We start from the raw sequence: 72,089 nt of genomic DNA on the forward strand, positions 1-72,089 counted from the left end.
CCCAAATCCCATCATTCTAGGCCAGGCCCCATTGTTAACTTCTTTGTTATACAACTATGATAATAGGTATACACATATTGAGCAATGTACATGGTGAAACTCTGTGGGAGACATTCTACACACATGATAATGTTTAATCTCCACAAGACATTATGGAATTAGTAGAAAGTGGTAGGAGATGATTTGAAGAAATAAGGAGAAACCAGATCAGGCAGGGGCTTGTGGGCCCTGACAGTAATTTAGATTATTCTGAATGTGAATAGATGTCATTGGAGGGTTTTGAGCAGTGGAGTGATACAGTCTGACTTATATCATGAAGTGAGTTCTCTGGATGTACTGTAGAATGTTGATTAAAAGGGGTCAAGAGCAGAAGTGTGAAGACCAGTAAGAAGGCTTTTGGAATGATAATGAAAACGTAATGGTATCTTGGGTCAGGGAAGTAGTGATGGAAATAACAAGAAGTGCTAGATTCTAGATATCTTGTGAAGAATGAACTGACACTTCAGGCTGATAGGTTGGATGTAGGATAGTGACAGAAAGAGATTTAAGGATGACTTGAAGGTTTTTGGCCTGACCAACTGGGTATATGGTGATGCCATTTATTTCGATGAGGAACACTGGGGGACAGTTTGGGCGAGACTGAAAACCAAGAGTTCAACTTTAGGCATGTAGAGTTTGAGATGCCTACCAGATACCCAAGCGGAGAAGTAAGGTAGGTAGTTGTATATATGAGTCTAGAGATAAGAAAAATGTAACTGCTATTACCACCCATCGATAGGGCTAGAATGTTATAGGAAGCAATTGGCCTGGGAGGTGGGGGAATAGAAGACCAAAGATATACTTTTCTTGTGAGGAACTGGCCCAAGCTGCCATTGGCTCTACTATATCTTCAATATCACTATGTAACAGGAGTTTTGAAAATCTGTTATAAGACCTGTTCTGGACAACCATCCTAGAAACTATGTAGGAGCAACATGAAATGACAATAAAAAGGAAGGATGCAGAATAGAACATGTGGAAGAAAAATAAAATTATATTCTATTCAAAATGAGCTTCTACACCAAAATTTCAAAACACATGTAAAGTATCTACACTTAAGTGAGGTCACCAAGGAAATGAACAATCAGAATATGAATTCATTCAGAATGAAATGATTTTATGAAAAGATTTGTCATTTAAAAATATGTTTAGGATGCTGAAAGAGGTAAATGAACAACTTTTATTGAAAATAGAAAATTATGAAATAAACAAGCGTAAAGAAATGAAAAATGAGACCACATGAATATAAAAGAACCAATTAGAAATCCTGGACATGAAAAAAAGTCATTTAAATAAAAAATTCAAAAGAACATAAACTTTGGGTTGCATACAGTCAGAGAGAACGTATCAAATTGCAAGATAGAGTACTGAGAAATTCTAAATATAGCAAAGAGAACGATTTTTAAAAAACAGAAAAATGACATATGAGCTATAGATAGAGAGGTTTCAACAAATATTCTATGGGAATGACAGAAGTAGTGAAGAGCATCACAGAGAAGTAATGTTTGCTGATATAATAACTGAAAAAACATCCATAATTGAATGCTTGAGTTATCAGTTCTGTAGTACATGAGTATTAAGCAGGATAAATGAAAATATACAGCTAGACACATCATAATAAAACTGCAGAGGATTAAGGATTAAGATACTATCTTTAAAACTACCAGAAAACATTGATTACCTATGAAAGAATCAATTAGACTCACAGTATATTTATCATCAGTAAAAAATAGTATTATCTTAAAGTGCTAGATGAAAATAATTTCAAGAGTGAGAGTAGATGAAAGTATTTTTAGACATGCTCAGCCTGCTAGTTTACAGGTCAGAGAGGCTCACTAAAGGAACTCTTAAAATATGTACTTAATAAGAAGAAAGGGCGAGTTTAGAATATAAGAACAGGTTGAAACAGCATAGACATGGAATCAACCTAAATGCCCATCAAAGGTAGACCGGATAAAGCAAATGTGGTACATATACACCATGGAATACTATGCAGCTATAAAAAAGCATGAGATAATATCCTTTGTAGCAACATGGATGGAATTGGAAGCCATTATCCTAAGTGAACTAATGCAGGAACAGAAAATCAAACACCACATGTTCTCATTTGTAAGTGAGAGTTACACATTGAGTACACACGTGATCTGGTGTAGATCTGTGTCCCCACCCAAATCTCATGTCTAATTGTAATTTGAATATTTGAGGAGGGGCCTGGTGTGAGGTAATTGGATCATGGGGGCAGATTTCTCTTCTGCTGTTTTCAAGGTAGTGACTGAGTTCTCACGAGATCTGGTTGTTTAAAAGTGTGTAGCACCTCCACCTTTGTTCTCTTTCTCCTGCTCCGGCCATGTAAGACCTGACTGCTTCCCCCTCACCTTCTACCGTGATTGAAAGTTTCCTGAGGCCTCCCCAGCCGTACTGCCTATACATCCTGTGGAACTATGAGCCAATTAAACCTTTTTTTTTTTTTTTAATAGAGTACTTAGTCTCAGGCATTTCTTTATAGCCGTGCAAGAACAGACTAATACAACATGGATACCTAATAATCAGTATCAGGTACTGATTGAGTATCAATCAGTACAAAGAAGGGAATAATAGACACCAGGGCCTACTTGAGGGTGAAAGGTAGGAGGAGGGTGAGAATTAAAAAACTACCTGTCAGGTACCATGCTTATTACCTGGGGGATGAAATCATCTGTACACCAAACCCCTCCAACATGTAATTTATCCATATAACAAACCTTCACATGTACCCCTGAAACTAAAAGTTAAAAAAACCAAAAATAGATGATATATTTATATATTTAATTAATTGAATGTAAGAATTACTTTTTGATGTTTGAGAAAATACAAAATTAATGCTCAAGATAAAATGAAAAATATTAGAGTATTTAGTTTGAGGTTATAATGTGCCAAGGTCTACATCATATTCAGTAGGTGAATGAAAATTCTAAATAATTTTAGGTTGTGTTAGAAAAAGGTACAATTTTATATATCCTTAAAATATTAAAAATAACCAGTAAAAAACTGGAAATATTATCTATAGCTTCAAAATATGTAAAGAAAAAATATAGAAAACTTTATAAATCAAACTGAAAGTCAAGAGAAAAAATGAAACAAAATGATGCTATACAAAAAACATAAAATGAGAGAAAATTTCTAAAAATGTCAGCAATCATTATAAATGTGAACAGATTAAATTCAGCTATATAGAAGAAAAGATTATCTAATTATTTATGAAACAAAGTCCAATTATATGCTGTTTGTAAGATATATACCTAAAACCAAACCAACAGAACATTGAAGTTAATGAAATAGAACAAATAAATGCTATGTGAATTCTAACCAAAAAAAGATTAGTGAGGTAATAATATATCAAAGTAGAATTGAAGAGAAAATAATTAATAAAGAGAAACATTGCATAAAAACACATCAACTAGGTATAACAATCATGGACTTGTATGCCCCTAACTTTGAAATATACAAACAAAACCTAACAGATATACAGAGAGAATTAAACAAATCCACAATTATAGCAAGAGATCTTAGCACACCTCTCTTCAAAATAGAAAGACCAATTGAGATAAATGTCAAGTAGAGAATCCAAAATTACTCAGCATATTAAGAACCGGAAAAAATTGTCCACTTCCATAGAAACGTCAACATATGCCAAATGCCAGTATGATGCAGTTGTTGAAATTATATGACAAAAACTTTAACGTAGCTATCAAATGCTCTATCAAGTAAGGGTAAATGTTTTTGAAGTAAGTAGAAAGATAAAAAATGTCTGCAAAGAAATAAAAGATATAAAGAAAGAAATAAATGAAAACGTTAGATCTTAAAACCACAATAACTAATATAAAAAACTCATTGCATGAACTCAAAAGTAGAATGGAGATGACAAATGCAAGAATCAGTGATCTTGAAGAAAAATCAATAGAAACAATTCAATCTGAACAAAAGGGAGAAAAAATATTTTAAAAAATGAACAGGGCGGCCGAGCGCGGTGGCTCATGCCTGTAATCCCAGCACTTTGGGCGGCCGAGGTGGGTGGGTCATGAGGTCAGGAGTTCGAGACCAGCCTGGCCAGCATGGTGAAACCCTGTCTCTACTAAAACTACAAAAAATTAGCTGGGCATGGTGGCACATGCCTGTAGTCCCAGCTACTTGGGAGGCTGAGGCAGGAGAATTGCTTGAACCCAGCAGGTGGAGGTTGCAGTGAGCCAAGATTGTGCCACTGCACTCTAACCTGGGCAACAGAGTGAGACTCTGTCTCGGGGGATCGGTGGGTGGGCGGGGAAAGAACAGGGCTTCAGGAATCTGTGGAACAATATCTAAAAGTTTAACATATACATAATCAGAATTCCAGAAGGAGTGGATAAATAGTGTAGGGCAGAAAACATATTGGAGAAATAGTATCTAAACATTTTCCAAATTTGGCGAAAGATATACACTTAGAGATTATAAAAGTTAGAACCTCTAGTACTTTTCATAAAAGAAAACATGATATATTAGATTTCATCAAAGTTAAAAATGTTGGAAATGAGAAAGACACTGATAGAAGGATGAAAAGTTACAGCCTAGGACAAAATATGTGCAAGTCACATATTCAATAAAAAATGTACAGCCGAATATATAAGGGACTCTTGAAACTAAAAAGAAAACAAATGAGCCAATTTAATTAAAAGGGCAAAACATTTGGTGAGAAACTTTACAAAAGTATATGTGTATATGTATGTATATATAATATATATACACACACATATGTATATATATGCTCATGTATATGAGCATCTCTTCATGTCTCCATACATATATATACACACGCATGCATATATATACATATATGTATGGGAACACGAAGAGATGCTCATCATACAGAAGTATTAGTTAAAACCACAGTGGGACATAATGACACAGACATTACAATACAAAGCTAAAAATAAAAGGCAATATAAAGTGTCAGTGAAAATGTAAACTGGGATTATCATGCACTGTTGGAATAATCACTTTGAAAAACAGTTTGGCTGTTTTTTAAGGAATTAAATATACACCTATGTGTGTTCCAGTTATTCCACTTCTAGGTATTTACCCAAAAGAGAAGAAAGCACAAGTTCATACAAAAACTTGTACATGAATGTTTATAGAAGCTTTCTTTGTAATAGCTAAAAACTGGAAGAAACTTCAATGTCTATCAACAGATGAATATATAAAAAATAGTGGTGTATGGATAAAAATGTGGAATACTACTCAGCCATAAAAATGAACTATCGATATACACAACAACATGGATGATTCTCAGTATCATTATGCTAAGTGAAAGAAGGTAGACACAAACGACTACTTACTCTATAGTTCCCTTTATATAAAAATCTAGAAAATATAAACTAACCTTTAGTGACAGAAAGCAGGTTAGCAGTTGCTTGGGAAGTGGGGTACAGGAAACATGGAAAGGAGAGATTATCAAGAGGCCTGAGAAAATTTTAGGAGATTATAAATGAATATGTTCACTATTTTATTTGAAGTGATGGTTTACCAGATGTATGTGTATGTGGAAACTTACCAAACTGCATACTTCAAAAATGCGTTTATTGTAGGTTAATTATTTCTCAATAGAGCTGTTTAAAACAAAAAGAAAAAAGAAAACCAAAAATACCAGAGACTGGGGCCAAATTATGAAAGATTGTAGATAAAAAATATTCCCCTCCATGACACAATTAATATAGTTCTCACCTGGATACACACACACACACACACACACACACACACACACACACACACAAAGCCAATTTAATTGAGCTATAATTACATGCCATACAATTCATTCATTTAATGTACAATTAACCATTTAATAAATGTGCATAATTGAATGATTTTTAGTGTATACACTGAGTTGTGAGGTATATTTTTAATGCCCCTTCCTCAACAGAATATGTTTTTAGTAATACACATGAATTAACACAAATAATTATAACCAGAAAGAAAATAAAGTGTAGCTTTTCTCTATAAAACATTTTGTGTATAGTTGTCATAGTAAAAGTCATAAGACAATTTTAAGAAAATTAAAACACGTAAAATTGAAATGTAGGCAACTAAATTATGCAACTGCTATAAAATTTTAGCATTTTGATTTTTATGTAGTATTAATGAGCAATTAAAGAATACATTTCATGCTTGAGTATATTGTTCAAATTCAGTAAAGTCTTTTATTTTCAAATGTAATAAAAACGTCTTTATCCCCCCAAATTTTACTCCTTAAATTTAACACTTCGTTTCACTGATTTAGACACCAATAAAAGCAAGTGATCACACAGAATCACAGAGCTGCGGTAACTCGGGTTGTTCTTTGTCTTTATAATCACACGCTGTAATTTTTAATTTCGTGTACTTTGAAAGTGTAGACATATGTATCATATATTACCACAGGGACTGCAGTCTGGAAGTATGCTCAAAGCAAGCTCAAACGGAGCTAGGAGGCAGGACTTGACTCCAGAGACGGGGCTTGGACAGCCGACCGAATTGAGGACTGGCTAAACCAGGTCTAGGGCAGAAGCAGCTTTCCTTAAGCCTTGTCTACCAATGTGTCATGTCAATTTACCAGTCCATGGCAACACCCAGGAGTTACTGCCCCTTTCCATGGCAATGACCTGACAACCTGGAAGTTACCACCCTCATCCTAGAAATTGCTGCATAAATTGCTCCTTAATGTGAATATAATTGAAAGTGGGAATCAGCATGAGTGCAGAACTGCCTCTGAGCTGCTATTCTGGGGACACCGCCCATGGGGCAGCCCTGCTCTGCAAGAAGCAGGAACAGTTCCTCTGCTGCTCCGCACACTTCTGCTTCAATTAAACTTGCTGTTTAACGTCACCGGCTTGCCCTTGAATTCTTTCCTGAGTGAAGCCAAGAACCTCCCACCTAAGACCCAAGTGTGGGGCTTCCCTGTTCCGCATCAAAACATTTCCAAATTGTTCAGAGCTTACTTTAGAAGGGAACAGCCTATGTCTTGGACCAACTATTTAATAAGGATTTATCCAAATTAACTTCCCTGTAGAATCAAATGATTATTAAAACAGAAATATTAAAAATCAGCTAATTCGCACCTTACATAGATTTTCTTCAAGCTTAAATGTAACCACAGCAATCTTTTACAGCTCAGACCAAAAGAGGATGTGGGGGGAGAAAAGTTGAAAACTTGTATGTGATGCTAATAAGTAAAAGACTGACTTTTACTGGGTTTTATTATTCTTATATTAAAATTCTCGGCAGGGTGCGGTGGCTCAAGCCTGTAATCCCAGCACTTTGGGAGGCCGAGACGGGCGGAACACGAGGTCAGGAGATCGAGACCATCCTGGCTAACACGGTGAAACCCCGTCTCTACTAAAAATACAAAAAACTAGCCGGGCGTGGTGGCGGGCGCCTGTAGTCCCAGCTACTCGGGAGGCTGAGGCAGGAGAATGGCGTGAACCCGGGAGGCGGAGTTTGCAGTGAGCTGAGATCCGGCCACTGCACTCCAGCCTGGGCAATAGAGCGAGACTCCATCTCAAAAAAAAAAAAAAATTCTCTGCAAAACAATGTTTCTCTTTATGGCCAGCAAGTGGGCAGACCTCTGCCACTGCCCCCACGCTTGGTAGGCCACTGCTCCATCCTAAGCTACTTAACAAGAAAGTGGCCTAATTAGCACTGGGTTTTTGGCCTCCAGACTCCACTATTTGTCTTTCAGGCTGCTGGAGTGACTCTTGACAGGATGAGTTCTGGGTCCTCCTGAGGGCCTTTACTTGCTTACAGCATAGTGTGGGGTACAACAGACACCACTGTGACGCGGGTGACCTGGAGGTGGCTTTAGTGTCTTTTTGTGCAGTGTGTTATTGCCACACACATCACACATGAAACCCTCTTCCTAACTGGCTTCTGGGAATTCAGACCTTGATGTTGCTACCCACACCTACCCTAAATACATGTAGAAACACCAAAACCCTTTTTCTTCTTGTCTGTGGGGGCAAAGTGTTCATTAGTCTTCATTTCTTAGTCCTCACCCACTCCTTATCCCCCCCGATGGCTAACTGTATACCTGTTGGTCTGGCCCCCAACCATGCAGGAGCCTGCCTCTCTCCCTCTTACCAGTTTTTCTTCCTTAACCCCCTCCCCACTACAGACAAAGTCCATATCATCTTTTCACATTGTGCTGATTTTATTGCGTTCATCAACATGGTGGAACACTCTTGGTCTCAGATTCGGCCTTTATGTGATTGGTGATTCCCCAGAGTTGCCTATGGAGATGCTGTTGCTAGTTGTACATTTCTGATCCAGGCTCTGCATTTACTGGCAGCAGAGATGGTTACTTGGGATGGTTTGCTGTTGCCAATGGCTTCTGGGCTTGCTCTTGTGATTTTTATTTTCCGTTGTATTTTGTGCTTGCTCTTCTGAGTTTTAGTTTGCGTCTTATTCTGCTTGTGGTGACACGCAAATATTGTTGGTCTCATTGTTATCCTAGGCTTTTTGGAGCAGGAAGGAGGTGATTGAGTTTTCTTTCTTGAATTCCTTTGAAGGGGTTTTTTTACCTTTGTGATTTTCTTCTCCACCTGGAAGGACAACACATGAGCCAGAAGGACATTGGTTTAGGGGAAGAGAGAGAGGTTGTATAGCAAGGGGAGCTTCATGGATAGGAGTGCAGGCTGAGGAGGGGAGTGTGCTAGGCAAGGACAGGACAGGGGTCTTGAGAGAATAGAGGGGAGGGAGAGAAGGAACAAGGATAGGGTCATCTGACCTTGCCAGTTTTGTTGGTCTTTTGTTGGCAAGAGTTCTTTTCCTTCTTCTCTTTGGTTCTTGGGGTTGGCTTTTTCGTGCTTACAATTGGTTGTTTCGTATTTTCTTTGGGCTTCACTGGTGTGTGGGTCTCCTTAGCCATATTGAAGCCTCCCGGTGGTCTACCCCATGCTCCTGACTTCCTTATGTATACCCAGCCCTGGGTGTCGAGGAGCCCCACCCTTCAGCTTTGTTTGGTCAGAATGGGGCACCCCTATCCAATGGTAGTCCTGGGGTGGCTTGGACATCACAAAGCACTGACACCTCTGGGGGGTGGTGTTGCTGGGGTGGCCAAAATGTGGTCAGAGAAAGGGGATTTTTCCACCCCCAATACTACCTGAAGGTCCATTTCAAAATGACCTGCTACCCCCATCATTCCCCATGTTCAATTCTGGTGGGTCACATAGCAGGGAGAAGGTGTTTCCTTAAAGGCATTCCCTACAGCCACCCCTAGTCAGTGGTCCATTCTGTTCTCTCCCACCCTTTACCATGACCTACTATTTTGGATGTCTTATCTACAATCCCCCCAGGGTACAGTGGCCTTATTTAATTCTCAGTCAAAATATGAATCATTCCACTTCCCTCAAACAAATTTCCATTTTGTATCTGTTTTGGTATGGTTTGTAAACTAAGACAGGTTTTGTGTGTGTGTGTGTGTTTGTTTACATTTCTAAATGGTTGAGAAAAAAAGCAAAATAATATTTTATAACGTAAAAATTATGTGAAATTGAAATTTCAGTGTTCATAAAACTTTATTAGAACACAGATACACTAATTTAACTATCAGCTATGGCTGCTTTGACACTACAACAGAGTAGTTGCGACAGAGATTGTATAGCCTGCAAAACATAAAGTATTTGCTATCTGTCCTTTTGGAAAAAAAGATTGCCAACTCCTCATCTATTCTGTTCCATTGATCTATTTGCCTATCCTTATACCAAAACTGCATTGTCATGATTAATTTCATGTCATGTCATAATTTTGTGCTAAGACATAAAATTAGGTAGCACAGCTCATCCGACTTTGCTCTTCTTTTACAAGATCATTTCAGCTACTCTAGGTCCTTCATACATTCTTAAAATCTTTAGAATCAGCTTTTCTATTAATGTTAAAGCCTGTTATGATTTCATTGTGACAGTGATGAATTTATAAATCAATATAGGGAGAATTAAAATCTTAACAATTTTGAGACCTTCAATTTGTGAACATGTATCTCTTTTATTTAGGTGTTTAATTTATCTCTGCAGTGTTTTTTAACGTTCAATTTGTTTAAAATTGGTATTGTTTCCTCCTTAAGTATTTGGTAGTAGTCATCCATGAAAGTTCCTGAAGCTTTCCTTTTGAGAAGCTTTTATGTTTTGAATTAACTTTGGTATTTACACTGTTCAAAAAGTCCAGTCTCACGTTAGTTTGGTAAATTGTTTTTCAAAGGCTTTTTCCATTTTATCTAAATTATCAAACTTGTTGGCATAAAGTTGTACATAATATTCCCTTTACAGTTTTGAAATGCGTGTAGCATGTGTAATGATGCACCCTCTGTAATTTCTGAAATTGGTAACTTATGTTTTGTGTTTTTTTTTTCTTGATTACTTTTATCTAGGCTTTTATGAATTTTATTCTTTTAAAAACTATCTTCAGCTTTCTTGATTTGTGTCTATCATTTTGGCTTTTTCTAATTCAGTTATGTCTGTTCCTTATCTTTACTATTTTATTTTTCCTATTCAATTTGAATTTAATTTATAGCTCCTTAAGGTGAAATCTTATATTATTCACTTCAAACCATTCTTCTTTTCTAATATAAAAATAAAGCTATAAATTTTCCACTTAGCACTGCTTAAGCTGCATCTCACAAAATTTGATATATTGTGTTTCCTTATGCAGTTTGATATATATTTAATTTCACTTGTAATGTCTTTTTATTTTATTTTTTATTTTTTATTATACTTTAAGTTCTTGGGTACATGTGCACAATGTGCAGATTTGTTACATATGTATACATGTGCCGTGTTGGTGTGCTGCACCCATTAACTTGTCATTTACATTAGGTATATCTCCTAATGCTATCCCTCCCCCCTCCCCCCACCGCATGACAGGCCCTGGTGTGTGATGTTCCCCTTCCTGTGTCCAAGTGTTCTCATTGTTCAATTCCCACCTGTGAGTGAGAACATGCGGTGTTTGGTTTTTTGTCCTTGTGATAGTTGGCTGAGAATGATGGTTTCCAGCTTCATCCATGTCCCTGCAAAGGACATGAACTCATCCTTTTTTATGGCTGCATAGTATTCCATGGTGTATATGTGCCACATTTTCTTAATCCAGTCGATCATTGATGGGCATTTGGGTTGGTTCCATGTCTTTGCTATTGTGAATAGTGCCACAGTATACATACGTGTGCATGTGTCTTTATAACAGCATGATTTATAATTCTTTGGGTATATACCCAGTAATGGGATTGCTGGGTCAAATGGTATTTCTAGTTCTCCATCCTTGAGGAATCGCCACACTGTCTTCCACAGTGGTTGAACTAGTATACAGTCCCACCAACAATGTAAAAGCATTCCTCTTTCTCCACATCCTCTCCAGCACCTGTTGTTTCCCGACTTTTTAATGATCACCATTCTAACTGGTGTGAGATGATGTCTCATTGTGGTTTTGATTTGCATTTCTCTGATGGCCAGTGATGATGAGCATTTTTTCTTTTTTTTTTTATTATTATACTTTAAGTTCTAGGGTACATGTGCATAATGTGCAGGTTTGTTACATATGTATACTTGTGCCATGTTGATGTGCTGCACCCATCAACTCATCATTTATATCAGGTATAACTCCCAGTGCAATCGCTCCCCATTCCCCCCTCCCCATAATAGGCCCCAGTGTGTGATGTTCCCCTTCCCCTGTCCAAGTGATCTCATTGTTCAGTTCCCACCTATGAGTGAGAACATGTGGTGTTTGGTTTTCTGTTCTTGCAATAGTTTGCTGAGAATGATGGTTTCCAGCTGCATCCATGTCCCTACAAAGGACACGAACTCATCCTTTTTTATGGCTGCATAGTATTCCACAGTGTATATGTACTACATTTTCTTAATCCAGTCTGTCACTGATGGACTTTTGGGTTGATTCCAAGTCTTTGCTATTGTGAATAGTGCCGCAATGAACATACGTGTGCATGTGTCTTTATAGCACCATGATTTATAATCCTTTGGGTATATCCCCAGTAATGGGATGGCTGGGTCATATGGTACTTCTAGTTCTAGATCCTTGAGGAATCGCCATACTGTTTTCCATAATGGTTGAACTAGTTTACAATCCCACCAACAGTGTAAAAGTGTTCCTGTTTCTCCACATCCTCTCTAGCACCTGTTGTTTCCTGACTTTATAATGATTGCCATTCTAACTGGTGTGAGATGGTATCTCATTGTGGTTTTGATTTGCATTTCTCTGATGGCCGATGATAACGAGCATTTTTTCATGTGTCTGTTGGCTGTATGCATGTCTTCTTTTGAGAAATGTCTGTTCATATCCTTTGCCCACTTTTTGATGGGGTTGTTTGTTTTTTTCTTGTAAATTTGTTTGAGTTCTTTGTAGGTTCTGGATATTAGCCCTTTGTCAGATGAGTAGATTGCAAAAATTTTCTCCCAGTCTGTAGGTTGTCTATTCACTCTGATGGTAGTTTCTTTTGCTGTTCAGAAGCTCTTTAGTTTAATTAGATCCCATTTGTCAATTTCGGCTTTTGTTGCCATTGCTTTTGGTGTTTTAGACATGAAGTCCTTGCCCATGCCTATGTCCTCAATGGTATTACCTAGGTTTTCTTCTAGGGTTTTTATGGTATTAGGTCTAACATTTAAGTCTCTAATCCATCTTGAATTAATTTTCGTATAAGGAGTAAGGAAAGGATCCAGTTTCAGCTTTCTACTTATGGCTAGCCAATTTTCCCAGCACCATTTATTAAATAGGGAATCCTTTCCCCATTTCTTGTTTTTCTCAGGTTTGTCAAAGATCAGATGGTTGTAGATGTGTGGTATTATTTCTGAGGGCTCTGTTCTGTTCTATTGGTCTATATCTCTGTTTTGGTACCAGTACCATCTGTTTTGGTTACTGTAGCCTTGTAGTATAGTTTGAAGTCAGGTAGCGTGATGCCTCCAGCTTTGTTCTTTAGACTTAGGATTGTCTTGGAGATGCGGGCTCTTTTTTGGTTCCATATGAACTTTAAAGCAGTTTTTTCCATTTCTGTGAAGAAAGTCATTGGTAGCTTGATGGGGATGGCATTGAATCTCTAAATTACCTTGGGCAGTATGGCCATTTTCACGATATTGATTCTTCCTATCCATGAGCATGGTATGTTCTTCCATTTGTTTGTGTCCTCTTTTATTTCACTGAGCAGTGGTTTGTAGTTCTCCTTGAAGAGGTCCTTTACATCCCTTGTAACTTGGATTCCTAGGTATTTTATTCTCTTTGAAGCAATTGTGAATGGAAGTTCATTCATGATTTGGCTCTCTGTTTGTCTGTTACTGGTGTATAAGAATGCTTGCGATTTTTGCACATTAATTTTATATCCTGAGACTTTGCTGAAGTTGCTTACCAGCTTAAGGAGATTTTGGGCTGAGACGATGGGGTTTTCTAAATATACAATCATGTCATCTGCAAACAGGGACAATTTGACTTCTTCTTTTCCTAACTGAATACCCTTGATTTCTTTCTCTTGCCTGATTGCCCTAGCCAGAACTTCCAACACTATGTTGAATAGGAGTGGTGAGAGAGGGCATCCCTGTCTTGTGCCAGTTTTCAAAGGGAATGCTTCCAGTTTTTGCCTATTCAGTATGATATTGGCTGTGGGTTTGTCATAAATAGCTCTTATTATTTTGAGATATGTTCCATCAATACCTAATTTATTGAGTGTTTAGCATGAAGGGCTGCTGAATTTTGTCAAAGGCCTTTTCTGCGTCTATTGAGATAATCATGTGGTTTTTGTCTTTGGTTCTGTTTATATGCTGGATTATGTTTATTGATTTGCGTATGTTGAACCAGCCTTGCATCCCAGGGATGAAGCCTACTTGATCATGGTGGATAAGCTTTTTGATGTGCTGCTGGATTCAGTTTGCCAGTATTTTATTGAGGATTTTTGCATCGATGTTCATCAGGGATATTGGTCTAAAATTCTCTTTTTTTGTTGTGTCTCTGCCAGGCTTTGGTATCAGGATGATGTTGGCCTCATAAAATGAGTTAGGGAGGATTCCCTCTTTTTCTATTGATTGGAATAGTTTCAGAAGGAATGGTACCAGCTCCTCCTTGTACCTCTGGTAGAATTCAGCTGTGAATCCATCTGGTCCTGGACTTTTTTTGGTTGGTAGGCTGTTAATTATTGCCTCAATTTCAGAGCCTGCTATTGGTCTCTTCAGGGATTCTACTTCTTCCTGGTTTAGTCTTGGGAGAGTGTAAATGTCCAGGAAATTATCCATTTCTTCTCAATTTTCTAGTTTATTTGCGTAGAGGTGTTTATAGTATTCCCTGATGGTAGTTTGTATTTCTGTGGGATCCATGGTGATATCCCCTTTATCATTTTTTATTGCGTCTATTTGATTCTTATCTCTTCTCTTCTTTATTAGTCTTGCTAGCGGTGTATCAATTTTGTTGATCTTTTCAAAAAACCAACTCCTGGATTCATTGATTTTTGGAGGGTTTTTTGTGTCTCTATCTCCTTTATCCAGTTCTGCTCTGATCTTAGTTATTTCTTGCCTTCTGCTAGCTTTTGAATGTGTTTGCTCTTGCTTCTCTAGTTCTTTTAATCATGATGTTAGAGTGTCAATTTTAGATCTTTCCAGCTTTCTCTTGTGGGCATTTAGTGCTATAAATTTCCCTGTACACACTGCTTTAAATGTGTCCCAGAGATTCTGGTATGTTGTATCTTTGTTCTCATTGGTTTCAAAGAATATCTTTATTTCTGCCTTCATTTCGTTATGTACCCAGTAGTCATTCAGGAGCAGGTTGTTCAGTTTCCATGTAGTTGAGCGGTTTTGATTGAGTTTCCTAGTCCTGAGTTCGAGTTTGATTGCACTGTGGTCTGAGAGACAGTTTGTTATAATTTCTGTTCTTTTACATTTGCTGAGGAGTGCTTTACTTCCAATTATGTGGTCAATTTTGGAATAAGTGCGATGTGGTGCTGAGAAGAATGTGTATTCTGTTGATTTGGGGTGGAGAGTTCTGTAGATGTCTATTAGGTCCACTTGGTGCAGAGATGAGTTCAATTCCTGGATATCCTTGTTAACTTTCTGTCTCATTGATCTGTCTAATGTTGACAGTGGGGTGTTGAAGTCTCCCATTATTTTTGTATGGGAGTCAAAGTCTCTTTGTAAGTCTCTAAGGACTTGCTTTATGAATCTGGGTGCTCCTGTATTGGGTGCATATATATTTAGGTTAGTTAGCTCTTCCTGTTGAATTGATCCCTTTACCATTATGTAATGGCCTTCTTTGTCTCTTTTGATCTTTGTTTGTTTAAAGTCTGTTTTATCAGAGACTAGGATTGCAACCCCTGCTTTTTTTTGTTCTCCATTTGCTTGGTAGATCTTCCTCCATCCCTTTATTTTGACCCTATGTGTGTCTCTGCATGTGAGATGGGTCTCCTGAATACAGCAAACTGATGGGTCTTGACTCTTTATCCAGTTTGCCAGTCTGTTTCTTTAATTGGAGCATTTAGTCCATTTACATTTAAGGTTAAGATTGTTATGTGTGAACTTGATCCTGTCATTATGATATTAACTGGTTATTTTGCTCGCTAGTTGATGCAGTCTCTTCCTAGCATTGATGGTCTTTACATTTTGGCATGTTTTTGCAATGGCTGGTACCTGTTGTTCCTTTCCATGTTTAGTGCTTCCTTCAGAGTCTCTTGTAAGGCAGGCCTGGTGGTGACAAAATCTCTAAGCATTTGCTTATCTGTAAAGGATTTTATTTCTCCTTCACTTATGAAACTTAGTGTGGCTGGATATGAAATTCTGGGTTGAAAATTCTTTAAGAATGTTGAATATTGGCCCCCACTCTCTTCTGGCTTGTAGAGTTTCTGCTGAGAGATCTGCTGTTAGTCTGAGGGGCTTCCCTTTATGGGTAAACTGACCTTTCTCTCTGGCTGCCCTTAACATTTTTTCCTTCATTTCAACTTTGGTGAATCTGACAATTATGTGTCTTGGAGCTGCTCTTCTCGAGGAGCATCTTTGTGGCATTCTCTGTATTTCCTGAATTTGAATGTTGATCTGCCTTGCTAGGTTGGGGAAGTTCTCCTGGATAATATCCTGCAGAGTGTTTTCCAACTTGGTTCCATTCTCCCCATCACTTTCAGGTACACTAATCAGACGTAGATTTGGTCTTTTCACATAGTCCCGTATTTCTTGGATGCTTTGTTCATTTGGTTTTACTCTTTTTTCTCTAAACTTCTCTTCTTGCTTCATTTCATTCATTTGATCGTCAATCAGTAATATCCTTTCTTCCAGTTGATCAAATCGGCTAATGAAGCTTGTGCATTCATCACGTAGTTCTTGTGCCATGATTTTCAGTTCCATCAGGTCATTTAAGGACTTCTCTATACTGGTTATTCTAGTTAGGCATTCATCTAATCTTTTTTCAAGATTTTCAGCTTCTTCGTGGTGGGTTTGAACTTCCTCCTTTAGCTCAGAGAAGTTTGGTCATCTGAAGCCTTCTTCTCTCAACTCATCAAAGTCATTCTCCATCCAGCTTTGTTCTGTTGCTGGCAAGGAGCTGCATTCCTTTGGAGGGGGAGGGGTGCTCTGATTTTTAGAACTTTCAGCTTTTCTGCTCTGTTTTTTCCCCATCTTTGTGGTTTTATCTACCTTTGGTCTTTGTTGATGGTGACATACAGATGGGGTTTTGGTTTGGTTGTCCTTTCTGTTTGCTGGTTTTCCTTCTAACAGTCAGTACCCTCAGCTGCAGGTCTGTTGCAGTTTGCTGGAGGTCCACTCCAGACCCTGTTTGCCTGGGTATCAGCAGCGGAGGCTGCAGAACAGCGAATATTGCTGAACAGCAAATGTTGCTGACTGATCGTTCCTCTGGAAGCTTCATGTCAGAGGGGTACCCGGCCGTGTGAGGTGTCAGTGTGCCCCTGCTTGGGGGTGCCTCCCAGTTAGGCTACCCAGGGGTCAGGGACCCACTTGAGGAGGCAGACTGTCTATTCTCAGATCTCAAACTCTGTGCTGGGAGAACCACTACTCTCTTCAAAGCTGTCAGACAGGGACATTTAAGTCTACAGAGGTTTCTGCTGTCTTTTGTTTGGCTCTGCTCTGCCTCCAGAGATAGAGTCTACAGAGGCAGGCAGGCCCTCTTGAGCTGCCATGGGCTCCACCCTCTTCGAGCTCCCAGCTGCTTTGTTTACCTACTCAAACCTCAGCAATGGCGGGCACCCCTCCCCAGCCTCACTGCCACTTTGCAGTTCAATCTCAGACTGCTGTGCTAGCAATGAGCAAGGCTCCATGAGTGGGACCCTCCAAGCCAGGTGTGGGATATAATCTCCTGGTGTGCCGTTTGCTAAGAGCATTGGAAAAGTGCAGTATTAGGGTGGGGGTGACCCGATTTTCCAGGTGCCATCTGTCAAAGATTCCCTTGGCTAGGAAAGGGAATTCCCTGACCCCTTGTGCTTCCCAGGTGAGGTGATGCCTCACATTGCTTCGGCTCATGCTTGGTGGGCTGCACCCACTATCCAACAAGCCCCAGTGAGATGAACCCAGTACCTCAGTTGGAAATGCAGAAATCACCTGTCTTCTGCATCACTCACACTGGGAGCTGTAGACTGGAGCTGTTCCTATTTGCCCATCTTGGAACCACCTGCAATTTCTTTTTAAACCATGAGTTATTTAGAAGAATGTACCTAATTTCCAAGTATTGGGGATCTTCTAAATATGTTTTTGCTATTGGTTTCTAATTTAATTTCTTTGTGGTCAGATAACATATTTCGTGATTTAAATATTTTAAAATGTTTAGAAATGGCCCAGAATTTGGTTTATCTTGGTGTAGGTCAAATTTGGTTGATAGGAGTTTTCAAATACTGTATATATCCTTAGTAATTTATTTGTCTGCTTCACTTATGAATAATTAATAGAAGAGAGTTTAAATTTACAGCTGTGATTGTGGATTTATCTATTTCTCTTTTTTAATTTTGTTCATGTATTTTGAAGTTCTGTTATTTCTTGCATAATCACTTATTGTTTGCATTGTGTATCTCCTCCATCCTAGTACTTTCAACCTAGCTGTGTTTTTATATTTTAAGTGCATTATTGGCTAACAGCATATAATTGGATATTGATTTTTAAATCAAGTTCATCAACCTCTGTCTTTTGTTGCAGTGTTTAATATATTTATATTTAGTGGGATTATTGACATGGCTGTGTTTAACTGTACCCACTTTCTTTTTGTTTTCTATTTGTTCTCTCTCTTATTTATTATGTATATCCTTCTTTCATGTCTTCTTTTGGGTTGAGGGGTTTTTTTTTATTTAATTCTGTTTTCTTTATTGGCTTTTTAATGATAGCTTTTTGTATATTATTTTTTAGTTGTGTGGATTACAATACGCATCCTTATCTTGTTACATTCAACACAGAATTAATGGAAGTTCTAGCCAGATCAATCGGGCAGGAGAAGGAAAGAAAAGGCATCCAAATAGGAAGAGAAGTGAAGCTATCTCTCTACACAGACAATATGATTCTATACCTAGAAAACCCTAAAGAGTCCACCAAAAGGCTCCTGGAACTGATAAATGACTTCAGTAAAGTTCCAGGTTACAAAAATCATTGTAAAAATCAGTATCATTTCTATACACCAGTAATGGTCAAGCTGACAGCCAAATCAAGAAGTAATCCCATTTATAGCAGCCACAAAAAAATTACTTTGGAATATATCTAACCAAGGAGATGAAAGAGCTCTACAAGGAGAACTACAAAACACTGCTGAAAGAAGTTATAGATGACACAAACAAATGGAAAAACATCCCTTGCTCATGAATTGGAAGAATCAATATCATTCAAAGGGACATCCTGCCCAAAGCAATCTACAGATTCAGAGTTATTCCCGTGAAACGACCAACATAATTACAGAATTGGAAAGAAACTATTCTAAAATTCGTATGGAACCAAAAAGAGCCAGAATAGCCAAAGGACGTCTAAGCAAAAAGAACAAAGCTGCAGGCATCACACTACCTGACTTCAAACTATACTACAAAGCACAGTGATCGAAACAACATGATACAGGTACAAAAACACACATAAACCAGTGGAACAGAATAGAGAGCTGAGAAAAAACCCACACACCAACAGCCGTCTGATCTTTGACAAAGTCAATAAAAGTAAGCAGTGGGGAAAGTGCAGTCTTCAATAAATGGTGCCAGGATAACTGGCTAGACATATACAGAAAAAATAAAACAGGACCCCTAGCTTTCACCAAATACAAAAGTAACTCATGGTGAATTAAAGATTTAAATGTAAGACTTCAAACTTTAAGAATCATACAAGAAAACCTAGGAAACACAACTCTGGACATCAGCCTTGGAAAATAATTTATAGCTAGATCCTCAAAATAAATTGTGACAACAACAAAAATCGAAGTGAGTCATGCCTCTGTCACCCTGGAGTAACCACATTGGTGCGTTCTCTGAGGCTTTCCATCTCATTGTTGTGAGGTTACTGGGAACAAGGCTTTATCAGGGTTTATGAGAGCAAAGTAGACCTGTGATCAAGATGGCCAACTAGATACACAGCCAGGAGGAACATCTGCCACTGAGGGATTGGGACATTGGGAAGACTGGTGCACTCTTAGCAGATCTTCAGAGGGAAGGCATTGAGAGCAGATGTAGGGAAGACACAGATGTCGGGCTAAAGAGGGAGGAAGCTGGAAACCCTGCACAGGGCTACCATGCACCAGGACTCATTCCTATCCCCCAACAACTCCTGGGGAAGGGATGAGTTGAAGAAGCAAAGAGCAACCTGCTCTAACCATGGGCCTTTGGAATCCTGGCCAGAGGAGTCCCCATGACTACTGTGGACACTTGAGTTGGCAAAGACAGCTGCTTACAGAAGTGGTCAGGACAGAGTTCCAGCCATTGTGGAGCCCAGAGGGTTTGATGCAGAAGCATCTGCAGTGGAACACAGCCAGGGATACCCATTCCCTTAGGCTCAACTTACTCCTGTAGGAAACTTTAGCCCTAGAGGAATTGTCATACATGAACTCTGCAGGGTGGTCTTGGCCATGAGATGAGGCTGGTCCAACCTGAACACCCCTCAGTCTGCTGGACTCTCCCTGGGTGCTTGCAGTACAGGCTCAGGTGCCCAAAAGGGGTGTTCCTCTTGGTGGCCTGCATCATAGCTCCTGTGTTGGCAGACCACACCTGACAAGCAGAGAGGTCCAGCAGAGCAGCCTCCACAGACACATATCAGCCCACACATGCACTCCTTCCACGCAGCCTCCCCAGTGGTAACTTGCCTGCAGATAGTAGCCTATGGCCAACTCCCAAATCACTTTGCTGGCATGTGTGTGCACAGGCAGATTTTGCCTCCCCTTTCCCACCAGCGCACATGTGCACGTGCACCCTGCCATCACACTACTGCGAGCATGAATCACCCTGCCATTCCCATCGAAGTGTTGGAGGGAACGGAGTCCATTAGCCCTACCTGCCACCAGCACCCTGCCTCTGTTGATGCTGCTGTTGCCAGAAACTAGGCACAGAGAACAGAGACCTGCCCTGGCCCTGAGCAGCCCCTGCCACCCATAAATGCACACAAAGAGCTCATCCAGTCCTGTGGCCACCAGGGCCCCACCACTATGCTAAAACTTCCACCAGCACAAACATACACAAAGATGCCAGTGGGGGTCCCTGCTTCCCAACAACATGCTGCCAATGCTGCTGCTGCAAATGCCCACATGACGGCCAGCATTCTGGCACCTGCTAGCACCCCACTGCAGTTGAAAAGTGGACACTTTATCATGGTGCCACTGACGCCACTCCTGCCATGAGTGAACAAAAATAAATCATGCTGCCACTGCCCTACAAAGTGCTTTGGTTGGCACCACCCATTGGACTGTTGTGACCAGTGGTCTGGGAGCACCTCGGCCCCTCCAGTGCAGCAGGTTCCTAACCTTGAGTGGCCAGAGAACAAAGCCAGGGCCTGATACTAGTCCTCCAGAGTTAGGACACGCAGTCTAGGGTTCCTGAGCTAAGCCTTAGCCCCCTAAAATCTTCCAGAAATGAATCCAGTTGACTGAAAAAAACACCATAGACAAACCCGTAAGGTCATGAAATAGCATAAAAGGGAATAAAAAACCCATCCAAAAACAGCAACTTCAAAAATTGAAGGAAAATCAGCCCACAAAGATGAGAAAGAGCAATTGCCAGAACTGTGACATCTCAAAAAGCCAGAGTGTCTTCTTTCCTCCAAACGACCACACTAGTTCCCCAACAATGGTTCTTAAAGAGATGGAAATGACTGAAATGACAGAAATAGCATTCAGAATGTTCATAGGAACAAAGATCATCAAGATTCACGAGAACATTGAAACCCAATTCCAGAAAGCTAAGAATCACAATAAAATGATACAGGAGCTGGCAGACAAAATAGCCAGTATTGAAAAGAACATAACTGACTGATTCAGCTGAAAAACACACTACAAGAATTTCATAATGCAATTGTATGTATTAACAGCAGAATAGACCAAGTCAAGGAAAGAATCTTAGAGCTTGAAGACTGGCTTTCTGAAATGACAGTCAGAGAAAAATTTAAAAAAAAAAACAAGAATGAAAAGGAATGGGAAAAAAACCTCTGAGAAATATGGGATTATGTAAACAGACCAAATCTATAACTCATTGGCATCCCTGAAAGAGATGGGGAGAATGGAAGCAAGTTGGAAAACTTATTTCAGGTTATCATCCATGAGAAATTCTGCAACCCAGTTAGAGAGGACAACATTAAAACAGCTAATACAGAGAACTTTAGCAAGATGCTGCACAAGAAGATCATCTCCAAGACATGATTATCAGATTCTCCAATATCAGAATGAAAGAAAAAACATGTTAAAGGCAGCTGGAGAGATATGCCAGGTCAGCTACAGAGGGAAGCCCATCAGACTAACAGCAGACCTCTCAGCAGAAACCCTTCAAGCCAAAAGAGATTGGGGGCCTATATTTAACATTCTTATAGAAAAGAAATTCCAACAGAGAATTTCATATAAAGCCAAACTAAACTCCATAAGCAAAGGAGAAATAAGATCCTTTTTGGATAAGCAAATGCTGAGGGAATTTGTTATCACCAGACCTGCCATTTTAGAGCTCCCGAAAGAAGCAATAAATATGGAAAGGAAAGACTATTACCAGTCACTACAAAAACACTTAAGTACACGGACCACTGACACTATAAAGCAACCACACAAACAAGTTGGCATTATAACCATGTAACAATATGATGACAGGATCAAATCCACACATACTGATACTAACCTTGAATGTAAAGAGGCTAAATGCTCCAGTTAAAAGTCACAGAGTCACAAGCTGGATAAAGAAGCAAGACCCGACGGTAGGTATGCTGTCTTCAAGAGACCCATCTCATATGCTAGTTTAAAATCTGTTTTGTCTGAGATTGTGAGCTCTGCTTTTTTCTGGTTTCCATTTGCTTGGTAGATTTCCTCCATCCCTTTATTTTGAGCCTGTGGGTGTCATTGCATGTGAGAGTTTCTGTTTCTTCCTGATTTAATCTAGGAGTGTTGTAAATTTCCAGGAATTTGTCCACCTCCTCTAGATTTTCTAGTTTGTGCCCATAAAGGTTTTCATAGTAGCTTCAAATGATCTTTTGTATTTCTGTGGTACCAGTTGTAATACCTCTTGTTTCATTTCTAATTGAGCTTATTGGGATTTTCTCTTTTCTCTACTTGATTAATCTTGCTAATGATCTCTTAATTTTGTTTATCTCTTCAACTTTTTGTTTCATTTATCTTTTGTATTTTTCTTTTTGTTTAAATTTCATGTAGTTCTGCTCTGATCTTTGTTATTTCTTTTCTTCTGCTGGGTTTGGTTTGGGCTTGTTCTTGTTTCTGTAGTTCCTTGAGGTGTGACCCTAGATTGTCTATTTGTGCTCTTCCAGATTTTTTGATGTAGACATTTAATGCTATGAAATTTCCTCTTAGCACTGCTTTTGCTGTATCTCAGGTGTTTTGACAAGTTGTGTCATGATTATCATTCAGTTTAATGAAATTTTAAATTTCCGTCTTGATTTCATTGTTGACCCAAAGATCATTCAGGAGTAGATTATTTAATTTCCGTGTATTTCTATAGTTTTGAGAATTCCTTTTGGAGTTAATTTCCAATTTTATTCCATTGTGGTCTGAGAGGATACTTGATATAATTTCGATTTTCTTAAATTTATTGAGACTTGTTTTGTGACCTACTGTATGGTCTATCTTGGAGAATGTTTTATATGCTGATGAAAATAATATATATTCTGCAGTTCTTAGGTAGAATGCTTTTGAAATATCTGTTAAGTCCACTTTTTCTAGTGTATTGTTTAAGTCCATTGTTTCTTTGCTGATTTTCTGCTTTGATGGCACATCTAGTACTGTCAGTGGAGTATTGAGTTCCCTCACTATTATTGTGTTGCTGGTAGGCTGTGGAGAAAAAGAGAAAGTGTATACAGTGTTGGTAGGGGTGTAAATTAGTTTAGCTACTGTGGAATTAAGTTTGGAGATTTCTCAGAGAACTTAAAACAGAACTACCATTCAACCCAGCAATTATACTACCAAAAAGCATATGCACTCAAATGTTTATCACAGCACCATTCACAACAGCAAAGAGATAGAATCAACCTAGGTGCTCATCAATGGTGGATTGGATAAAGCAAATGTGGTACACATATGCTATGGAATACTATACAACCATAAAAAAGAGTAAAATCGTGTCCTTTGCAGCAACATGGAGGCAACTGGAGGCCATTATCTTAAGTGAATTAACGCAGGAACAGAAAACCAAATGCCACATGTTCTCACTTACAAGTGGGAGCTAAACATTGGTTACTCATGGACATAAAAATGGCAACAGTAGATACTGAGGACTACTAGAGGGGGAGGGAGAGGGGGCAATTGTCGAAAAACTAACTACTGGGTACAATGCCCTCTACGTGGATGATGGGATCAATCATACCCTAAACTTGAGCATCATGTGATATAGCCATGTAATAAACCTGTACATGCTCCCCCTGAATGTAAAATAAAAGTCAAAATTATAAAAAACAAATAATATAGCATTTATGTATAATAATATTAAAATTATGTCATGATGTTTACACCCTTCCTGCTTTTAGTGCTATCGTTTTATGTTTTACTTTTATTTATAACACCTCAAATATGTTGCTGCTACTACATGATTTCGACATTCAATTGCCCTTTAAAATTTTAAAGGAAAATAATGTGTTATATTTTACTACCTATTTAGAATTTCCAGTGCTCTTCATTTATTACCTTATGTCTGAATTTCCATCTTGTTTTATCATTTTCATAGATTTTCCTTAACATTTTCATAGATTAGATATGCTGGCAACACAATTTGCCTTTATGTTTACAAGATTTTTTGCTGGACATAGATTTGTACATTGACGGGTTTTTTGAAATCACTGTATAACCAGCGTCTAGCATGATTCCTGACACACATAGTGAAGTCATTCCTTAAACACAAGATATGTCCTAAAATCAACATGTAAAATGAAAATCATCTGGTCAAATGACTTTGCATAATGCCTTAGGAAGGTGCGACATTGAAGAATGACATTCTTTTCTCAGAAAGTTCAGCACTGCCAGCTTTTCCTCCAGTGTAGGAGCAGATATTGGGTTGTTCCTTTTGTTTGACCCTCAGATTAAGTAACTGGCTTGCACTTGTGTCTGACCGCAGTTCATGAAAAATACGTATCTAAATTTTTAAGAACACAATACATTGTTATTAACTATAGTCGCCATGTGGTACAATAGATCTATTGAACTTATTCTTCCTAACTGAAATTTTCTATTTGGACCCTAGTCTTGACAAGGTAAATGACTAGAGTTAATTGCCCTTCTGCTGACATGGTCAAGACCTTGACAATCTAGACCAAAGTAGATGCCTAAGCCTTGCAGACTCCTGGTTTCCATCATATTAGTGTCCTCTTTCCCATACTGGCAGGAATTGGCCAACTGGTAACTACGCCCGAGTCTGTCTAATTAGGTGAGATCATTTTCTCTAGCAACTGGCAACTTCTGCAACATCAGAGATTTACAAAATGTATTTTACTGCTGACTAAATATGCAAATCAGAAGATAGAAGGGTGACTATTTAAATACTGATGTGATTTACTTAGATCTTAAGATTTACTAATGATTTATACAGTCTGCCATGTGGCTTCGTGGAACCCTTGGATCATTCTGAAGTTCTGGACTAGGAACATGTTTAGCTTTTAACCAGAAAAAGAGATGCAATGATAATCACTAACCACAAATGCATCTGTTTTAATAAGCAGGGGTATGGTGAGGTTTGCAAATGCAGAAGTCATAGTAAGAGGGGATCATATAGTAAAAGGATCTAAGTTCAGAAAACTACCAATGGCAAAATCTAAGCTAGGTAAAAATCACTAGACTAGACTTCTCAGAGAATTTTTCCATAGGCTGTACCTGAATCATCCTTAGCCAATCAATCATTTTGATTACTACAGTGAGGCTTCAGGAGGGGTGGGTGGGGAGACAAAGTTTGACATTATGTAGTAAGTGCTTACTGAATGCCAAGTTCTTTAAGTGGATTATCTCATTGAATTATTACAACTCCAGGATGAAGATACTGTTATTATCACTATCTTATGGAAGAGGAAACGGAGGCTCACACAGATCGTGATTTGTTTATGATCACAGCCTATAAGGGCAGAGCTTAGATTTGAATCCAGATCTGACACCATGTCCTATGCTCATTTTACCATACCACACTGCCTCTCCGTGGTCTCCTTCTAACCTATGATAATAATAGCGAATATTTATTGGGAACTATAAGAGCAAAACAATTGAAAATCTGGTCTTGTGCTTTATAAATAATAGTTACCATTCATTAAGCGCTAGGCATGGTGATAAAGGCTTTACATATAATAGCTCATTTAATCATCAAAACCACTCTATGAGGTAGGCATTATTATTTTATTTGCATTTTACGGATGAGGGAAGTAAAGTTCAGAGGGGTTAAACGACTGGCCCATAGTTAGCTAGAAATTTTCAGGGCCAGATTTCAAACCTGTCAGTTACCAGAGCTACAGTCCTTATACCTCCAGTTCAAACCTGAATGTGCATAAGAATCACCTGATGAGGTTATGAAGATATATGTTCCTTAGCCCCATCCCTGACAGTCTGAATAAGTAGGTCTTTTAAAGAAGTTCCCCAGGGGATTGGAATGCAAGGCCTCCATGGACCATTCTATGAAAACAGTGATCTGCGGCACAAATATGGGCCTGGGCCTGGGCCTGGGGGAAAGAAAATTGAGTACAGCATAGGTTACATGAGGAGCAGTCACAACTTTATCACAGTGCTGCTATGACTGTTTCTTTCTCCTTCTGACTTGCCCAAATTTGGACTCTGTTTGCTTTTCTAGAACAAAAGTATTACCCTTTCTTCTTACCATCTCACACGGGCCAGATTCTGCTTTCTCAGCAAAATCAACAGCACCAATAACAGCAAATCGACCTACTCATTTTTCCAGATAGACCAGGGCTTCTTACTCTGTTTTGTACCATGGATCCCATCAGTCTCTGGTGGAGCCTATGGACCCCTTCTCAGAATAATATTTCTTAATTATTATTTTTAACGACAGAGTCTCTCTCTGTCATCCAGGCTGGAGTGCAGTGGCACAGTCATGACTCACTGCAGCCTCGATTTCCCGGGCTTCAGAGATCCTCCCACCCTCAGCCTCCTGAGTAGCTGGGACTACAGGTGCATGCCACCACACCTGGCTAATTTTTGTATTTTTTGGCAGAGACAGGGTTTTGCCATAGTTGCCCAGGCTGGTCTCAAACTCCTGGGCTCTAAGCGATCCACCCGCCTTGGCCTCCCAAAAGAATAATACTTTTTAATGGCTATGAGGAATAACACTCTAAAGAGTCCCCAGTGATTGCTGCCTCCTTGTATTCATGTCCTTATATAATCTCCTTCACTTGTTTATGGTCTAATAATTTATTTTGAACAAATTGAATATACCAAAAGTGATGTCACTTTTGTGATTAAGATTTTCAACATAGGTTTCTTTGAAATATAATTCACATACTATAAAATTTATTCTCTTAAGGTATGTAATACAGTAGCATTTAGTATGTTACAATGTTGTACAACTATGACCAATATGTATCCTATTAATGTAAGATTTTTATCACACCAAAAAGAAGCCCAGTACCCATTAGCGGTCACTCTCCATTGTTCTCTCTCCCGAGCCTATGATAACCATTAATCTATCTTTGTCTGTACAAATTTGCCTGTTCTGGATATTTCATAGAAATTGAATTATACACTAAGTGGCACTTTGTGACTGGCTTCTTTCAGTTAAGGTAATGTTCTCAAGGTTCATCCATGTTGTAGCATGTGCTAGTACCTTGTTCCATTCTTGGGCTGAATAATATTCCATGATATTGATAGGTTATGTTTTACTTATCCATTCATCAGTTGACAGACATTGGGTTTCCTCTACTTTTTTACTATTGTGAATAGTGCTGCTATGAACATTCATGTACAAATTTTTGCATGAAAATATGTTTTCAGTTCTCTTGGATGTATATCTAGGAGTGGAGTTTCTGGGTCATAAGGTAACTGTAATTAAATTAGAGAAACTGCCAAACTGTTTCCTAAAGTGGCTGCAATGTTTTACATCCCCACCAGCAATGTAGGAGAGTTGCAATTTTTCCACATCCTTGCCAACACTAGTTATTTTCTGTCTTTAATTCAAGCCATCTTAGTGGATGCGAAGTGGCATTTCATTGTGGCATTGTTTTGCATTTTTCTATTGAACAATTTTTCACATTCTTATTGGTCATTTGTGTATCTTCATTGGATAAATAGTTATTGAGATCCTTTGCCCACATTTAAATTGGATTATTTGTCTTTTCTTAATCAATTTAAGAACTCTGTACATGTTTTATGTATTAGACCCTTAGCAGACATATCATTTATAAATGTTTTGTCCCATCCTGTAGAGTCTTTTTTAAAAATAGACTTAAGTTTTAGAGCAGTTTTTGATTTACAGAAAAACTGAGCAGCAAATACAAAGACTTCCCATATATCCTTTCTCTCTCACTGCAAATTTCCCTAGTATTAACATCTTGCATTAGTGTGGTACATTTGTTAAAACTGATGAACTGATATTGATACATTGTTAATTAAGTCCTAAATTTACATTCGTGTTTACTCTCCATATTGTATAATTCCATGCATTTTGACAAATGCATAATGTCATGTATCCGCCATTATAGTTCATAAAAATAATTTCACTTATGATTACAGTGAAATAAAAATCACCTTAAAAGTCACCTGCACTCTACCTATTAACCTCTCTTTCCTTTCTCCTGAACCCCTGGCAACCAGTGATCTTTCTACTGTCTATAATTTACCTTTTTTCAAAACATCACATCATTGGAATTATATAGCCTTTTTATATTGGCTTGTTTCACTAAGTAGTATGCAATTAAGGTTCCTTCGTGTCTTTTTCTGATTTGATGGTTTCTTCTTTTTCGTTGCTGAACAGTATTCCATTTTCTGGACGTACCACAGTTTATCAACTCACCTGTTGAGGAATATCTTGGTTGCTTCTAGTTTTTGGCGATTATAAATAAAACTTGCATCTTAGGTTGTTTGTGCTGCTATAACAAAATACCTGAGACTTGGCAGTTTATAGAGAACAAAAATTTATTTTTCACAGTTCTGGGGGCTTGGAAGTCCAAGATCAAGATGCTGGCAGGTTCAGTGTCTGGTGAGGGCCCGTTCTTTTAAAATGGCGTTTTCTAGGCATCCTCAAATGACAGAAGGGCAGAAGGACAAAAGAGAGCAAACTCCCTTCTTTCAAACCTTTTCATAAGGACACCAATCCATTCCCAAGAGCAGAGCCCTCATGGCTGAATCACCTCCTAAAGGCCCCACCTCTAAACACTGTTACATTAATGACTAAGTTTCAACATATAAATTTTGGGGGACAGATTAGACCTTAGAAGCTACTATAAACATTCTTATGCAGGTTTTTGTGTGAGCATAAGTTTCCAACTCATTTGAGTAAATACCTAGAGGTACAATTGATGGATCACATGGCAAAACTATGTTTAACTTTGCCAAATATTTAATTGAGATGTTTGTTCTCATATTGTTGAATTTTAAGGTTTTGAAATTTTTAATTTATTTTTTATTTTATTTATTTTTAAATTTTGTGGGTATATAATAGGTGTACCCACAAAATATAATTTATGGGTTACATAAGATATTTTGATACAGGCATGCAATATATAATAATCACATCGGGTAAATGGGGAATCCATCACCTTAAGCATTTATCCTTTGTGTTACAAACAATCCAATGATACATTTTTACTGTGCAATTAAATTATTTTTAACTATAGTCACCATGTTATGCTAGCAAATACTAGGTCTTATTCATTCTTTCTAACTAATTTTTGTACCCATTAACCATCCCCACTTATCCCACATTTCCCTCCCCAGTACCCTTCCCAGCCTCTGATAACCATTCTTCTACTCTCTATTTCCATGTCAGTTTGATTTTGAAATTTTTAGTTCCCACTAATAAGTGAGAACATATAATGTTTGTCTTTCTGTGCCTGGCTTATTTCACTGAACATAATGACCTCCAGTTCCATTCATGTTGTTGTAAATAATAGGATCTCATTCTTTGTTATGGCTGAATAGTACTCCTTTTATATATGTACCACATTTTCTTTATTCATTCATCTGCTAATGGACATTAGGTTGCTTCCAACTCTTGGCTATTATAATTAGCCCTGTAACAAACATGAGAGTGAAGATATCTCTTCGATATACTGATTTCCTTTTTTGGGGAATGTACCTAGGAGTGGGATTGCTGGATCATATGTCAGCTCTGTTTTTAGTTTTTTGAGAAACCTCCAAACTGTTCTCCATAGCGGTTGTACTAATTTACATACCCATCAACAATGTACAAGTATTCCCTTTATCCCTATCCTCACTAGCATTTGTTTTTGCCTGATTTTTGGATAAAAGCATTTTAACAGGGTTGAGATGATTTGTCATCGTAATTTTGATTTGTATTTCTTTTATGGTTGATGATGTTGAGCACCTTTTCATATGTCTGGTCTGTTTGCCATTTGTATCTCTTCTTTTGAGAAATGTCTATTCAAATGATGTGCCCATATTTTGGTTGAATTATTAGATTTTTTTTCCTATAGATCTGTTTGAACTCCTTGTATTTTCTGGTTATTAATCTTTTGTCAAGTGGGTAGTTTGCAAATATTTTCTCCCATTGGTTGTCTCTTCACGTTGTTGATTATTTCCTTTGCTGTGCAAATGCTTTTAAACTTAACGTGATCCCATTTCTCTATTTTCGCTTTGGTTGCCTGTGCTTCTGGTGTAATGATCAAGAAATCTTTGCCCAGTACAATGTTCTGGAGATTGTCCCCAATGTTTTCTTGTAGTGGCTTCATAGTTTGAGGTGTTAGATTTAATCTTTAATTCATTTTTATTTGATTTTAGTATATGGCAATAGGTAGGTGATATGGTTTGGCTCTGTGTCCCCACCCAAATCTCATCTTGAATTGTAGTTCCCATAATCACTGCCTGTCGTGGGAGGGACCTGGTGGGAAGTGATTGACTCATGGGGGCAGTTTTCCCCAGGCTGTTCTTGTGATAACGAGTGAGCTCTCACGAGATCTGATGGTTTTATAAGTGTCTGGCATTTCCCTTGCTTGCACTCATTCTCTCTCCTGCTGCCCTGTGAAGAGGTGCCTTCTGCCATGATTGTAAGTTTCTTGAGGTCTCCCCAGCCATAAAGAACTGTGAGTCAATTAAATCTCTTTTCTTTATAAATTACCTAGTCTCATGTATTTTTATAGCAGCCTGAGAATGGACTGATACAGTAGGAGTCCAGTTTCATTCTTCTGCATGTGAATATCCAGTTTTTCCAGCACCATTTATTGAAGAGACTGTCCTTTGCCCAATTTATGTTCTTGGAAACTTTGAAAAAGTGAGTCCACTGTAGGTATGTGGATTTATTTCTGGGTTCAGTATTCTGTTCCACTGATCTATGTGTCTGTTTTTTTAAATTTTATTTTAAAAGTTTTGGGGTACTGGTGGCTTTTTTTTACATGGATAAGTTCTTTAATGGTGATCTGAGATTTTGGTGCACCCATCACACTAAAAGTACTGTGCTGTTTCAGTTACTATAGCTCTGTAGCATATTTTTATCCATCTCCTCAAGCATTTACCCGTTGAGTTACAAACAATCCAATTATATTCTTTAAGTTATTTTAAAATATGAAGTTATTATTGACTATAGTCACCCTGTTGTGCTATCAAATACTAGGTCTTATTTATTCTTGCTATTTTTTTGTACCCAATAACCAACCCCACCTCCTGCACCCAACCCCCTACTACCCTTCCCAGTCTCTGGTAACCAACTGAATCAAAGCATTCAATTGTTTTGATGTTTAGATAACACAAATAAGTGAGCACATGCAATGTTTGTCTTTCTGTGCTTGGCTTATTTCACTTAACATAATCATCTCCAGTTCCTTTCATGTTGTTGCAAATGACTGGATCTTATATTTTTTATGGCTGAATAGTACTTGATTGTATATATGTACCACATTTTCTTTATCCATTCATCTATTGGTGGACACTTAGGTTGCTTCCAAATCTTAGCTATTGTAAACAGTGCTACAACAAACATGGGAATGGAGATATCTCTTTGACATGCTGATTTCCTTTCTTTTGGATATATACCCAGCAGTGGGATTTCTGGATCATATGGCAGTTCTATTTTTAGTTTTGGAGAAACCTCCAAACTATTCTCCAGAGTGGTTGTACTAATTTACATTCCCACCAACAGTGTACGAGGGTTCCCTTTTCTCCACACTCTCACCAGCATTTGCTATTGCTTGTCTTTTGGATATAATCTGTTTTAACTGGGGTGATATAATATCTCATTATAGTTTTGATTTGCATTTCTCTGATGATCAATGATGATGATCAGCTTTTCATATGCCTGTTTACTACCATTGTATGTCTTCTTTTGAGAAATGTCTATTCAAATCTTGTGCTCATTTTGATTGGATTATTAGATTTTTTCATACAGAGTTGTTTGAGCTCCTTATGTATTCCGGTTATTAATCTGTTGTCAGATGGATAGTTTGCATATATTTTCTCCTATTCTGTGGATTGTCTTTCCCTTTGTTGATTGTATCCTTGGCTGTGCAGAAGCTGTTTAATGTGATGTGATCCCATTTGTCCGTTTTTGCTTTGGTTGTCTGTCTGACAGGAAACTTTAGTCCAATGTCCTAGAGATTTTTCTCATTGTTTTATTGTACGAGTTTTATAGTTTGAGGTCTTAGATGTAAGCCTTTAATCCATTTGATTTGATTTTTTATATGCCAATAGATAGGGGTCTAGCTTTATTCTTCTGCATATTTATTCTCTTCAGCACCATTTATTGAAGATACTTTCTTTTCCCCAGTGTATGTTCTTGGCATGTTTGTCAAAAATAAGTTAACTGTAGGTGTGTGGATTTGTTTCTGGGTTCTCTATTCTGTTCCATTGGTCTGTGTGTCTGTTTTTATGCTGGTACCATGCTGTTTTGGTTACTATAGCTATGTAGTATAATTCGAAATCAGGCAATGTGATTACTCACGTTTTGTTCTTTTTGTTCAGGATGGCTTTTGCTGTTTTGCATCTTTTCTGGTTCCATATAAATTCGAGGATTGTTTTTCTTTTCTGCGGGAAAAATCTTATTTTGATAGGCATTGCATTGAATCTGTAGATTGCTTTGGGTACTCTGGACATTTTAATAATATTGATTTTTCCAATCCATGAACATGGAATATTTTTCCATTGTTTGTGTCCTCTTCAATTATTTTAATCAGTGTTTTATAGTTGTCATTAGGAAGATCTTTCACTTTTTTGGTTAATTCCCAGGTATTTAATTTTGTGTGTGTCTATTGTAAATGAGATTACTTAAAATTTGTTTTCACATTGTTCACTGTTGGCTTATAGAAATGCTACTGATTTTTGTATGTTGATTTTGTATCCTATAACTTTACTGAATTTGTTTATCAGTTCTAATAGCTTTCTTGTGGAGTCTTTCAATTTTTCCAAATGGAAGATCATATTATTTGCAAAGAGTGATAATTTGACTTCTTCCATTCCACTTTGGATGCCCTTTAATTCTTTCTCTTGTCTGTTTGCCCTACCTAGGACTTCCAGTACTGTGTTGAGTAACAATGGTGACAATGGGCACCCTTTTCATGCTCTAGATCTTAGAGGAAAGAGCTTTAGTTTTTTCCCATTCTGTATGATATTACCTGTTGGTCTGTCATATATGATTTTTATTATGTTGAGGAGTATTCCTTCTGTCCCCAATTTCTTGAGGGTTTGTATTATGAAGGGATGTTAAATTTTATCAAATGCTTTTCGGCAGCAATTGAAATAATAATATGGTTTTTATCCTTTATTCTGTTGATATGATGCATCATATTAATTGATTTATGCATGCTGAACCATTTTTACATCCCAGGGATAAATCCCACTTGGTCTTGATGAATGATCTTTCAAATGTATTGTTCAATTCTGTTTAGTAGTATTGTGTTGAGGATTTTTGCATCAATATTCATCAAAGATATTGGCCTGTAATATTCTTTTTTTATGTGTCTTTGTCTGGTTTTGTTATCAGGGTAATACTGGTCTCATAAAATGAGAGTGGAAGAGTTCCCTCCTCCTCTATTTTTCAGAATAGTTTAAGTAGGATTGGTATTAGTTCTTCTTTGAATGTTTGGTAGAATTCAGCAGTGAAGCCATCAGGTTGCAGACTATTCTTTACTGGGAGATTTTTATTATGGCTTTGATGTAATTACTTGTTATTGGTCTATTCAGGTTTTGGATTTATTCCTGGTTCAAACTTGGTAGGTTGTACATATCTAGGAATTTCTTCATTTCTTCTAGATTTTCCAATTTATTGGTACATTGTTCCTGGTAGCCACTAATAATCATTTGAGTATCTGTAGTATCAGTTGTAATATCTCCTTTTTATTTCTGATTTTATTTATTTTGATCTCTCTTTTTTTCATAGTTAGAATGGCTAATGGTTTGTCAATTTCGTTTAATTTTTCAAAAAAACAACTTTTTATTTCGTTACTTTTGTATTTTTTAATTTCAATTTCGTATATTTCTGCTCTGATCTTTATTTTTTATTTTTTTTCTTTTACTAATTTTGGGTTTTACTGTTGCTTTTCTAGTTCTTTAGATGCATCATTAGGTTGTTTATTGGAAGATTTCCTCTTTTTTAATGTAGGCACTTATAGTTCTATTTCCCTCTTAGTACTGCTTTTGCTGTATACCGTAAGTTTTGGTATGTTGTGTTTCCATTATCATTTGTCTCAAGAAATTCTTCCATTTCCTCATTAATTTCATCATTGACCCACTGCTCATTCAGAGCATATTGTTTAATTTTTATGTATCTGTATAGTTTCCAAAATTCCTCTTGTTATTAATTTCTAGTTATATTCCATTGTAGTCAGAGAAGATGCTTGATATTATTTCAGGTTTTTTTAATGTTTTAAGACTTGTTTTGTGACCTAACATATGGTCCACCCTTGAGAATGATCCATGTGCTGAGAAGACTGTGTGTTCCGCAGCTCTTGTGTAAAATGTTATGTAAATATCTATTAGATCCATTTGGTCTATAGTGCAGATAAAGTGTGAGGTTTCTTTGTTGATTTTTCTGTCTGGAAATGCTGTCCAATGCTAAGAGTAGGATGTAGAACTCTCCAACTATAATTGTGTTGGGGCCTATTTCTAATTCTAATAATATTTGCTTTATGTATCTGGATACTCCCATGTTGGGTGCATGTATTTTTTAATTGTTATGTCCTCTTGCTGAGTTGACCTTTTTTAATTATATAGTGACCTTCTTTGTCTGTTGTTATAGTTCGTGTCTCGATATCTATTTTGTCTGATATAAGTATAGTGACTTCTGCTCTTTTTTGGTTTCCATTGGCATAGAATATCTTTTTCCATCATTTCATTTTCAGTGTATGTGTGCCTTTATATGTGAAGTGTGTTTCTTATAGACTACAGATCAATGGGCCTTTTTTGTTTCATCCCTTCAGCCAGTCTGTGTTACCATGTTATCACTGGTAAGTAAGGACTTACCCCTGCCCTTTTATTATTTATTTTCTGGTTATTTTGTGATCTTCTCTTCCTTCTTTTCTTCCTTTCTACCTTCCTGTAGTGAAGGTGATTTCCTCTGGTTATATGATTTAGTTTCTTGTTTTTTATTTTTTGTGTGTCCATTGTATGTTTTTTGGTTTGTGGTTACCATGAGGCTTGCAAATACTACCTTATAACCCATTATTTTAACCTGATAACAACTTTATACTATTCGCATTAACAAACAAGCAAGAGCAAAAAGAAAACTAATGAAAACTCCATGCCTTAACTTTGTTTCCCCGCTTTTTAACTTTTTTTGTTTCTATTTTTATCTTATTGTACTGACTATGTCTTGAAAAGTTGTTGTAGTTAGTATTTTTTATTGGTTCATTATTTAGTCGTTCTACTGAGGTCAAGAATAGTGATATGGTTTGGCTGTGTCCCCACCCAAATCTCATCTTGAATTGTAGTTTCCATAATCCCCACATGTCATGGGAGGAACCTAGTGGGTGGTAATTAAATCATGGGGGCAGTTACCTCCATGCTGTTCTCATGACAGTGATGGAGTTCTCATGAGATGTGATGGTTTTATAAGGGGCTTTCCCTCGCTTCGCTCTGCACTTCTCCTTGCTGCCATCATGTGAAGAAGGATGTGTTTGCTTCACCTTCTGCCATGATTGTAAAAGTTTCCTGAGGTCTCCCCAGCCATGCTGAACTGTGAGTCAATTAAACCTCCTTCCTTTATAAATTACCCGGTCTCGAGTATGTCTTTATTAGCAGTGTGAGAATGGACTAACACAAATACTTTATACACTATGGTTTCAGTGTTACGATCTGTGCTTTTCTGTGTATTTACTATTATTGGTAAGTTTTGTACATTCAGGTGATTATTTACTGGTCATTACCCTTTTATTCCTGAATGAAGTACTTCCTTTAGCATTTCTTGTAGGACAGGTCTGCTATTGATGAAATCCCACAGCTTTTGTTTGTCTGGGAAATTTTTTACTTCTCCTTCATCTTTGAAGGATATTTTCACCAGATATACTATTTTAGGGTAAAAGGTTTTGTCTTTGTTTTTTTTTTTTTTTTTTTTCCTTCAACATTTTAAATATGTCATGCAACCCTCTCCTGGCCTGTAAAATTTCCACTGAAAAGCCTGCTGCCAGACTTATTGGCACTCCACTGTATGTTATTTGTCTTTTTTTTTCTTGTTACTTTTAGAATCCTTTATTTTTGCCTTTGATTATTAAATGCCTTGAGGTAGTCTTTGAGTTAAATCTGCTTGGCGTTCTATATAACCTTCTTGTACTTGGATATTGATATCTTTCTCTAGGTTTAGGACTTTCTCTGTTTTTATTTCTTTAAATAAACTATCTATTCCTCTCTCTTTCTCTACCTCCTCTTTAAGGCTAATAACTCTTAGAGTTACCCTTTTGAGTCTGTTCTCTAGATCCTGTAGGTGTTATTCACTCTTTTTTATTCTTTTATCTACTCTGGCTGTGTATTTTCAAATAGCTTGTCTTCAAGCTTACTAATTCTTCTGCTTTATCAATTCTGCTATTAAATGACTTTGATGCATTCTTCAGTATGCCAGTTGCATTATTCAGCTCCAGAATTTCTGACTGATTCTTTTTAATCATTTTAATCTCTTTGTTGAATTTATCTGATAGAATTCTAGATTCCTTCTCTATGTTATCTTAAATTTCTTTTGAGTTTCTTCAATACAGCTATTTGACTTCTCTATCTGAAAAGTTACATCTACTAGCATCAACACCATCCAGAAAAACATGACCTCATTAAATGAACTAAAGATGTTATTTCATGTCTGGGCATTGAAGAATTAGGTATTTATTGTAGTCTTCACTGTCTCAGCTTATTTGTAGCCATTCTTCTTGGGAAGGCTTTCCACACATTTGAAAAGACTTGAGTATTTTGATCTAAGCTTTTCTAATATGCCAGCTGCAAGTTTCTTCTTTCTTACCTAGACTTTTTTTGGGGGAGGGGGAGTGTACAAATTAATTGAAATTAATTACAACAAATTTAATATCTCTTAAAACTTTAAATGTACATATCCCTTGGTCCAGAAATTCTGTTTCTAGGAATTCATTATGCAAATGCACCAAGATATATGTAGAAGGATATTCACTACAATGCCATTAGTAATGCTAACAACTAAATGTACATCAATAATTTTATTGCATAAATTACACCATGAAACTGTAAAAACAACAAATAATTGTTATGTGCTGCTATGAAGTGATCTCCAGAATATAGTAAGCAGAAAAAGTGGGAATCAAAGCAGTATGTATGATATGCTTCTATTTGATTATGCATAGAAATTTTCTGGAATTAGACAACAGAAACTGTTAATATTGTATACCACAGGGAATGGGAATGAGGAGTTGGGGTCTGAAGTAGGAAGGGCATGTAATTTTTATTGTATACCTGTGGTTCCCAAACTGTGCACCAAAGTACCCTGAGTTCCTGGAGGAAATTTAAAATTTCAAGGTAAGGACAATGATACTAGAAATCTATTAAACATTGCCAAATCTACTAAGTCAAGATAGTTTGTAATTTCAACATTAGATCATGACACATTCCTTTCATTTTTTTCCCTTTATAAAGGGAAGTTTTGTTTTTGTTTTGTTTTCATTTTTCCGTAAGTTATTGAGGATACAGGTGGTATTTGGTTACATGAGTAAGTTCTTTAGTGGTGATTTGTGAGATTTTGGTGCACTCATCACTCAAGCAGTATACACTGTGCCATATTTATAGTCTTTTATCCCTCACCCCCTCCCACTCTTCCCCCTGAGTACCCAAAGTTTATTGTATCATTCTTATGCCTTTCCTTATAGCTTAGCTCCCACACATCAGTGTGAACATACCATGTTTGGTTTTCCATTCCTGAGTTACCTCACTTAGAAAAATAGTCTCCAATCTCATCCAGGTCACTGCAAATGCTGTTAATTCATTCCTTTTTATGGCTGACTAGTATTTATATATATATATATATATATATATATATATATGAGATACATATATATGATATACATGAGATACATATGACATATATGAGATATATGTATATATGATATATATAAAAAACAGTTTCTTTATCCACTTGTTGATTGATGGGCATTTGGGTTGCTTCCACGATTTTGCAATTGTGGATTGTGCTGCTATAAACATGTGTGTACAAGTATATTTCTCGTATAATGACTTCTTTTCCTCTGGGTAGATTCCCAGTAGTGGGATTGCTGGATCAAATGGTAGTTCTACTTTTAGTTCTTTAAGGAATTTCCACAGTGTTTTCCATAATGGCTGTACTAGTTTACATTCCCACCAGCAGTGTAGAAGTGTCCCCTGATCAATGCATCCACGCCAACATCTGTGGTTTTTGACTTTTTGATTATGGCCATTCTTGCAGAAGTAAGGTGGTATCACATTATGGTTCTAATTTGCATTTCCCTGATCATTAGTAATGTTGAATGTTTTTTCGTATGTTTGTTGGCCATTTGTATATCTTCTTTTGAAAACTGCCGTTCATGTCCTTAGCCCACTTTTTGATGAGATTGTTTGTTTTTTTCTTACTGATTTGTTTGAGTTCATTGTAGACTCTAGATATTAGTCCTTTGTCAGATGTATCGATTGTGAAGATTGTCTCCCACTCTGTGGGTTGTCTGCTTACTCTGCTGACTGTTCCTTTCACTTTGCAAAAGTTCTTTAGTTTAATTAGGTCCCAGCTACTTATCTTTGTTTTTATTGCATTTGTTTTTGGGTTCTTGGTCATGAAATCCTTGCCTAAGCCAATGTCTACAAGGGTTTTTCCAACGTTATCTTCTGGAATTTTTATAGTTTCAGGTCTTAGGTTTAAGTTCTTAATCCATCTTGAGTTGATTTTTATATAAGGTGAGAGATGAGGATCCAGTTTTATTCTCCTACATGTGGCTAGCCAGTTATCCCAGCACCATTTGTTGAAAAGGGTGTCCTTTCCCCATTTTATGTTTTTGTTTGCTTACAGCACATGCTTTTCAATAATATTGTATCTTTGTGAAGTTGGCTTTGGGGAAGTTACTATGATAAAGTAACACATATACCCTTTGGGTCATCTAAGTGACACTCCATTACAATTTAACTTACCTTCCCTCTGAACTGACAGAAAAGGCCCTATCAGCTCAGGTAAAAAGATCTAGGAGGCTATTCTTATTACTAAACAAGGAAAAAGTTCCCCAAATCCCCAGAAAAGATGACTATAAAAGTGGGTAGGTACCATATTCAAATTATGTTTTAGAAAATCATGACTTTGCTAGGCAATGTTAGTAGAAGTTGACTTTGAAAGATGCTCAGATTATGGTAACAGAATGTGAAAATTGAGGCATAATAGAGTCATGATTAATATGCATATTTCCATATTGAAAGTTCTTAAAGGTTCATGGCTACTCTTTGAGCTGGAGCAGCTCAGTATTTCTGGTTCAGCCTCTTTGATTGAAAATGCTGTCACCAGACTGACTAGGTTTCCTCATTGCTTTGTCATTGGGCAGGAGCATTTCTTCTAAGTATACTGAAGCTATCTATAGGAAACCATGGCTCATGATGGTCTGGCTCCTTTCTTTTCTTGGGAATCGGACAGAGGACCTGATCTCAGGGTCTTGACTGAAGTCACCCATTAAGATTGTGACACAGCTAAGACTACAAACTAGGTCTTCTGGTCTAAGGTCAGTGCTCTGTCCATTCCACATCACTCCCTCCAATGTCAGTGAAGGCAAGATGGACCGAAGTAATGCTTTCACTAACTTTAAACTTAGGAGGTCAAGCAGACCTTGTGTTAAAGGTCTAATTGTGAGACTTGTCTAACCCTCAGTTTCCTCACTTGTTTGATGGGTATGATAATAATATCTACCTCTCAGGATTTTGTAAAGATTAAGTGACATCATGTAGACGAAGTGCTTAACATGGTGTCTGGCTCAGTGAAAATTTTAGTAAATGTTGTCCCTTCCTCTTGGCTAAGAGGTTGATCTCTGGAGTGAGCAATGCAAGTTTCAGAGTCTCAGTCCTATCACTCTCTGTATGTGTGACTTTGAGATCATTACTTATCTCCTCTATGCCTTAGTTTCCTTATCTGTCTTACAATATTGTTATGAGGATGCAGTGGGATTATAGATATAAAGTGGTTGAATTCAGTGCTTCTCCTGAAGCAAGTGATCAACTTTATATAGTGTGACATCATTATTAATGGCAGAATTACTAAGAGGAATTTGGTGTGAGCTCCCTGCGTGGAATGATCCTTATCATGAAATGGTGAAAGCCTTCCAATAGGATGTGTGCTTTGTGTCCTCCATGTCCTGTTTTTCCTCTTCTTCCCTACCCAGCCATTTATCCAATCCCGTTCACAGATCCTTGCTTCATAGTCAGGTGTAAGTGGCCAACAGCATAAAATATTACTACTCTCAGTGGGATTTGCATTTTTCAAGGGACTGAAATCCTAAATTGAAAGGAGGAAACTCTAGTGGTGCAAATCCAGCCCTGATTTAGAGCAGAGTTTCTCAATCTCAGCACTGTGGACATTTTGGGCTGGATAGTTACTGTGGGGGACTTTCCTGTGCATTGTAGGATGTTCAGCACCATCTCTGGCCTCAACTTACTAAATGCCATTAGTGCAACAATGCCCTCCTCAGTTAAGACAAAAATGTCTAAGCACTGCTAACTATCCCCTGGGGAGAGAAATCACGCATAATTATGATCCACTGGTTTAGAGGATTCTGCAGGGAAGTGGGGCCTTCCAGGATATCTTAAATGACACAGGGGTTATAAGTGCAAATGCCTTCAGGGGCCAGGCAGAAATGGAAATGCAGAAAGCAGAAGAGTATAATACGATAAGGAGTGGTGGGGCTTGTGGCAAAATGGAGGGTGTATGCCCTATTTAAAGGCATTCAAAATAAACATTTAAAGAAAAACTCTCTGGCCTGGCATGGTGGCTCATACCTGTAATTCCAGCACTTTAGGAGGCTGAGGAAGGAGGATTGCTTGAGGCCAGGAGTTTAAGATAAGCTTAGGAAACATAGTGAGACCTCATCTCTGCATAAATATTTTAAAAATTTAGCTGGGAGTGAGTAGTATGTGCCTGTAGTCCCACCTGCTCTGGAGGCTGAGGCAGGAAGATAAGTTGAACCCTGCAGTTGTACGTTGAAATGAGCTGTGATGATGTTACTGCACTCCAGCCTAGGCAACAGAGCAAGACCCTGTCTGTAAAAAAATAAAGAAATAAATTAAAAAGCTCTGTAAGCCAGACAAAGCATATATGAGGACTGAAATGGGCTGCCAATTTCAAGTCCCAGATGTAGGCTGTCCCTTAGGATGGTTCAACTCTGGTACATACTCTCCTCGTTTGGGCCAGTGATTCCCCCAACCCAATTTCTGCTTTTCCCCCATCTGCCTGCTGCCTTCAAAGTAAGGATGCTTTTAAATAGTCAAGGCATATTTTATCATCCTAGAATGTAGACTTAATTTTAAATTCCACTAAAACTTTCAAATATATATGTGTTATTCAAATGGGCACATTTCAAATGTAATAATTTAAAACTGTCTGTATGTTGTGTTAAAAATGGACAATAATTTGTAAGAACAGTAAAAGCAGGGGGAAAAATCAACAAAGACCAGAAAAACATAGATGAAAATATTAACAGGGGTTGTGCCCGGGTGAATTTTATCTATATATTTTTTTGGTTTCCTATATATTTTTGTAAAGCTTGATGTTATACTGGGGAAAGCATACACTTGAAAGAAGAGCTCTATGTCATCCAGTACTTGTCCAGATGGGAAAGGTGTCATGAAATCAAATAAATAACAAAAATCCTAATGGCTGAGCTAGTCCTCCTAATCCCTGCACTGTCAGAGGCTTCATGTCTGATGAACAAGAGAACCTGGAGTTCCCTGCATGTGGTTATTAACATTGATAATAATTGGAACACTAATCTCTGCCCACTACATTCTGTTCTCCGGTCGCTTTCTGCTGCTTTTTAATGACGCGCTTTTGCTTTTTCCCATGTATTCCACATTATACACATGCTGTACTGCTCTACCTTCCCGCGATTTATGCATGTCTCTAGCAGATGGTTGGGCCAGTCCACCTCGGGTGCTTGTTTAGCATAACAGAGAGCTCAACAACTGGGGCCCCACTCACAAGTTTCAGCTTGCATTTCTGGATACTGGTGGGGTAAACACAGGGTTAAGGCCAGCACTTACCATTTCCGACCTACCTTTACTACAGCTAGGGATGGGTTTTCCTATTTGCTTTTCAAGAGTTGTTTTTCCTCTCTCATTTTTTCCACCCCCTACCCCCATTTTTTCCCTTGGACTTCTCAGGTTTTCCACGAGACTTCTCATGGTAGTGGTGAGTACAGGGAATTTTCGAGAAAAAATTCCATTTTGGAAATCCAACATTTGGAGTCCCTGCTTAACCTGTTTTTGGTGACTGAATCTTGTTGAAGGCGAGGGAGGCATCCTTCATTCACCTACTCCTTTCCCCTCTCTGAAGAAGGATGTGCTGCATCAACCATCCACTCTCCTCAGAATGGTGGAAATTTTGAGCACATGTGGATATGAGCAATTAAAGAAATCAGAATTGACCTCCATTAACACACTTCCAGTCTCTTGAAGTTTGTGGAGTAGTTCCAGTCACCTTCCAGGTGCCAGGCCTCCTGGCTGCCTCAATTCAGAGCTACACTTCTCCCCATGCCTGTAGCACGTTGATTTGAAGCTCCTGCAGTTCTAAGGAGTACTTATGGATGCTTACTGTGGCAATATAAGCTACACTTTTTTTCATCTGATCTGGGTCCTCAGATCTTCTGGGCTACTATTTATGAAGAAAAAACTATCTTGTGATAAAACCATCTAAGGAGTTGAAGGTTGTTATTGTTCTAGGTTGCTACAAGATTTGCCTTAATGACTTAAGATGAACACAGCTTGAGATAAGAAAGCTGTAAAGTGCCAGTCTGAAGTTTCCTGTAATATGTAATTTTCATGTGGATGGAAAAAATCGATTTCTAATTTATAAAATACGTCCCCCAATGCCCGTTATTACGTACTTTTCTAGTTTCAGCTTGAAAGCACTCAGAGTGATGCATCCACAGAAAGCAGAAAAGCGGGGGTTACTTTCTTCCCACTCCAGGTGAAGAAGGAAAAAATGGAACTTTGTGGAGAGGAAGCCAAGAAAGCAGTTGGGGTGGTGTGATTGGTGGGGGAGGAGCCTGGATAAATGGTGGTCTCCATATATTTTCAGGACGGCTCTTTTCTCTCCAGCACTGGAGGAAAATCAATATCTTGTTTTCAGATGGGTAAATGGAGTTGTCTCTTTAAAGTGCCCCGGTCAGTTCACCACACGTCAGGCAGCTGCTGCTTTCCAGGCTGCCCCGCGATTCCCAGGCTAGAAGGATTGACAAGGCGATGATAAACTAACGTGCCCCCTCAGCTCTGGGTGTGCACCATTGTTCCTGCAGCTGAGACCCTCTGCTGCTATTTGCTTTCTCCCACATACATTATTCAACAGCCCAGGAAAAGGCCAAGAACCTCTTTCATTCAGGAATTCTGTATTAAAATAATCAATTTCAAACTGAAGCCGGGAAGGCCAGCTTGCTACAGGGAGAGCCTATTAATAAGCCACCAGTCTTTTCCATTTGCATTGAACTCATGCTGTATTGTGGTAATATGGGATTATTTTTTTTTTCAGTTTCCTTCAAGAAACTAAACATTACATTGGTTCTCTTGCCCTTTCATAAATAGCATGTAGAAGAGCTTCTTCATTTGATCCCATCATTAATAGAACACTAGAGGCCATATTTGTGCCTGATACTCTGCACTGACCAATTCTGATTTGGAACGTACTTTAAAAAAGCCATTAGCTCTCCATGAAATGTAGCAAGAAGAAAAGTTTTCAAGTGTTTTGTTTTCCATTCATTGGCATTACGTTTCTTGTCTGGCCTCTTCTGCCCCCGCCTCTAACCATTTCCCCACGTGCACACACACACACACACACACACACACACACACACACACACACACTGTTATATTCAACCACTAAGCCAAAAAATTAGAAACCTTACATGTACAAGTAAAGATAACTTTCAAGTGCTTTCCAGCAGCACCATGAGACACTCTCCCAAATGGGTGTGTTTTTCCTATTTGGTTAATAAAGGGTTAATCAAAAACTCCCTTTCTGTGGCTTCCTTATTGTCAAAATTCTTTCTAGGCTTACATCTGTCCATTTTCATGCCTTTAAACAGTCAATGACCAAAAAGTAGCTATTAGTAATTACTATTCTAGAGTCAATTCAACAAACATTTATTGAACACCAACTGTGTACACGAGGAATCTCCAGGGCTTTAACTTGGGACATCCCAATGAATCAGTTATAATTCCTCAAATGTCCCCTGAAACATAGATTTTTAATATGGTTCCCAGATTTAGCAAATAAAAATATAAGGCACTCTCTTCAATTTGAATTTTAGAGAAATAAACAAACAATTGTTTAGTGTAATTTATGCCATGTCATCTTTGGGACATACTTACACAAAAAAATTCTCATTGTTTATTTGAAATTCAGATTTAACTGGGAGCCCTATATTATATATGGAAACACTACTTAAAGGAATTCTTGATGTGACGATGAGGTTTTTGATGTTGCTATCTATTACGTTCTTCTCACTTCCAAAGCTTAGACCAGAGAGAAACTGATTCACTGAAGGCTTCGTTAGTAGGGTTCAACTTAATTAAAATTTTATTTTTCCATGTTATAAGCTTTCTCAACTAAACTAAATAATTCTAAAATAATGCATAAAAATTCCTGTCCCACTAGTTGATTGATTTAATTAAAATGGAAAAAAAATTGCCCAGAATAATTCACTGTGGATCCTACATTGTGCCACAGACTGCTAGGCATTAGGGAGACAAAGCTGAGGTAACTGTATCAATGAAAGTGCCCTGTGCAAGAATGCACAATGAATAATAGCCACAGCTGACTATGAGCATGCCCCAGCAGAGGAGAGACATACAGGGGCCAACCCTTGCAACCAGTGGTAGAAGTACATCCCAGAGGAGGGAAGACTCACTCAGCCTGGATTCTGCATAATAGGGAAAGGTACAACAGACAAAGCACAGAGTATTGTCTACAAGGATCAATTCTGATTAATTCTTTATTGAGGGCAATCTGGGTGCTGAGGAACCTAGTAGACAGTGGCTGCCCTCTGGGAGCTCACGGTGGGGTTACAAAAAGTAGACATGGTGCTTACAAGACAGAATGGGTGTCAAGAGGATAGACGAAGTAGCAACTACCCTTTATACAGGCTTACTATGTGCTAGGCAGTATGCTAAGTGCTTCATGTACCTTTGTTTCCTATATCCTCACAATATCCCTGTGACAATATCCCTTTCTCAGATGAGGAAGCTGAGCCTAAGCAAGGTAATTTGGTTTGCTCCACAAGGCCAAGTGGTGGTTCCTAGATTCAAACCCATATCTTAGGCCTAGGTGCTAAGTTACCATGTTCTTCTTTGGGGGCTAAAAGGAGGGAGAGAAAATCCTCTGAAAATGTATAGCAAGCAATATAAATCCAAATACAGCAAGTATGTGATTCTCTTTTCTATCCTACTGATCTATTTATCTAGTCTAGTGCTAATAATATATTGATTTGATTAGATTAAGGTGGTATTATAATATGTTGGATATCTGGTACTACAAAATGATATTTTAATTCAGTGGGAACAAGATGGATAATTTAATAAGTGATAATACATCTGGCATCATTTGAGAGGAAAATAACATTGCATGAATACTATCTTTCATCACATACTAAAATAAATTCCAGATGTAGACTTAAATATAAAAAAATTAAAATCTTGTAGAAAAATCCTGGAGTGTATGTGAAAGACAGAGGACAAGACTGGATACTCAGAAGCTACAAAAGGAAAGAGGGTCTTACTAAACATTATATGAATTTAAAAATTCTGTATGGCAAATGAAAGCATAAATAAAAGCCACAGACAAATAATAGTTTTAGAAATGTTTCAGTAATGCAAAGGGCAGATAGGATATCTAAAATGTACAAAGAGCTCTTGTAAATTGAGCAAAGGAGGAAAAAAACAACCTAAAGGAAAAATCAAGAAAGGATGTGAAGAGACACTTTCACAGAATAATAATTTAACAAGCTGAGCAAACTTATGAAAAATGCTCAAATTCACTAAGAGTCAAGCAGTTTCAAATTAAAGCAATAATGCGATATCACCTTACTTCCACCAGACAGGCAAAATGTTTAAAAGTGATACAGCCACTTCCTGAAGAGATGTAGAAAGATCCTGCAATATGCTTTACCTCAGAAATCTCGTTCCTGAGAATATGTCCCATGGAAATATGAGCACCAATGTACAATACTCTCTATATAAGTTTATTATAGCATTTTCTGTAGTCATGCACATGCACACGAATGACAACAAAGAGAATGTTGTTAATAGGAAAGATGCCTGAATAAATTGATAAGACATCAATGCAGTGAAATATTATGCAAACATAAAAAAGAATAAAATAGAGCTCTACCAGGTGATTTGTAAGGGATTCTATGAAGAATTGTTAAATATAAAAATGCAGAAAAATGTCCCATTTTAATATATATTTTAAATGGTATATGTAACCTGTATATAATTATTTGGCCATGAAGAATGATATGAAAGGATATATACCAAGCTTGTAACATAGGTGGGAAGGGTAGAGTGGAAAGGGGTGTAGGGAGTAAATGATGTGGGTGGAGAAGATGGAGAGAAGTGAGCCATGTAAAAAAAGGGAAAATGGCCGGGCGCGGTGGCTCTCACCTGTAATCCCAGCACTTTGGGAGGCCGAGGCGGGTAGATCACGAGGTCATGAGATCGAGACCATCCTGGCTAACATGGTGAAACCCCATCTCTACTAAAAATACAAAAAATTAGCCAGGCATGGTGGTGGGCGCCTGTAGTCCCAGCTACTCGGGAGACTGAGGCAGGAGAATGGTGTGAACCCGGGAGGCGGAGCTTGCAGTGAGCCGAGACAGCGCCACTGCACTCCAGCCTGGGCGACAGAGCGAGACTCCGTCTCAAAAAAAAGGGCGGGGGGAATCACAGAGACTGCACTAAAGAAAAATTCCATGCATGTTTTCATTTTTCTTCCTTAAGAAAAGTCTAGTCACTTTTTTGTTTGTTTGTTTGTTTGTTTTTTGCAACTTTTTCTGTATAGCCCAAACGAAGGTAATCATTGTTAGGTCTATTGATGGCAACTGCAGCTGTTAGCATGTGTGCAACAAGCTCACATTACTGAGGAAGAAAATTCCAATTGCTATGAAGCATAACCTTCACTAGAGTGTGGAGACCATAGATTTGCCCAAGACCATGAAATTCTGAGTGTACCAATTTTAAACAGTGCTTTTCAAAGCTTAGCTCCTGGTTAACAAGAATTACTAAGCAAAATGGAAAGTTCCCTGATGGCACACATTGGCAATAAAACCTGTCTCTGAGTTCTGCCATACTTATGGAATTGATTTGAGGATTGCTCTTCTCTGTTTGCCTCTGTCCCAAAATCGCTCTGGCCCCTTCCATTCTGTTTCCTTAAACTTTTTCTGGTTATTGACATTACATCTCAGTGGTAGGCTTTTGGAAACCAAGTGGGCTATCATTTAAAGAAAAATGAAGAAAATATATCCTAGAATAGATTTAAGATGTCTGTGCTGCCAATATGTGCTGCCAGTGTTGCCTGCAGTGGTTATTGGGAAACTTCCCACTTATAGTTCCTACAGCCAGGGAGGAGGTCCTCCCTGACCAGAGAATCAATCCAATAAAAAGATACAGGATGCAGCCATCTCCATCTCTCCAGAAAAAATGCCAAGAGCCTAAGCTGAGGCTTTGGCAATGGGTGTGGGAAAGACAGTTTGCTTCTCCAAGTCATGTGAGTGTTTGAAAGGGGAACTTAGATGACACCATTTATAGAAATATACAAGTATGGAAGAAGAACAGGTTTGAGGAGGTGAAAGCTATTTCTCCAACAGATCCATGCCAGGCATCAGGGTGGAAAGTTTGAGCAGGGCCTTGGAAATGTGGGACTTGGATTTAGGAGAGAGGTAAGGCCTGCAACAGGTAAAACCAGAAGCCTGAAGCGCTGAGAGAGTCTAGGGAGAAGAAAAAAGACAAAGAAACCATGTATTAGTCAGGGTTCTCTAGAGGGACTCAGCTAATAGGAGATATATATATATATATATATATATATATATATATATATATATGAGTTTATTATATATAAATTAAATTATATATATATGAGTTTATTAAGGAATATTAAACTCACATGATCACAAGATCCCACAAAAGGCTATCTGCAAGCTGAGGAGGGAGGAAGCCAATCCAAGTCCCAAAACTGAAGAACTTGGAGTCTGATGTTGGAGGGCAGGAAGCATCCAGCAGCATGGGAGAAAGATGTAGGCTGGGAGGCTAAGCCATTCTAGCCTTTTCATGTTTTTCTGCCTGCTTTATATCCCGGCCATACTGGCAGCTGATCAGATGGTGCCTACCCAGATTAAGGGTGGGTCAGCCTTTCCCAGCCCACTGTCTCAAATGTTAATCTCCTTTGGCAACACCCTCACAGACACACCCAGGATCAATACTTTGCATCTTTCAATCCAATCAAGTTGACACTCAGTATTAAGTATCACAAGTCCACCCCTTGTCAACCTGAACCCATTCACATCTCCTGAGATCATACATAATCTTCAAATAAAGACAATAATAAAGTCATAATTACGCCTAACATAATGCAACTATTTCTTCATACAACTGGAAATGCACCAATCCCCAACCCAAATGCTATTACATAAAGTTAACAACACTTAAATGCTGATGTGAAGTCAGTAAGTCTTATGTCACATGATAAAGGAAAAAGGAAATAAAATGAAGGTATTTTCTTAGTACAAGTATATACAGGCACAAATATGTTTTTAACAAAAGGAGGAGGAAATACTCATGACGATTACAGTTCTCCTTTCTGCAACTGGTCACGTGGTCATAGCTGGTATTGATGACGACCTTCTTCTTCTACCCATTCTATATTCCCTTTGCCTTCAGCAAGCGCCTCAGCAGGTCATGGTTTTCTTCCTGGTGGAGTGACCCAAACCTTCATTCCTGAAGGGTATGGGCCACTTGTAGTCCTGCCTGGATTGGGCTTTTGTAGTTTCTCATTGACCTTAATCACAGGGCATGGTAATACTAAGAGATGCCCCAAGGGATCTCCTGTATTCTACGCATACTCTTCCTTACCTCCATTGTGGAGTATTAGACTGATTTCATCTTGATAGTTCAGGTCCATCACCCCAGCCAATACTGTAACTCTCTTCTTAGCCTGTTGGCTTAGAGGTAGGAGGAGCCCAAAGTGGCCAGGTGACAATATTAACTTCCAGTTTAATGGAATCGTTGTTGTTTCTCCTGGTAGCAGTGTTCGTCCCTCTGGAACTAAGACCTCTAGGCCAGCAGAAAATAATGTCGCAGGAACAGGAAGTGAAAATTTTGCTAGTGAATCACTAGGGGTAATGGTGAGTGGTGCCACTTCCGCTTCCATCCCTTGATTCCTGGACCCATGAATCCTGGCTATAGCAGAAATAGTACCATATATTGCATGCTGATTCAGAGCATACACAACCTTCTGGAGAACTTTGCCCCAGACCTGCGAAGAATTGTCACCTAGTTGATGTTGTAATTGTGACTTTGAAAGGCCATTTCACCGTTCTGTCAATCGAACTGCTTCAGGATGATGAAGAACATGGTAAGGCCAGTGAATTCTATGAGCATGAGCCCACTGTTGCACTTCTTTAGCCATAAAGTGATTGCCTTGGTCAGAGGCAATGCTGTGTGGAATATCATGACAGTGGATAAGGCATTCTATGAGTTTATGGATGGTAGTCTTCGCAGAAGCATTGCATGCAGGATAGGCAAACCCATATCTGGAGTAAGTGTCTATTCCAGTGAGGACAAACTTCTGACCTTTCCGTGATGGAAGAGCTCCAATATAATCAACCTGCCACCAGGTAGCTGGCTGATCACCCCAAGAAATGGTGCCATATTGAGAGCTCAGTGTTGGTCTCTGCTGCTGGCAAATTGGACACTTAGCAGTGGCCATAGCCAGGTTAGCCTCGTTGAGTGGAAGTCCATGTTGCTGAGCCCATGCATAACCTCCATCCCTGCCACCATGGCCACTTTGTTCATGGGCCCATTGGGCGATGATAGGGGTGGCTGGGGAAAGAGGCTGAGTGGTGTCCATAGAATGGGTCATCCTATCCATTTGATTATTAAAATCCTCCTCTGCTGAGGTCACTGTTGGTGAGCACTCACATGGGATACCAATATCTTCACAGTTTTTGATCACTCAGAAAGGTCTATCCATACACCTCTTCCCCAAATTTATTTGTCACCAATTTTCCAATCATGCTTCTTCCAGGTCCCTGACCATCCAGCCAAACCACTGGCTACAGGCCGTGAATCAGAATATAATCGCATATCTGGCCATTTCTCCTTCCATGCAAAGTGCACAACCATGTGCACTACTTGAAGTTCTGCCCACTAGGAAAATTTACCTTCATCACTGAACTTCGGGGATGTCCTAGAAAGAGGCTGTAGTACTGCAGCTGTCCACTTTCGGGTGGTGCCTGCACATCATGCAGAGTCATCTGTGAACCAGGCCCTAGTCTTCTCTTTCTCTGTCAGTTGATCGTAGAGAACTCCCATGAGGCCATTGGTGCAGGCTGGGGGAGAGAAAGCAAGGTGGCAGGAGTGGAGACCATGGGCATTTGAACCACTTCCTCATGTAACTTACTTGTGCCTTCAGGACCTGCTTGAGCCCGATCACATATATACCACTTCCATTTGATGATGGAATGCTGCTGTGCATGACCTATTTATGGCTAGACAGGTCAGAAAGCATCCAGTTTGTGATAGGCAGTTCAGATTGCATGGTGATTTGATGACCCATAGTCAAACCTTCAGTTTCCACCAAAGCCCAGTAACAGGCCAAGAGCTGTCTCTCAAAAGGAGAGTAGTTATCTGCAGAAGATGACAGGGCCTTGTTCTGAAATCCTAGAGGCCTCCACTGTGATTCGCCTATGGGGGCCTGCCAAAGGCTTCAAACAGCAACCCTATCTGCCACTGACACCTCAAGCACCATTGGTTCTGCTGGGTCATACAGCCCAAGTGGCAGAGCAGCTTGCGCAGCAGCCTGGACGAGTTGCAGAGCCTTCTCCTGTTCTGGACCCCACTCAAAACTGGCAGCCTTTCAGGTCACTCGATAAATGGGCTAGAGTAACACACCCAAATGAAGAATGTGTCTCCTCCAAAATCCAAGTAGGCTCACTGGATGTTGTGCCTCTTTCTTGGTTGTAGGAGGGGCCAAAGGCAGCAACTTATCCTTCACCTTAGAAGGAATATCTCGACAGGCCCCACACCACTGAACTCCTAGAAATTTTACTGAGGTAGAAAGTCCCTGAATTTTAGTCAGATTTATTTCCCATCCTCTGGCATGCAAATGTCTCACCAATAAGTCCAGTGTGTTTGCTACTTCTTGCTCACTGGATCCAATCAGCATAATGCCATCAACATAATAGACCAGTGTGATATCTTGTGGAAGCGAAAAATGATCGAGGTCTCTCTGAATAAGATTATGACACAAAGCCAGAGAGTGGATGTACCCCTGAGGGAGGACAGTAAAGGTATATTGCTGACCATGCCAGCTGATGGCAAATTGCTTCTGGTGGGCCTTATGGACAGGAATGGAGAAACAGGCATTTCCCAAGTCAATGACTGCATACCAGGTACCCAGAGATATGCTAATTTACTCAAGCAACGAAACCACTTCTGGTACAGCAGTTGCAATTGGAGTTACCACTTGTTTAAGCTTATAATACTCCACTGTCATTCTCCAAGATCCGCCTGTCTTCTGCACAGGCCAAATAGAAGACTTGAAGGGGGATGTGGTGGGAATCACCACTTCTGTGTCTTTCAAGTCTTTGATGGTGGCAGTAATTGCCACAATCTCTTTCCAGGGATGAGATATTGTTTTAGATTTACTAGTTTTCTAGGTATAGTCAGCCCTAATGGCTTTTATTTGGCCTTTCCCACCATAATAGCCCTCACCCTACCAGTCAGGGAGCTAATGTGAGGGTTCTGCCAGCTGCTAAGTATGTCTATGCCAATTATGCATTCTGGCACTGGGGAAATGACACAGGATGAGTTTACGGACCCACTGAACCAACTGTAAGTCAGACCTGAGCTAAAGCTTCATTAATTACCTGACCTCCATAAGTCCCGGCTTTAACTGAAGGACCACAATGACGTTTTGTGTCCCCTGAATCCACGTCAGCTAAGAGCCAGTGTCCAGTAGTCCCCGAAATATCTGACCATTTCCCTTTCTCCAAATGCACAGTTACCCTGATAAAAGGCCAGAGGTCTCCTTAGGGAAGGATGGGAGAAAGATTAACAGCATAAATTACCAGTATTGTATTGGGGTCCTTCCTCAAGGGGACCCAGCCTCCCCTTCATTCAAGGGGTTCTGGGTCTCTAAACTTGCTCAAGTCTAGAAATTGATTAAGGGGCCGTAATTCTCTGTTTCTATAATTCAAATTAGCATTTTGTCCATTCAACCTGGAAGATTTCTGCTTGTATAAATTAAGTAGAAATATAGTAGGCTTCCTATCAATTTCACTTCTGGGAACACTGTGATTAATTAGCCAATGCCAGAGCTCTACACGAGTCAAACTATTCTGATTGCTGCTTTGCCTCTGCTGTCCACTACAGTAGCTATATCCACCTTGCCTTTGATGGTTGAGTGCCACCACCTGGCCCCTGCCACCTCAGGATCCAATTATTCCCCTTGAATTTAAATTTTGTAGTTGAGTGACTGCATATCCCACTGTTAGATCTGACATACAGAGAAGAGCAGTTACAGGCCTCTTCATAGATGCAGGTGCTGCCCTCGGAAATCTATTTTGCAAAGTATTGGTCAAGGGTATATCTTCCGGACCCTCCCAGCTAGGATGAGTAGGTCTAAAGTGACTAATCCACTCCACCATCCTAATCTCTCTCAGCATTTAGATACCTTCCTCTACATTAAATCAAGGGAGATCAGGCATTTCTAGCTCACTCACAGTGGGCCATCTTTTAATCCATATTTCAGCTAACCAAGCAAATAAACTATTAGAAACTTTTTTTAACTCCCCGAGCTGCAACATTAAAAGCAGAGTCCCTACTTAGTGGGCCCGAATCAATAAATTCAGCCTGTTCCAACTCTATGTTTCTTCCACCATTATCCCACACCCTTAATATCCATTTCCATGCCTGTTCTCCAGATTCAGGCTTATATAAATTACAAAACGCAAGTAGTTCCTTTCAAGTGTAATGCACCTCCTCATGGGTCACACTCTGAGCTTCACCTCTAGGGGCCCACTGGGACTTTAGTTATAGGTCTAGAAGCAAACAGCAGTGTTGGGGGTGGCTGAGGAGAATCAACATTATCTTGCCTGGCAGCTGCCTCAGGGGAGGCCATCACTGTTGTCTCAGGCAGTACACGGTTTATCTCCACAGACGAAGGTGGAAAGGGCAGCATGTGTCAGGGAGGGGATGTTGCCACTACTGGGGATGGGGAAGCTGTTTCTTCTGGCAAAAAAGGTTCTTCAGATTTTACAAGCTCAGTGTCCCCAGCTTCATCAGGGTCCTCCCAGACGTCCCCATTCCAAGTTGCAGGGTCCCATTCTTTTCCAATCAATTGCCTCACTTTAACAGTAGACACCTGGTGAGGCTGTGCATTCATCTTTCATTGCAGTGACCTTTCTCCCATGCCACTTGCATGATAACAGCTTGTGTCTGTTTTTTCACAATTTCAGCTCTTTCTATACAGGAGATAAAACTCTCACTCAGGGCAATCTTAGCAGATTTGAGGTTAAGTATCTGCTTCTGAAGCTGGAACATAGAATCCCTGAGTTCATCATCTTCCTTCGTCACTTTGTCCAGTGAACTCAGGAGCAACCAACCAACTTTATTATGTTCCTTGGTTCTCCACATGTGGTCAAAGGTATTATCTATAGAGTAATTTGCCTCTTATGAGCAGTGAATCAGGAGTGTCAAATGACTTTATTTTGCATAACTCTCTAAACAGTTCATGCCAAGGACTCTCAGTGTTCTCCATACTTTTAGAAGTAGAGTCCTTAACATTTTGGGGCCTAATCATATTAAGCAGCCAACTCCGGAAACCCCAAAACCAATGAAAGAACATTATCCTTTTTTTTTTTTTTTTTTTTTTTTTTGAGACGGAGTCTCGCTCTGTCGCCCAGGCTGGAGTGCAGTGGCGCGATCTCGGCTCACTGCAAGCTCCGCCTCCCGGGTTCACGCCATTCTCCTGCCTCAGCCTCCCGAGTAGCTGGGACTACAGGCACCCACAACCGCGCCCGGCTAATTTTTTGTATTTTTAGTAGAGACGGGGTTTCACCGTGGTCTCAATCTCCTGACCTTGTGATCCGCCCGCCTCGGCCTCCCAAAGTGCTGGGATTACAGGCGTGAGCCACCGCGCCCGGCCCTACATTATCCTTAATATTCTGTTTCTATAGAACCACTCCTGGTACCAAAATCTGTATTAGTCAGAGTTCTCTAGAGGGACAGAACTAATAGGATATATATATATATATATGTGTGTGTGTGTGTGTTTGTGTGTATATATATATATGAGTTGATTAAGGGGTATTAAACTCACATGATCACAAGGTCCCACAATAGGCCATCTGCAAGCTGAGGAGGAAGGAAGACAGTCTGAGTCCCAAAGCTGAAGAACTTGGTGTTTGATGTTAGAGGGCAGGAAGCATCCAGCATGGGAGAAAGATGTAGCCTGGGAGGTTAAGCCAGTCTGCCTTTTCACGTTTTTCTGTCTGTTTTATATCCTGGCCGCGCTGGCAGCTGATCAGATGGTACCTATCCAGATTATGGGTGGGTCTGCCTTTCCCAGCCCACTGTCTCAAATGTTAATCCTTTGGCAACACCCTCACAGACACACCCAGGATCAATACTTTGCATCTTTCAATCCAATCAAGTTGACACTCAGTATTAACCATCACAAGCCAGAAATATCACTTCATTTAGAAATAGGGTGGAAGAAGGAGAGCTGGAAGAAGAAAATGGTGTTGGGAGAGGTGAGAGGGGAAGCAAAAAGTAGAAAGCCACGTCTTCAAGGTCATGGTTCCATGAAAGAGAGCTTCATGGGTGCTAGCACATGCTGCTGAGGGAGTGGAGATATTAAGGACTGGTAGGAAACACTTGCAGTAGGCAGTTAAAAATGGTGATCTTTAGGAGAGCATGTCAGTAATGGATTTAATAGCCAGATTGTGAAGGTTTAAGGAGTAGTTAGTAAAGAAGAAGATGAAGTAAATAAGACTACACTGAAAAGGTATTCATGGTGAAAGATGAGGGTGGCAGAATGACCACAGAGTTAAGTAAAAGTGATTCAGGGCTAGTACGACTGTGACCTTGTGTAAGGGTGGAGAAGTCTCTGAGAAGAGAGTCTATGAGAAGAGAGAAGCAGAACTTTAAAAAAGCAATAATTAATTGATCAAGTGATGCCCCTTGGCTACAAGGGAAGTGAGCCTATCACAAAAGAAGGAACACAGGTTTTTTTTTATAAGACTTGGCAGAAGAAGAGAAAGAGAGGAATGCATAGGTGGGTGAATGAATGGATGAATGCAGAGAGGAACATTTAAATAATGTTTATGATTCCTTTGAATTATAAACATGATACATATCTGTTGTAGAGAAATTGGAAAATACAGAAAGTTAAAAAGAAGATGAAAGTCACCTGTAGTCCCATCACTCAGGGATAACATTGGGCTATATTTCCACCCAATTTTGTCTGTGTATATATTTACTTTTATCTTTAAAAACATTGGGATCATAGTGTATAATTTTGAATGGTCCACTTTTGATTTTTGCTTAATGTATTTGAGGATTTCCATATATATATATAAAATACTACTACTAATGGCTGCACAATTACAAGGCTGTAAAACATTTGTTTAACCATTTTTATCTTAGTAAGCCTTTCTGTTGCATTCCTTTATCAATATTATAAGTAGTACTAGCATTATTTGGAAATATTCCCAAAAGATAAATTACCAGGTAAAACTGAATTAAAAACAATAATATTTGATAGATTGCTTTCCAGAAAACCTGTATCAATGTATACTCTCAGCAGCAGTATTGAGGGTCACTGTTTCATCTCACTCTCATCAAATGTAATGCTATAATAAAACAAGCAAACAAACAAAAACATCTTGCTAATTACTAGACCAAAAATGCTTACTTTGTAAATTTGTAGTTGTATTATTACATGTAGTTTAACATTTTAAATATCTTGTTTAGGTTTCTGTATTTATGGCCCTTTCTATTTTATTTTCTATTGAACTGTAAGTTTTTCCTACTGATTTTTATGATCTCTTTAATCAGAATATGTACAGTTTACTCATTTTTTTTAGTTTTTCTATTGCTCTTATGTTATGAAAGTCCTACTCTAGCCCCAAGCTATATGAAATATTCACTTTTATTTTTATTTACCCATTTGTCGTTTCATTTTTGCCATTAACTCTTTAAGCCACCTGAAATTAATTTTGATGTGAAATATGAAAAAAGAGTCCAACTTTATTTTACTGTAGTTAACCAAATTACTCAACACCACTTGTATAATACACTTCATTTTTCTTTCTGATTTGGGATATAACTTACTCTTCTATTGAAAAACATAAACATTTAAAGATAGAACAGTATTTTTTGACCTGTTTACTCCATTTCGTTGATGTGTCTCTCAACTCTAGTTCCAGTGCTGCACTGTTTTAATTACTGTATTTAATTACTGTAGCTTTAAATTGTGTGTGTTTGTGTGTGTGTGTATGTGTATGTTTTGGGGGGGAGACAGAGTCTCACTCTGTCACTTAGGCTGGAGTGCAGTGGCACAATCATGGCTCACTGCAACCTCTGCCTCTTGGGCTCAAGCCATCCTCCAGCCTTGGTCTCCCGAGTAGCTGGGGTTATAGGTGCATGCCACCACACCCAGTTAATTTTTTGTGTGTGTGTTTTTTGTAGAGATGGGGTTTCACCATGTTGCCCAGGCTGGACTCAGACGATCTACCTGCTTCGGCCTCCCAAAGTGCTGGGATTACAGGTATCAGGCACTACGCCCGGTCTTAAATTGTGTTTTAATATAAGAAGATAATTCTTAGTTTCTCTAGCCCATTGCTTTCTAAGTGAATTTAGAATATTTCAAGTTTTACTTACAAAAATCCTCCTGGAATTTATTATGGGGAAAATAAACATCTTGGTCTTCTGGTATATAAGGCAACACATGATAAACTGTTCAGCCTTGGGAGTCAGGCTGCTTGCATTCAAATTCTGGTTTTGCCACTTCTAACTGTGTGACTTTTAGAAAGTTACTTAATATTTCTGTACCCTAGTTTCTTTATCTGTAAAATAGGGATATCAATAGTGCCTACTATGTAGGGTTTGCAGCTAGATTAAGTAAATAAACACATATAAAGAGAAATGTAGAACAGCATGTGACACATAGTAGGCATTCTGTAAAAGTTAAGTATAGTATGTATCTCCATTTATTAAAGTATGTTGGAGCCCTTATGTAAGGTACAGACATTCCTTTCTTTGCATGGTTCTAATATTAATGAATTTCATTTGTGATAGTTTAATTAAATAACACCAGTTCCCCAATAACACAGTTTGAAATTTAATCACCACAGTATGTTAAGCGTGAATAATTGCATAAAATACAAACTTCAGTGCTATCTCTTTGGTCCACAAATTTACTATGTAAATAACAGAAGTGCATCATGATTGGTGACTAATGGTATCACTTCTTTCAAACCCAATTGGTGATTGGTCCCTGTGTGCAAAGCATGTTGCCTCTTTGTCTCTCAGTGATAAATCCCTGTGATATTTTATGAAAATAGATAATCAAAAGAGTGCATTGGCCAACAAAGATGAAAGTACAACAAGGAACGAAAAGCGATAATGCTAGAAGTGAAATTAGAATCAAACATAAATGAAGTCACAGAAGAAATCATTAACCATGAGAATGTTGACACTGCCGCCATTCCAGAGACCCTAGAAATGTAGCCAGAGGAGCTTAATGGGGGTGAAAGTGTTGACATAAATGTGGGAAATTGTTGTGACAAAAAGAATGAAGATGATCCAGAGGAAGTGATACCAGCAAAAAACAAACAAAAACAAAACAAAACATATGTGAGAAATCCTTGAGATATTTGGCAACATTGAAAATGCAAAGGATGGGCCGGGCGCGGTGGCTCAAGCCTGTAATCCCAGCACTTTGGGAGGCCGAGACGGGCAGATCACAAGGTCAGGAGATCGAGACCATCCTGGCTAACACAGTGAAACCCCGTCTCTACTAAAAATACAAAAAAAACTTAGCCGGGCGAGGTGGCAGGCGCCTGTAGTCCCAGCTACTCGGGAGGCTGAGGCCGGAGAATGGCGTGAACCCGGGAGGCGGAGCTTGCAGTGAGCTGAGATCCGGCCACTGCACTCCAGCCTGGGTGACAGAGCGAGACTCCGTCTCAAAAAAAAAAAAAAAAAAAAAAAAAAAAAGAAAATGCAAAGGATACAATATTGAAAGATGATGCAAACTTACAAAGGAGTATTACAATTTGTCAAGGCATAAAAATATACTAGCTTGTGTGGAAGACAAGAAGAAGGCAAGTACTGTTTAAACTATCATTGATACTTTTTTTACAAAGTAACAAACACTTTCTCAATATTTCTAACGTTTAAATTATAGTGAACTAAATAATTTACTTTTTTCATTTTCTTATACATTTATAATGGAATGGATGGTGAGAGAGTTTTTAGTGTATTGACAAAAATTTTTAAAGGTCACTGAACAATCATAATTTTTCCCATTGATTATTAAGACTGATTTGTATGGTTTCAGCTTGCATGGTCTTTTTAATGTGTCTGTACTACCTTGCTCATATTGTAATTTTCTTCATATAGCCCATTCCATACACACGTCTTAATAAGATTGTTCTTAGTTGTTTTAAATTTATTATAGCTGTTGGGAATGGGATTGATTTTTATTGTTTTCTAACAGATACCTTTGATATATAAGAAAGTTCTTGCTTTGTGTATATTTACTTAGCGTCTGAATCCCCTGTCACGCTTTTATTATTTCTAGCAGGTTCTCAGTTGATTTGGTGCCTATCCATTGGAAATCATGGATTTTGATTTTACATGGAACAGCTGTGTGAAAAAAATAAAAAGTCCTGGTTACCTAAGAAAAAAGGTTTCTTGGCTTTCTTCTGCTTTGGAAATGGACTCCCATGTCTGACATCATAGCTAAGCAGACTTGTTTCAAAAGCAATCTTGGTGGCATGGAAGATCGTCCTGAGTTGAAATCTCCGATTTGTCACATACTAGCTGTATTATCTAAACCTGTGTGAACTAAACCTCACTGAACCTGTTTTCTCATTGGGGAATAGAAATAGTAATATATACCACATGAGATTATTAGAAAGGTTAAGTGAGATAGTGTGTATGAAACACCTCCCTGAGAGGACAAAGGAAAAGCTCAATAAATGTTAAGCATTATCGTATTATTTTAAAAATTGTTATTACGTAGGAGCAGCCTTTTCCTTCCTGGACATGCTGTACTGCTTGGGAACCCACCCATGCTTTGCTTAAAGACAATTCTTCCAGGGCTAAGACAGAAGGTTGGGGATACCTTGCTGGTTTTCAATTTCACTGCATCTCTTTATCTTTATGTATTTTCCTATGAATTTAAATGAGGAAGATGGCTTCCACTTTAACCCAAAAGTCGATAAGAAAATATCCTAAGCTGGGAAGAAAGGTGTGGCATAGCTATGTTGTTATTTCTAGCCCCTCCCACATTTATTTGGTTGACAAGTGCTGTAAACCCTATCTCCAGTGCTTCTTGTATCCACCATCCCCCTTCCCTTTCCATTCCCATTGCCCTATTATCTGGATCTTAGTTCACACATGAATCTTTGTAACATTTTCTGAAGAGGTATTTCTACCTGTTTTCTTTCACTGCCATTACCCAGACCTTGTACCAGGGAGTTGCTTTTTAAACCACAGGAAAAAAAAAAACCATGACATTTCTTTCCTTAAAAATAAAAAATCTCACTTGGGTCTTCATTACTTATAGGATCCTGACTGAACGCTAAAACTCTTCCAGCTTCATTTCTGGTGGCTATCAACACTCATCTCTCCCTCACTTCCCCAACACACCCTCCCACCACTGCTACCACCAGCAGCAGCTTCCCCTCTAAGCACGCCTATTAACAGCTCCCCAGTCCCCAGATGTGTTCTGTGCTTTTCTGCCTTCATGTGTATGCTGTTGTTCCTCCAGCCTAAAATCCTCTCCCCGTCCCGCCCTCCACCTTTTAAATCCTGCCCAGTTTCACATGCCACAAAGTTCATGAATTTCTTTGTTTTTTCTTTTTTTTTTAATTTTAATTTTTATTTATTTTTAATTTTACTTTAAGTTCTGGGATACATGTGCAGAACGTGCAGGTTTGTTACATAGATATACATGTGCCATGGTGGCTTGCTGCACCTATCAACCCGTCATCTAGGTTTTAAGCCTTGCATGCATTAGGTATTTGTCCTAACGCCCTCCCTCCACTTGTCCCCCACTCCCTGACAGGCCCCAGTGTGTGATGTTCCCCTCCCTGTGGCCATGTGTTTTCATTGTTCAACTCCCACTTATGAGTGAGAGCAAGAAGTATTTGGTTTTCTATTCCCGTGACAGTTTGCTGAGAATGATGGTTTCCAGGTTCATCCATGTCCCTGTAAAGGACATGAACTCATTCTTTTTATAGCTACATAGTATTCCATGGTGTATATGTGCCACATTTTCTTTATCCAGTCTATCATTGATGGGAATTTGGGTTGCTTCCAAGTCTTTGCTATTGTAAATAGTGCTGCAATAAACATACGTGTGCGTGTGTCTTTGTAGTAGAATGATTTATAATCCTTTGGGTATATACCCAGAAATGGGATTGCTAGGTCAAATGGTATTTCTGCTTCTAGATCCTTGAGAAATTGCCACGCTGTCTTCCATATTAGTTGAACTAATTTAGACTCCAACCAACAGGGTAAAAGCATTCCTATTTATGCACAGCCTCACCAGCATCTGTTGTTTCCTGACTTTTTAATAATTGCCATTCTCTCATGTGAGATGGTATTTCATTGTGGTTTTGATTTACATTTCTCTAATGACCAGTGATGATAAGCTTTTTTTTCATATGTTTGTTGGCTGCATAAAAGTCTTCTTTTGAGAAGTGTCTCTTCATATCCTTCGCCCACTTTTGATGTGGTTATGTGTTTTTTTTCTTGTAAATTTGTTTTAAGTTACTTGTAGATTCTGGATATTAGACCTTTGTCAGATGGGTAGATTGCAAAAATTCTCTCCTATTCTGTAGGTTGCCTATTCACTCTGATGATAGTTTATTTTGCTGTGCAGGAGCTTTTTAGTTTAATTAGATCCCATTAATGAATTTTGGCTTTTGTTGCAATTGCTTTGGTGTTTTAGTCATGAAGACTTTGCCCATGCCTATGTCTTGAATGGTATTGCCTAGGCTTTCTTCTAGGGTATTTATGAGTTTGGGTTTTACATTTAAGTCTTTTTTAAAAAATTTATTTATTTATTTGTTTTATTATACTTTAAGTTCTAGGGTACATGTGCACAACGTGCAGGTTTGTTACATATGTCTACATGTGCCATGTTGGTGTGCTGCACCCATTAACTTTTCATTTACATTAGGTATCTCTCCTAATGCTATCCCTTCCCCCTCTCCTCTCCCCACAATAGGCCCCGGTGTGTGATGTTCCCCTTCCCCTGTCCAAGTGATCTCATTGTTCAATTCCCACCTATGAGTGTGAACATGAGGTGTTTGGTTTTCTGTTCTTGCGATAGTTTGCTGAGAATGATGGTTTCCAGCTGCATCCATGTCCCTACAAAGGACACGAAGTCATCCTTTTTTATGGCTGCATAGTATTCCATTGCTTGTTTTTGTCAGGTTTGTTGAAGATCAGATGGTTGTAGATGTGTGGTGTTATTTCTGAGGGCTCTGTGCTGCTCCATTGGTCTATATATCTGTTTTGGTACCAGTACCATGCTGTTTTGGTTACTGTAACCTTGTAGTATAGTTTGACATCAGATAGCAGGATGCCTCCAGCTTTGGTCTTTTAGCTTAGAATTGTCTTGGCTATACAGGCTCTTTTTTTTTTTTTTTTTCCCCCAAATTCTGTAAAGAAAGTCAATGGTAGCTTGATGGGATTAGCATTGAATCTATAAATTACTTTGGGCAATATGGCCATTTTCACAATATTGATTCTTCCTATTCATGAGCACAGAATTTTTTTTACATTTGTTTGTGTCCTCTCTTATTTCCTTGAGCAGTGGTTTGTAGTTCCCCTTGAAGAGGTCCTTCATATCTCTTGTAAGTTGTATTTCTAGGAATTTTATTCTCTTTGAAGCAATTGTGAATGGGAGTTCACTCATGATTTGGTTCTCTGATTGTTCTATTATTGGTGTATAGGAATGCTTGTGATTTTTGCACATTGATTTTGTGTCCTAAGAAGTTGTTGAAGTTGCTTATCAGCTTAAGGAGTTTTTGAGCTGAGATGATGGGGTTTTCTAAATATACAATCATGTCAACTGCAAAGAGACAATTTGACTTCCTCTCTTCCTATTTGAATACCTTTTATTTCTTTCTCTTGCCTGATTTCCCTGGCCAGAACTTCCAATACTATGTTGAATAGGAGTGATGAGAGAGGGCATCCTTGTCTTGTGCCAGTTTTTAAAGGGAATGCTTCCATCTTTTGCCCATTCAGTATGATATTGGCTGTGGGTTTGTCATAAATAGCTCTTATTATTTTGAGATATGTTTCATCAATACCTAGTTTATTGACAGTTTTTAGCATAAAGGTATATCAAATTTTATCAAACGCCTTTTCTGCATCTATTGAGATAATCGAGTGGTTTTTGTGATTGGTTCTGTTTATGTGATGGATTATGTTCATTGATTTGCATATGTTGAACCAGCCTCACATCCCAGGGATGAAGCTGCCTTGACCATGGTGGATAAGCTTTTTGATGTGCTGCTGGATTCAGTTTGCCAGTATTTTATTGAGGATTTTCGCATTGATGTTCATCAGGGATATTGGCCTGAAATTTTTTTGTTGTTGTTGTGTCTGTGCCAGGTTTTGCAATCAGGATGATGCCTCTTTGTACCTCTGATAGAATTTGGCTGTGAATCTGTCTGATCCTGGGCTTTTTTTTTTTTTTTTTAATTTGTAGGCTATTGATTACTGCCTCAATTTCAGAACTTTTTATTGGTCTATTCATGGATTTGACTCCTTCCTGGTTTAGTCCTGGGAGGGTGTATGTGTCCAGCAATTTATCCATTTCTTCTAGATTTTCTAGTTTATTCACGTAGAGGTGTTTATAGTATTCTCTGCTGGTAGTTTGTATTTCTGTGGGATTGGTGGTGATCTCCCCTTTATCATTTTCTATCGTGTCAATTTGATTTTTCTATCTTTTCTTCTTTATTAGTCTAGTTAGTGGTCTATCTATTTTGTTAATCTTTTCAAAAAACCAGCTCCTGGATTCATTGATTTTTTTTGAGAAATGTTTTATGTCTCTATCTCCTTCAGCTCTGCTTTTGTCTTAGTTATTTCTTGTCTTCTGCTAGCTTTTGAATTTGTTTGCTCTTGCTTCTCTAGTTCTTTTAATTGTGATGTTGGGGTGCCCATTTCAGATCTTTCCAGATTTCTGATGTGGACATTTAGTGCTATAAATTTCCCTCTTAACACTGCTTTAGCTGTGTCCCAGAGATTCTAACACGTTGTCTCTTTGTTCTCATTGGTTTCAAATAACTTCTTTATTTCTGCTTTAATGTCTGTCTTTACCCAGTAGTCATTTAGGAGCAGGTTGTTCAATTTTCATGTAGTTGTATGGTTTTGAGTGCATTTCTTTATGTTGAGTTTTAATTTGATTGCACTGTGGTCTGAGAGACTGTCTGTTATGATATCAGTTCTTTTGCATTTGCTAAGGAGTGTTTTACTTCCAATTATGTGATTGATTTTAGAATAAGTGCTATGTGGCACTGAGAAGTATGTATATTCTGTTGATTTGGGGTGGAGAGTTCTGTAGATCTCTATTGGATCCACTTGGTCCAGAGCTGACTTTGAGTTCCGAATATCCTTGCTAATTTTCTGTCTCGTTGATCTGTCTAATACTGACAGTGGGATGTTAAAATCTCCCACTATTATTGTGTGGGAATCTAAGTCTCTTTGTAGTTCTCTAAGAACTTGTTTTATGAATCTGGGTGCTCCTGTATTGGGTGCATATATATTTAGGATAGTTAGCTCTTCTTGTTGCATTGATCCCTTTACTATTATGTAATACCCTTCTTTGTCATTTTTGATCTTTGTTAGTTTAAAGTCTGTTTTATCAGAGACTAGGATTGCAACCCCTGCTTCTTTTTTTCCTTTCCATTTGCTTTGTAATTATTCCTCCACCCCTTTATTTTGAGCCTTTACATGTCTCTGCATGTGAGATGGGTCTCCTGAATACAGCACACTGATGGGTCTTGACTCTCTATCCAATATGCCAATCTGTGCCTTTTAATTGGGGCATTTAGCCCATTTACATTTAAGGTTAATATTGTTATATCTGAATTTGATACTATCTTCATGATGCTACCTGGTTATTTTGCACATTCGTTGATGCAGTTTCTTCATAGTGTCATTGGTCTTTATATTTTGGTGTGTTTTTGCAGTGGCTGGTACGAGTTTTTCCTTTCCATATTTAGTGCTTCCTTCAGGAGCTCTTGTAAGGCATGCCTGGTGGTGACAGAATCCCTGAGCATTTGCTTGTCTGTAAAGAATTTTATTTCTCCTTCGCTTATGAAGCTTAGTTTGGCTGGATATGAAGTTCTTGGTTGAAAATTCTTTTCTTTAAGGATGTTGAATTTTGGCCCCCACTCTCTTCTGGCTTGTAGGGTTTCTGCAGAGAGATCTGCTATTAGTCTGATGGGCTTCCCTTTGTGGGTAATCTGACCTTTTTCTCTGGCTGCCTTTAACATTTTTCCTTCATTTCAACCTCAGAGAATTTGTCAATTATGTGTCTTGGGGTTGCTCTTCTCAAGGAGTATCTTAGTGGTGTTCTCTATATTTCCTGAATTTGAAAGTTGGCTTGTCTTTCTATGTTGGGGAAGTTCTCCTGGATAGTATCCTGATGTATGTATCCAACTTGGCTCCATTCTCCCCATCACTTTCAGGTACACCAGTCAATCATAAGTTTGGTCTTTTCACATAGTTCCATATTTCTTGGAGGCTTTGTTCATTCCTTTTCATTCTTTTTTCTCTAATCTTGTCTTCATGCCTTATTTCAGTAAGGTGATCTTCAATCTCTGATATCCTTTCTTCTGCTTGATCAACTCAGCTATTGATTCTGGCGTATGCTTCACGAAGCTCTCATGCTGCATTTTTCAGCTTCATCAGGTCATTTATGTTCCTCTCTAAACTGGTTATTCTAATTAGCAGTTCCTGTAACCTTTTATCAAGGTTCTGAGCTTCCTTGCATTAGGTTAGAACATGCTCCTTTAACTCAGAGGAGTTTGTTATTATCCACCTTCTGAAGCCTACTTCTGTCAATTCATCAATCTCATTCTCTATCCAATTTTGTGCCCTTGCTGGAGAGGAGTTATGATCATTTGGAGAAGATGCATTCTGGTTTTGGGAATTTTCAGCATTTTTGCCCTGGTTTTTCCTCATCTTCATGGATTTATCTACCTTTGATCTTTGAGGTTGATGACCTTTGGATGGGGTTTGTGTGTGTGTGGGTGGGTGGGTGGGTGGGGAGTCTTTTTTGTTGATGTTGATGTTGTTGTTTTCTGTTTGTTAGTTTTTCTCCTAACAGCCAAGCCCCTCTTCTGCAGGTCTGCTGCAGTTTGCTGGAGGTCCACTCCAGGCCCTATTTGCTGGGTATCACCAGCGGAGGCTATGAAACAGCAAAGATTGCTGCCTGATTCTTCCTCCGGAAGCTTCGTCCCAGAGGAGCACCAGCCTGATGCCAGCTGGAGCTCACCTGTATGAGGTGTCTCTCGACCCCTGTTGGGAGGTTCTCTCAGTCAGGAGGCACAGGGATCAGGGACCCACTCGAGGAGGCAGTCTGTCCCTTAACAGAACTGGTGGACTGTGTGGAGAGAATCCCCCTTGTCGGGATCAGCTGCTCTCTTCAGTGCTGGCAGGCAGGAATGATTTAATCCACTGAAGCTGTGCTCACAGCTGCCCCTTCCCCCAGGTGCTCTGTCCCAGACAGATGAGAGTTTTATCTGTAAGCCCCTAATTGGGGCTGCTGCTTTTCCTTCAGAGATGCCCTACCCAGTGAGGAGGAATATAGAGGAGCAGTCTGGCCACAGCTGCTTTGCTGCACTATGGTGGATTCTGCCCAGTCCAAACCTCCCAGCCTTCTTAGCACTATCGGGGGAAAGTCACCTACTAAAGCCTCAGTAATGGCGGATGCCCCTACCCCCACCAAGCTCGATGATCCCAGGTCGACTTCAGACTGTTGTGCTAGCAGTGAGAATTTCAAGCCAGTCATTTTTAGCTTGCTGGGCTCTGTGGGAGTGGGACCCACTGAGCTAGACCACCTGGCTCCCTGGCTTCAGCCCCCTTTTCAGGGGAGTGAACGGTTCTGTCTCACTGGGGTTCCAGGTGTCACTGGGGTAGGAAAAAAACTCCTACAGCTAGCTTGGTGTCTGCCCAAACAGTCACCAAGATTTGTGCTTGAAACCCAGGACCGTGGTGGTGTAGGCACATGAGGGAATCTCCTGGTCTGCAGATTGCAAAAACCATGGGAAAAGCATAGCACCCAGCCCGGGTAGCACAGTCTCTCATGGCTTCCCTCGGCAGGGGGAGGGAGGTCCCCCTGGCCCTTGCATTTCCTGGGTGAAGCGATGCCCCATTCTGATTCTGCTCACTCTCCATGGGTTGCACTCACTGCCTAACCAGTCCCAATGAGATTAACTGGGTAGCTCAGTTGGAAATGCAGAAATCATCCACCTTCTGCATTGGTGTCTCTGGGAGCTGCAGACTGGAGGTATTCCTATTCTGCAATCTTGGCACCTCACCTTTTTCTCTTTGTTCTTCTCTCACTTATCTTCCATCTTCCTAAAGTACATGCTTGTATGTGTTTTCTTACAGTCAGTTCATCTTTCTTCTTGAATATACAGTAGATCTTTGTAAACTGAAATTTTCTCAAGCAGGAGAGCCAGTTCTTAAGCATCTGAGTAAACCCTGGACCACTTCCACATCATATTGTATTTGTCTGCCTCTTTTTGCCCATCTCTCCGCTAGCCCCATCACATTTGAAGAAGGGTGAGAACCATGTCTTCTTCACCATTGTATCCCAAGTGTCTGCCACAGAGCCTGGCACATAGTAGGCTCAGTGAAAACTTGTGGAATCAATAATAGCCCTCCCATTTCTTTGACCTCTTTGACCCTGTGATTTGGTCCTCCTGTTTTATTCAGCAACCACTGCTTTTACTTGTAGTTTCCTACTTCACCTCTCAGACCTCAAACTCTGAAATGCCTTCCAGCTACCCAAACTTTCTGTCTTCTGGTGAACTTGTTCAACTCCATCTTTGTGACTGATGGCCCCCGGCCTCTCCTTATTCTTTCAGTCAGTCCCCCTCTGACTTCCCTCACCTCCCTTCCCTGTCCAACATTCCGCTCTGTTCTTTCCAGAGCCTTGGCTAGGGTGGGGTCACTGGGGCACAGAAATTTACAGGGCACCACATTTTTCTCCCACCACCTCTCTGGTCTCAGTTGGAAGCCTCACCCTGGCCCCAGGCCAGCCCACTTGGCAGCAGCAGAGATGGATGGAGCGAGAGGCCTGAGGTCAAGGGCTCAGAGCACACCAGCCAGGGGACCTTTTGTGCGTAGGGCTGCCCCTTCCCCCACCAAGAGCAGCTTCCATTGAAGAGAAGGCGAGTTTCACACTGCTTGCCCTGGGCGCCAGAAATGTTAGTTAGGACTCTGGTTCTGTCCCTGCTTCCCTCACCCCTTGATATTGTGCCAATCTCCATGCTGTTTTCTCTGCTTCAGAGCTACAGCAAGCCCTGTTGCTGGGCTCCCTGGGATCACTACCAGTCCCTGCTGCCTTTCCTTGGTGGACACTTGATGGCTGCTCAGCCATCTTTGTAACTGAATATTCATATTGGGGTATATTTGTGTTGCAGGATGCAGGATAGAGAGAGAGAGAGAGAGATTGAGAGACTTGAGCTGAGCTGCATAGGACTACCAAAAGAAGGCACAAGCCCCTTCACCTCTCTGAGACTCCTTTTCCTCATCTGTAAAATGGGAATGATAATAACATTCACCTTATAGCATGTTCTAAAGAAAAAAGTGCATGGCAGAGTGTTTGGCACATATGATAATCATTCCATAGACATAACTTCTCCTCTCTTAGTTTTGAATAATCTTCCTTTAGTCTACTTTTTCCAAGACTGTGGTGAGAATTAGATAAGAAAACTAGTGATCACACCTACTATAGTAGGTTTGATAAATGTTAGTTATGGCCAACTCCAGAGGCCAGGCGTTAGCTTTTCTTCTCCCAACCCACCTCACTACTTAACGCCAACCCAGTCAGTAAGCTGAAAGACTCCCAAGAAAGCTTTTCTTTCAGGATATACAAATAAAACATTTTGAGCTGATGTCAAGAATGCTCATTGCCATCAACTTTGTCATAAAGAGGTCAGCCTTGGGTTTCAAGTTCTGCCACTGAGTATTGGATTCCTTCTTCAGTGCAGTGGAAGTTTTAAATGCAGCTAAAATCAAAGTCAGTTCTTCATATTGCTGGGTTTTAATAATCCCAGGCACATTATCATCCATGTTTTGGAAATTACAACCAAGTCCTAGGTAAGAATTGCAAAAACAAAAATAGGTTCCTGTAGAGTCCTTTACTTCCTTTTCCCCAAATGCATTTCTTTTTCCAAAGTCCAGCATTCTATGTGCACGTTCATTATATGTTGTTTCCAGCTGACTTACTCTTTAGAAAAGTCGTAACCACAGGAAATGCATGCCCTGGAAGTGACTCAGGCATTACAATAGCACATATCCTTCACACTTAGCCAGGCCTCCAAGGAAAGTTGACCAGTGGACTCACCACTCCATATAAACTAAATCAGATGGGATCTCTATTTGCCATACTTGGAAACATGTGATCATGTTAACATTTCTTTTTTTTTTTTTTTAAACAAATGAGTGATGTTTTAAACTAGTTCATAGCATTTTCTGAGCAAAATATTTTAATTTTGATGATGCTCAGTGTAATTTTTTTTTCTTTTATGGTTGTGCTTTTGGTATAAAGTCTAAAAGCCCCTGGTCCTAAAGACTTTCTCTTATGCTTTTTATTTTTTCTGAAAGTCTTATATTTTATATTTAAGTCTACAATCCATTTTGAGTTAATTTTCATAATAGGTGTGAGATTTAGGCCAAGGTTCATTCTTTTGCCAATGTATGTCCAATTGCTTCAGCATCACTTGTTGAAAAGACTATACTTCCTCCATTGAATTACTTTTGCACCTTTGTCAAACATCATTTGGACATGTTGATATGGATCTGTTCCTGGGTTCTCTATTTTATTTATTTGATCTATTAGATCAATGTCTATTACTCAGCCAATACCACACTGTGTTGATTACTATAGCTACATAATAACACTTAATATTAGGTACAGTGACTATTCCCACATAATTCCTATTTTTTTAAAGATCGTTTTAGCTACTCTAGGGCCTGTAGCTTTCCAAATAAATTTTAGAATAAGCTTGTCTAGCTATGCCTACCAAAATCCTTACTGGTATTTTGGTGGGAATTGCATTGGATTTATAGATAAATCTGGGAACAAGTGACATCTTTTCTATGTTGAGTCTTCCAATCCATAAACATAACATGTATCTGCAATTACTTTAGGTATCCTTTGATTTTTTTTTTTTTCCTATAGAGTTGTTTAAGCTCCTTATATATTCTGGCTGTTAATCCCTTCCCAGATGAGTAGTTTGCAGACATTTTCTCCCATTCTGTGGGTTGTCTCTTCACTTTGTTGATTACATCTTTTGCTGTGCAGAAGCTTTACAACTGGATGCGATCCCATTTGTGTACCTTTGTTTTGGTTGTCTGTGCCTGTGGGCTTGTGGGGTATTGCTCAAGAAATTTTCACCCAGTCCAAAGTTCTAGAGATTTTCCCCAATGTCTTCTTATAGTAGTTTCATAGTTTGAGGTCTTAGATTTAAGCCTTTAACCCATTTTGATTTAATTTTTGTATATGGTGAGAGATAGGGATCTGTTTCATTCTTCTACATATGGATAACCAGTTTTCCTAGCACCATTTATTGAAGAGACTGTCTTTACCCCAGTGTATGTTCTTGGTACTTTTGTCAAAAATGCACTCACTGTAGGTGTGTGGATTTGTTACTGGGTTCTCTATTCTGTTCCATTGGCCTATGTGTCTGTTTTTATGCTACTACCATAGTGTTTTGGTTACTATAGCTTTGTAGCATAATTTGAAGTCAGGTGATGTGACTCCTCCCATTTTGTTCTTTTTTTCTCAGGATAGCTTTGACTAGTCTGGGTCTTTTGTGGTTCCATATAAATTTTAGGATTGTTTTTTCTATTTGTGTGAAGAATATCATTGGTATTTTAATAGAAATTGCATTGAATCTGTAGATTACTTTGGGTAGTATGGACATTTTAACAATATTGATTCTTCCAATCCATGAACATCCATTTTTTGGTGTCTGCTTCAATTTATTTCTTCAGTGTTTTATAGTTTTTATTGTAGAGATCTTTCACTTCTTTGATTAATTCCTAGGTATTTGATTTTATTTGTATTTATTGTAAATGGGATTATATCTTGATTTCTTTTTCAGATTTTTCACTGTTGGCATATAGAAATGTTACTGATTTTTGTATGTTGATTTTTGTATCCTGTAACTTCACTAGATTTATCAGTTCTAATGCTTCCTTTTTTTTTTTTTTTTGGTGGAGTCTTCAGGTTTTTCCAAATGTAAGATAATATTAATTGCAAACAAGAATAATTTGACTTCTTCCATTCCACTTTGGATGCCCATTAATGCTTTCTCCTGTCTAATTGCTCTGGCTAGGACTTCCAGTACTATGTTGAATAACAGCAGTAACAGTGGGCATCCTTATCGTGTTCCAGATCTTAGAGGAAAGACTTTCAGTTTTTCCCATTCTTATTATACTACCTGTCAGTCCGTCATATATGGCTTTTATTACATTGAGTTTTGTTCCTTCTATCCCCAGTATTTTTAGTATTGTTATTATAAAAGGATGTTAAATTGTATCAAATGACTTTCCATCATCAATTGAAATGATCATATGGTTTTTATCCTTCATTCTGTTTATATGATGTGTCACATTGATCGATTTTCATATATTGAACTAACCTTGCATCCCAGGGATAAATCCCACTTGGTCATGATGAATGATGTTTTTATTGTATTGTTGAATTTGATTTGCGAGTATTTTGTTGAGGATTTTTGCATCAATATTCATCAGAAAGATTGGTCTGTAGTTTTCTTTTTTTGATGTGACTTTGTCTATTACTTGGTATCAGAGTAATACTGGCATCGTAGAATGAGTTTGGAAGTATTTCATCCTCCTCTATGTTTTGGAATAGTTTGAGTAGA

The sequence above is a fragment of the Macaca mulatta genome, chromosome X (assembly GCF_049350105.2).
Source record: "Macaca mulatta isolate MMU2019108-1 chromosome X, T2T-MMU8v2.0, whole genome shotgun sequence".
Lineage (NCBI taxonomy): Eukaryota > Metazoa > Chordata > Mammalia > Primates > Cercopithecidae > Macaca > Macaca mulatta.